This window comes from Eucalyptus grandis, chromosome 1 (genome assembly GCF_016545825.1).
Source record: "Eucalyptus grandis isolate ANBG69807.140 chromosome 1, ASM1654582v1, whole genome shotgun sequence".
Classification (NCBI taxonomy): Eukaryota; Viridiplantae; Streptophyta; class Magnoliopsida; order Myrtales; family Myrtaceae; genus Eucalyptus; species Eucalyptus grandis.
Window position 1 is genome coordinate 30203353 of NC_052612.1, and position 72089 is coordinate 30275441.

At 39.4% G+C, this 72089-nt stretch overlaps 4 protein-coding genes across 5 annotated transcripts; 3 read left to right on the forward strand and 1 right to left on the reverse strand.

Annotated features, from left to right (window-relative positions):
* Positions 1-14230: 14230 nt before the first annotated feature.
* Positions 14231-18483, reverse strand: LOC104438704 (beta-galactosidase). The gene is made up of 17 exons (XM_010051887.3): positions 18388-18483; positions 18152-18264; positions 17972-18038; positions 17781-17873; positions 17225-17368; positions 17035-17123; positions 16843-16948; positions 16668-16755; positions 16438-16556; positions 16180-16341; positions 15879-16087; positions 15674-15777; positions 15433-15545; positions 15095-15328; positions 14784-14995; positions 14434-14710; positions 14231-14347 (listed from the first exon to the last, which is right to left on the reverse strand). Exons 1-17 carry the CDS (start codon positions 18481-18483, stop codon positions 14231-14233), a joined length of 2343 nt encoding a protein of 780 aa, XP_010050189.2.
* A 102-nt stretch (positions 18484-18585) lies between these two features.
* LOC104456054 (late embryogenesis abundant protein ECP63) lies at positions 18586-23204 on the forward strand. The gene is made up of 5 exons (XM_039318235.1): positions 18586-18753; positions 20564-20929; positions 21587-22564; positions 22667-22824; positions 22889-23204. Exons 1-5 carry the CDS (start codon positions 18586-18588, stop codon positions 23202-23204), a joined length of 1986 nt encoding a protein of 661 aa, XP_039174169.1.
* A 20417-nt stretch (positions 23205-43621) lies between these two features.
* On the forward strand, positions 43622-47828 carry LOC104438693 (sulfite exporter TauE/SafE family protein 4). Of its 2 annotated transcripts, none has more exons than XM_039316334.1 (12): positions 43622-44156; positions 44286-44445; positions 44919-45119; positions 45258-45318; positions 45407-45465; positions 45575-45630; positions 45713-45799; positions 45884-45934; positions 46033-46272; positions 46901-46994; positions 47122-47262; positions 47400-47828. In XM_039316334.1, the coding sequence occupies exons 1-12, from the start codon at positions 44001-44003 to the stop codon at positions 47480-47482; spliced, it is 1389 nt and encodes a 462-aa protein (XP_039172268.1). In that variant the 5' UTR covers positions 43622-44000; the 3' UTR covers positions 47483-47828. The 2 variants fall into 2 exon arrangements, with proteins under 2 accessions (XP_039172268.1, XP_010050180.2); XM_010051878.3 differs by having other exon boundaries at positions 43624-44156; positions 45258-45319; positions 45417-45465; positions 47400-47811.
* A 12662-nt stretch (positions 47829-60490) lies between these two features.
* Positions 60491-61414, forward strand: LOC104438688 (germin-like protein subfamily 1 member 7). Its single transcript, XM_010051872.3, has 2 exons — positions 60491-60656; positions 60744-61414. The coding sequence occupies exons 1-2, from the start codon at positions 60539-60541 to the stop codon at positions 61295-61297; spliced, it is 672 nt and encodes a 223-aa protein (XP_010050174.2). The 5' UTR covers positions 60491-60538; the 3' UTR covers positions 61298-61414.
* Positions 61415-72089: the final 10675 nt, after the last annotated feature.

Below are 72089 nucleotides of genomic sequence, written 5' to 3' on the forward strand. Positions count from 1 at the left end.
ATTAACAAGTTGTCTACTTTCATTCGACTGTCAACACGGCTAAGAGGAGATCTTCAATTCATACTCGCACAAAGGCCAGGATGGAGAATAAGGATGTCCGCATACACATGGCCAACATGGAGAATTAGCTGGCTCAACTCACTGCATTGATGGCCGAGATAAGTTGAAAAATCAGTGAACCTATGGTCACGGCCATAGCCGGAACCTCTACTCACATTTTGTCAGGACACACTCCATCCTTAGCTGGAGAGCCACATGTCACCGATCTTGCTAAAAAAGGTGCTTCTGAGGAAACCCCTTATGTTATACCCGTAATCGTCAATCTGGATCCTATTCCAAAGGAGGGATTTGCCATCCGCTTCGACAAAAAAAATGCAAGACACTTATGCTAAGGTGGAGGAGCGACTTTGTGTCCTCCAAGGTTATGAGATGAAATAAGTGGACAAGCTAACCCATATGCTAAGATGAAAGTACCCAAGACTTTTAAGGAGCCAGAATTTACGAGAAAATATGATGGCACCGGCTGCCCTATAACCCACCTCAAATATGAGGATGACTCACTACTCCGACAATGTCTCACTCCTCATACATACATTTCAAGATAGCTTAGATGGCTCTGCCTTATTGTGGTTTATTGCACTGGATATTGAAGAGCTCACTAGATGGGAGGACCTCACTGACGAGTTTTTACAGTAATGTAAATTCAACTCTAAGATTGTCCCTACAAGAGAGGAGCTGGTTTGGATGGAAAAGAGAAGGAATGAATTGTTTAAAGCGTTTGCCCAAAGGTGGAGAATGATGGCATCACAAGTGAAGCATCCATTGAGTGAGAAAGAAATGAGGTAGCTTTTCCTAAAAACTTTGCCATCTGATTATTTCCAGGGATTAGTGTACTCTGGGTGTCAAACATTTTCACAACTAGTGGAGGTTGGTGAAGGGGTTGAATGGGCGATAGTTGATGTTAGAATATCCACGGGAGATAGCAAAAAGTTCTTAACAATGAAGGACAAGGAGATGGCAGTCGAAGTGGCGTTTATTCAAGAGTCATCCACACCTAAATCAATGTCGACGCCTTCACAAAAACCTAAAGCCATGTAAGGAAATGTGTCACGGGAATTTGACAGAAGCAAGAAATTCCCCCGAAGGGAATTCACACCTCTACCCTGACCTCTATCAAAATTGTTACCTATCCTCCTCGAAAAGATATTGGTAGCCAAGGAGGTGCCTAGAGACAATCGCACAAGATTCATGGGTTTCGATATGACCAAGGCATGTGAATACCACATGGGGGAAGGGGGGCATGACGTTGATGATTGCCTTGCACTAAAATGGAAAGTTAAGAATCTATTGGATAAAGGAAAGTTGACATTCAAAGAAGCTATGCCTAATGTGCAGCAAAACCCTTTGCCCGATCATGCTAAAGGAATAAATATGATTATTGAGGAAGTGCAAGCAAGTGAGCAACCCTTTGTGGTGGATGTCCCTAAATTGTATAAGGCCCCTGAGCTAGCTAGGCACTATGAAAGAGAGGAGGACATAACCATGGAGGAAAAACAAGAACGAATCCGCAAAATGATAGGCACGGGGGTAATATGAAATATCAATGGAGAACAAGGGCCACTACCCATGATGGCACTATCCATGATTAGCTCATCATCTCACAATGCTACTTGCGACCGTGAAGCGGAGAAAGCTAAGCCTCCTTTCCTAGAGGAGGATGAATAAGTGGCAATAGAAAATGCCTCGAGAACAAATTTTGAGGGAAACTTTTGGAGTTGTGATCTCCTAGAGAAGATACGTGACAAAGGTGAAGTGTTTGATACATTAGGTCAACCAAGCGAAAATTATGACTACTATGTGAAATATTCGCCTACCTCGAGTTTCTTTAATGATCCTAAGGACATCATCCTTGATAGATGAGGGGGCATGAATGACCCGATGCTATGAGAGGAGGGGACGGTCTATATGATTACACTGGTGGTGATAGAATTACCTAATGAAGATCACACTAGTGATGTCGAGATGGAAACCACCGAGCCAATGATGATTAACCTTATGGTCAAAGAATTATCAGCGATCGAAATCATGGAGGAAAGCCTGACACCGATCGTGATCGAACTGCCACCTCAAGGAAAGGACAATGTGATAATGCTAGAACCTCCCTTGGAATTCAACACCAAAGCAGTACCCTGAGATTACGGGACAAAGGAAGTAGATGCCGTCACTCGATTAGGTCGTTGCTATGCGCCTGCCAGAGGAACCGAAAAGAAAGCCATGACGGAAAAGGACGCTAGGCAATTCCTAGTCGTGGTGAAAACGAGCGAATTCAACGTAGTAAATCAACTGCGGAAAATGCCGGCCCAAATCTCCATTCTGGAGCTAATTCAATCCTCTGAAAAGCATAGAATCGCTTTGTTGAAGATCTTTAACGAGGTACATGTCCCGAAAACAATTGATAACATCTAGCTACAGGAGTTTGTGGGGACCATCCTATTGAAGGATCAGATCGCCTTCACTAATGAAGACCTCCCTGCTGACAGAGGTGATCACACAAAGGCACTACACATTTCAATGAAGCATGATAGCACCGTTGTCTATAGAGTGTTGATTGACAATGACTCTATGCTGAATATATGTCCATTAGCAACACTCTACCGCTTAGGTATTGAGATGAAAAGAATACGTCCAACTAAGTCCACTATGCGCGCATTTAATGGGATGAGGAAATAGGTGCTAGGAGAAATTGAGTTGGAACTACTTATCAGTCATGTGCTTTTCTTGGTACCATTCCAAGTCCTAGATATACCAACTGCCTTCAACTTTATGTTAGGGAGATCATGGATCCACACGGCGGGCACAATTCCTTCTAGCCTCCAACAAAAGGTATGATTTGTGGTTGGTAATAGACTCATCACCATGCACGGGGAAACAAACTTCAAGGTGTACTAGGAAACGACCATCCCATACGTGGAGCTCGAGTGCAAAGAAGAATCAAGCTTTCAAACTCTCGAGCTGGTCTTCATGATCCACGTTCTTGTGGGCTCTTATGTGGGCATTGCTGAATTATTCAAGTCGGCCCAAGCAATAGGGAAGATTATGCTAGCGAATGGGTACAACCCCGAAGGTGGTCTAGGGTTGCATGGACAAGGGATTCGAAAGCCTATCGAGACTTGAAAAGTTCTAAGGAGAAAAGGCTTAGGGTTTGTCGAAGAGCATGGAGGCTGTGGAAATAGAGGAGGCCACAGTGAATGTGGAGGTTGAGGCACTCGAGGAGGTCAAGGTGAACGTGGAGGCTGAGGTGACCGCGGAGGTCGAATTATAAAAGATAGAAGTTGCTAGAGTGTTCTTCCTCCTCCGCTGAAAGAAACATTCCCAAGACCCTCGAAAATGTTGATGGAAGAAGATGGAGCTATTGATGGTATAGTCAAGATGTTTGAAGAGAATATTGTATGCACCATCCTAGCTTGCGAGGAGACTGAATCTTCTGGGAGCATCACCGACCTTTTAAAGTAGAACAGTTTTAGTTCAGTGTAGCTTTTTACTTTATGTTTTTTCCCCTGCGTGGGAACTTGTTATTATTTCAATTTGCTTGTTTGAGTCGCTTATGATGTAAACTCTGTTAAGCCCTTGACCTTAAGCCATTGGTCTGGGGTGGTGTGTGTTGTAATATGATCTTATCATTTTCCTTTCAATGAAATAGATGCATGTTTTATTACGGACATGTGGAAGCACACCAAACTGGTTCTATGCTGGTCACTGAGGGCTAGGCTTCGACATGCTCGCAAGAGCAAGGAAATCTAAGGATATGAGGACAAGCTCTTGAAACAATTTTCCGAAAATTATTTGAAAATCATTTGCAAATGGCATGCGTTTTGTTTGTTATTAATGCACTCTAACTCATCTCATTGCATCTCAAGCATTACATTATGCATAATCATGACAAAGATTCATGTGACTCGAATTCACATGAGGGAGATTTTTTAGAATCTGATGCCGATGATGATCTGAAAGGGATTGAGCATGATTGGAATCGACATGAGGGATCAAAACCGTTGACAGAGGAGCAAACAGTCACCATAAATTTGGGTGATACACATAATGTCGAGGAAATAAAGATTGGGGCATGTCTTTCGAAGTTAGAAGCAGAACGAATGATTAATCTCCTGAAAGAATATCAGGATATATTTGCCTGGAATTATACTAATATGCCGGGGTCAAATCCTGATATTGTAGAACATGCCCTCTCGACCGATCCTAATGTGCCACCTAAAAAGCAGAGGCTCAGAAGAATAAAGCCAGAGTTGTCCAAGAAAATTGAGGAGGAAGTCATGAAGTTGTTAAAAGTGGATTTCATTGAAGTGTCACACTACTCCAATTGGATAGCAAACATTGTACCTATCATGAAAAAGGACAGGCGGGTCAAGGTGTGTGTAGATTATTGTGACCTGAACTGAGCTAGCCCAAAAGACAACTTCCCACTCCCGCATATTGATGTCTTAGTTGATAGCATGGCAGGATTTGAGTTATTCTCCTTCATGGACAGTTTTTCCGCATATAACAAAATCCGTATGAAGGAGGAAGATAGGAGCAAAACATCATTCATAACTCATTGGGGAACTTTCTGATACAAAGTGATGCCTTTTAGTCTAAAGAATGCTTGGGCAACGTATAAAAAAACCATGGTCACGTTGTTTCATGACATGATGCACAAGGAGATCGAAGTATATGTGGATGATATGATCGTGAAATCAAGACAGGGCGAGGACCATGTTGAGTTTTTGTGGAAACTGTTCGAACGTCTTCGAAAATTCAAACTACGCCTCAATCCCGCAAAATGCATTTTTGGAGCAAAATCTGGGAAGCTGTTAAGATTCATGACTAGTAGTAAGGGCATAGAGATCGATCCATCAAAGGTTAAGGCTATCTATGATTTGCGACCTCCAACTACCACCAGGAAAGTCCGCAGCCTGATGGGACGATTCAATTATGTGGCGAGATTCATCTATCAACTGTTTGAAACAGTGAAGCCATTCTTCAAGCTCCTAAAAAAGAATGCAAAGATTGAGTGGGATGCTGAGTGCCAGGGTGCCTTTGAGGAGATAAAACACTATTTCACTCACGCACCGGTCCTAGTGCCCTCTCTCCCTAAAATTCCCCCGATTTTGTACTTAACCATACATGACGAATCATTAGGAACCATGTTGGCACAAAAAAGACCAAATGACGGGAGAGAATGCATGATATACTACTTGAGCAAGAAGTTCACCATTTCTAAAATGAATTACATAGAAGTTGAAATTACTTGTGTGGCTTTAATTTGGGTCTTGCATAGGCTACGGCAATACACGCTTCATCACTGAGTCTTACTGGTGACCGAAAATGATCCCATCGGGTATCTATTAGAGAAGCCGGCATTGGTGAGCAAGTTGGCTAAGTGGCAAATCTTAATTTCAGAGTTCGACGTTCAAAGCTTAAGACAGAAGTCCGTTAAAGGTCACGCCATAGCAGACATGTTAGCGTAAAGTTCCAAGGGGTCAAGAGCATCTGATGATGATAGTGATGTGGAGGAGCAAATTTTACTTGTATCAAGCAACAAATGGGCAATGTACTTCGATGGTGCAGTTAACTTAGCTAGGTTTGGTACTGGGACAATCCTTATTACCCTAGACGGACAGCACTACCCTGTCGCCACTAAATTGATTTCCCTTGTACGAATAACGTCGCTAAATACAAAGCATGCATTCTCGGCCTCCAGGCTACCATCAATATGAAGATCTAGAAACTGCAGGTTTATGGTGATTTAGCCCTTATTATCTTACAGACCGATGGTGAATAGCAAACACAGGATTCTAAATTGATTCTGTATCATGAGTTCCTGCGGGAGTTGACGGAGGAATTCCAAGAAATATCTTTTGAATACTTACCAAGGTCCCGAAATTAGTTCACTGATGCCCTGGCTACCTTGTCTTCAATGTTGCGAGTAGTTGGAGGCATGTACATTGAATCGTTGAGAATTGAAATTCTTAGATGCCCAACTTATTGTATGATAATTGAAAATGAGCCTGATGGAGAACCATGGTATCGTGACATCTTAGATTATCTTCAGAATGGAGAGTTTCCCCAAGAAAGCGACACGTCGGACAGAAATATCTGACAAAGTTGGCATTGAAATTTGTCGTCAATGGAAGTGCGCTTTACAAAAGATCCTTTGATTCGACATTACTAAGATGCGTTGATGCCAAGGAAGCCAATCGCTTGATGAAGGAAATACACGAAGGAGAGTGTGGCCCTCACATAAATGGTCACCTCTTGGTGAGAAAGATTATGCGACTTGGCTACTACTGGCTGACCATGGAATCTGACTACATTCAACACGTACGATGTTGTCACCAATGCCAAATTTATGGGGATAAGATAAACGCTCCACCAAATGAGCTTCACCAAATGTCTCAATCTTGGCCCTTCTCTATGTGGGGAATAGACATGATCGGGCCTATCAATCTCAAGGCATCAAATGGACATTGATTCATCTTGGTGGCAATCGACTACTTTACAAAGTGGATTGAAGCCAACTCGTACGCCAATGTCATTGCCAAGAATGTGGCGAAGTTCATTCGTCGCAATATTATTGCCTATTATGGTGTGCCGGAGATGATCATCACTAACAATGGATCCAACTTAAACAACAAAGTCGTAGATGACTTGCTTGATGAGTTTCAAGTCCGCCATTTGAACTCATCACCATACCGTCCTCAAATGAATGGGGCAGTTGAAGCAGCAAATAAGAACAAAAAGAAGATCCTGGCAAAGACAGCTACAAATTATTGTGATTGGCACGAAAGGCTTCCTTACGCACTAATGGCATACCGAACATCTATTTGCACCTCCACAAGGGCAACTCATTTTTCATTAGTATATGGAATGGAGGCTATCCTACTTGTAGAAGTTGAGATTCCCTCGTTAAGGGTCCTTTCTCAATCGAAGCTTGATGAAGCTGAATGGATACAACAAAGGCATAAGTAGCTAAATATGTTTGATAGGAAGAGGCTGAAAGCTATATGTCATGGTCAATGTTATCAAAAATGGGTCGCGAAGGCCTTCAATTGAAAGCTTCGTCCTAGGCACTTTGAGGTCAATGACTTGGTGCTAAGGAAAGTGTTGCCAATCATCCCTGATCCTCGTGGCAAGTTCACCCCAAACTATGAAGTGCCTTATGTCATCAAGAAGATCCCCTCGGGTGGTGCTATAGTTTCAGTTGAAATGGACGGCCATGAATTGTCTAAGCCTATAAATGCTTATGCCGTTAAGAGATACTTCCCATGAATGAAGTCAAGGCTGTAAAGCCATTTCATGCATAATTTGAGTCACATAGCATCATGGATATCATTCATACATCGCATGCACACATACTTATTTGTATTTGAGGTATCCAACCAACTCGACAAATTTATAATAAGATGAAAGACGTTTACTATTGCCTCTGAAAAGTCAATTCAAATGGCTACCCAACCTCTGCAAAGGCAGTCGAGTATTCCTTCTCCTATTATTATAAAAAAAAAATGATGAAAGAGATGAGTGAACGAAAAGCAAAGCATCTGGTGTCGTTCGTGTTGTCGATTTAGTTGTTGTTAATTATGTCTCCGTGAGGGGAATTTCATATGAGTGATTTTGACAAAACAGAAAGGGAATGTTAATCATGCCAAACAAGAAGTGCTTAGGACGAAGAAAGATAAGCCATTTCCAAATACGTCTTTCAAACACTTTTGAGAGCTAAGTGAAAAACGACATTCTCTTAGGACGAATGATTTATTCGCATTGAGTGCAAAGATCAAAATGATAAAGGCACTTCCTTCATCAATCCCAAGCCCCATGCTAATCCCTTGCTAGCCCTTTGGGCCAAATAAAGTTGATCCTTCAAAGTACCCCTGTTAAAAACAACCCTACATTGAGGCAGCATAGGAGATTACAGTCGTATTGTAGAGCAAAAGATTGAGAAAGATTCTATTACTTTCACTTGCATCAATCTTCTGGTGATAGCTTCAGAGTTATTCTCATAAGAGCTTGACTCATCCCAATGTGAAGAAGAGCATTCCCTTCTTTACCCAAACACTGATATCCATTGTTTTAACCAATTTTGGCCTGATTATTCGTTTCTAAACCCCAAGCGGTGATCATCTCCCTTCCTTGGGGCAAGTCATAAGAATTGACTAAATACAATCAACAGTTACGAGAAAATGTGAAAAGCATCTCGAAAGTCACAAGAGCTCCAAAAGTTCAAAGAACAAAATGTCGACAAATTATGGGGCATGAAAAAGCAGTGTGCCTGGTAAAAGTAAGGCCAATGCCCGTCAAGAAAAAGAGCCAAGAGGCTCATCTTATGTGAAAAAATTATCAAAGTCCAAGTGTCTACGTAAAAATTTCATCGCAAGTGCAAAGGAAATTAGAAAAAGAAGCAAAGCTCCAATGCATAAATGATTAATGAAGGAATTTTTGAGATGTGCTGTGTTCCAAAAGTCAAATGATTTCAAAAAATCGAGTGACCTGGTCACGATGCCATGATAATCACCCACTCTTAAAAATTCTCTTAAAAATTTTAAGCCTTTCGAGCCTTTCCTGAGCCAACATTACCACCCACTTTCGAAGTCTTTTCTGATTGGGATGGTTTGAGTGAGAATGAGAATGCCACAAAAAAGCTACCATTTGAAGGAGTGGAGGTAATTCTATCTTGTCTTATCTTCCAAGTTCTCGACTTGTAAACCCGATGAAGATAGCGACAAAAGTTCCTTTATTGGCCTCAAAGCAATAATTCCTTTACGTAAGCCCTAACTGAGCCTATATTGTGGTCCTTTCAAAAGATCTTTTTGATTGATTAGATTATGCTCATTGCAAATGTTTCCGAAAGCCTTCGACATAAGCTATGTGAGATACCCTCAGCAACCAATTATCTCGCACATGAATAGATGGGATCAAGCAATCATTTTATCAAGAGTGTGTGAGAAACCCTTTCTGACTAGGAAGCTCTAGTTTGGCATGCTTAATGAGTTTTTTTCATGAGCCATAGTCCTTCTGATGAGAACTTGTCTCACAGAGAATTTGATGATTAATGATGCATCTCCAAGCAAGATGACAGTTTTACACCACATGATGCTGATTGACATCGAATGTTGTTATAAAGTAGTCGTACTTAGCTTGATTAGCTTGTTCAATTAATGCTACAATACTACCAACATGTCACTTGATGATGTCTCTAATGACATTTGCTCAAGTTGAGTTTGACAGGATTCCTCAATGAAACCATGCAATCTTCAAGGGGTTAGGAGATGCTTCCCTAAAAACCAAAGGTTCATGGTCAACCTTAAACCATGTCATCTACAGGGTTCATGGTTAGCCTTAAACCATGCCATTTACAAGGTTCGTGGGTCCATCCATAAACTACAAGGTTCGTGGGTCTTGTCTTAAACCATGCTTCTAAAATGTTTATTAATCTATCTTTAACCTGTGATTTTTCAAATGATTCATGGTCAACCTTAAACCATGTCATTTGCAAAGGTTCATTAGTTTTCCTCAAATCATGCACTTTCAACCCGGTCGAGACTCGTTCGTACATGGTAAGACCTTTCTCCCAGTCGAAACCCGTTCGTACACGGTGAGACTATCATACCCAGTCGAAATCCGTTCGTACACGGTGAAACCTTTCTCCCAGTCGAACTCCGTTCATACACGGTGAGACTATCATACTTGGTCGAAACCCGTTCGTACACGATGAGACTATCATACCCGGTCGAGACCCGTTCATACACGGTGAGACCTTCCTCCTAGTCGAAACCCGTTCGTAAACGGTGAGACTATCATACCCGGTCGAGACCCATTCGTACATGATGAGACCTTCCTCCCAATCGAAACTCGTTCGTACACGGTGAGACTATCATACCCTGTCGAGATCCATTCGTACATGGTGAGACATTTCTCCCAGTCGAAACCCGTTCGTACACGGTGAGACTATCATACCCGGTCAAAACCGGTTCGTACATGGTGAGACTATTATACCCAGTCGAAACCCGATCGTACACGGTTAGACCTTCCTTCCAATCGAAACCCGTTTGTACACGGTAAGACTATTATACCCAGTCAAGACCCATTTTTACACGGTGAGACCCATTTTCCAATCGGAACTAGTTACCACATAATAAGACTTTCCCATCTCAGTCGAAGGTTATTTCCTTACAAAGTAAGGTTGTCCCTTCATCCCCTTTTCTCATCAGCAGCCCCCGATCGTCATCATCCATGGGCAAAATTTAGGTGTCCCTCGTCTTTGAAAGGAATCTCTTCGAGCTCCCATTCAAAGAAGGGTAATTATTGACACCTAAATTTTGACGATTTGTTTAAGTGTTTATTAATTGCATTGGAAAATTAGGGATTAATTTCTAACCCCTTAAAAAAATTAAATTTCATCGCATATAAACATTAGGAGAATTTGCATCACTAGTTTTAAAATTTATCAAGAAAAAAATTGTTACAAAAAAATCGAAATTAAAAAAAAAAAAAAAAAAAAAAAGAGGGGCAGTTAGGCCGGTTCAGACAAGCCCTAGGCTAGCCCCTTCCTCTCTTTCCTTTTCTCTTTCCCTCGCGCGGCCCACCAGCCCGGCCCATCCTCCTTTCTCGCTTAGCCCAGCCCACGAACAGCCAGTTGTCTCCATCCTGTTGTCCTTCGCACGACAACCTGCAGAGAACCGAGAGGATGAGCGACAATAGAGAGAAAGGGGATCGGTGGAAGGCGAGCGGCGTGATCCACGGGTCAGGGGGAAGTTCGGCCGACAAGCTAGCAGTTGCATAGGCCATGCACACTTGCTGGCCGAGCATAAAACCAAAGGAGAGGATAGAGAATAGGGAGGGGGAAGATGAGCAAGCACCAAGGAGAAACACAGGAGAGACAACTAGTGAGAAAAGAGGAGAAACCAAGTGAATGGAGGCACCGTCGCTGCCCTTTGCCTTGTGAGTGCCGGACCCCTCCCCTACCGAGCATAGCCGCTCCGACCCCTTTGCCTGAGCGACCGTCAGTTGCCCATCCGAACGCCACCATTGCTGCCGTAATCCCCTCCACCCGAATCCGTGACATCGGCAGCTTGATTCTTCTGTCGCCGACGCATCTCTAGGCTACCGATGCTACCACTGACGCATCTCCAAGCCGCCGACCACCGCCGTAGCCCTCGGAACCCAGTAGCATAGAGAAAGCGAGAACGAGGGAGGAGAGCGGCAACACAGGGAGCTCGAAGCTAAGAGAGACGGAGAGAAAGCCGAAGAGTGAAACCCAGGAGCCGAGAGCCACCCCCAGAATGCTCAATTGCCACTCGTGAGCCGTTGACCACCACTATCTCTTCGGAACTCAGGTTGGCATTTTAATAAACACTTGGTGCGCGACATTTAGAACCGAGCCGGCCGAAGTTCCCTCGACCGTTTTGGGCGAACTCCGGCCACCACCCATCCCCCTGCTGTGTTCCTCGTTACCTTGGCTTGCTTCGTTAGACCCTAGTTTTGCCCGTGCGCCTCGGTCGAGCTCGAGGCCTTCGTTTCCCATGTCGCTGACCACCTGTTCATAGAAATGCCCGAGCGAACTCCACCCTAGCCCTTCTTTGGACCACTGGTGGCTGGAGGGACTCCGCCATGGCCAAGGAAGCCGGGCCGTCCCCCAGCTTGCCTGAGGCGCCACCGCCAGTAGCGTACGTTGTTCTAGCACCCCTGGTCGGGACTAGGCAGTTGCAACCAAGGACGATAGGCCGAGTTGGGCCAGATCACAGATCTGGCCCACTCAGCCTTTAACCCCGCTTGGGCCTATTGATTGGGCCCGAGTCTAGCTGAGTGGAGGCCCGACCACGGGCGATCGGGCCTAACCTGACTGAGCCAGACCCTAGCAAGCTGGACCCGACCTGCCTTGACCTGGCCGAACTCAATCCGGTCGAACCTAGGTCGGGTCGACCTGCACTCCAACCCGGTCTCGGTCCTAAAAAAAGAAAAGAAAAAAAAAACAAAAACAAAATATTTTATTATTATTTTTATAAAAAAATTTCAAAAATCCAAAACTTGTAGGGTTTGGTTTGAAATTGCTATGTGTTGTCATTTTAGTGTAAGTAGGCCTTTATTTGCTTTTATATTGATTGTATCACATGTTTAGTTCACATATCTTGTTATGTTTAATTGCATGTGTTTAGCTTTATAGCAATTAGGATCTTGGTAGTTATAATTATTATGTTAATGATTGCGTACTCACATGATCACCTCACATGTTAGTGGATAGGTATAAAATCAATCAAAACTGCCTGACAAAAATCTTTTCTTTTAAAATGAACAAGATTAGGTACTGAAAAAGCACTAATTGATCAATTGGTGTAATCAAGTCACCGACCTTAGATTCTCTAGTTGCGTAGGAAGTGAGGTATACCCTCATACCTCACTTGGTTTCTAGCCGACCCCAATAGGCTAGTGGCAACTCCTTTTTGCGAGATTTTCAAAAATATCCCAACGTCACACAGGGTATGGACTTGGGAGAACCCGCACCTAATCATGGGCCTTAGGCCCGTCCTTTAAGCAATACCCCTAAACCTACTCCCTCCCCACAAGGGTAGGTTGCAACAACCATTAGCAGTAAAATGTACATTGAGCTACAGGATCTATTACACAAAAGACACTTTTACGATAAATTGATTTTATACCCAAAATGTTTAGAGTTCAATCACCTAGAGTATTTTGACAAAAAAAAATAACACCAAGAGTATAGCATGACTATGTATTCACTCTTAACACCATATCTAAATCAATTTTATAAAATTCAAGCTTAACAAAAATTACAAAATTAATTCCATAATTTGTCAATTCAAAATTTCACTCTTTATGTTAATTTTCTCTTAATCTAGCTCTACTACTCAAATTAATTAGCTCAAGCGATTTATTTCCTATTTGATCCATATAACTTTCTTATTAACACTATATACATATCCCAGATTTTTATATTATTACCGAAACAACCACCTTTTCAAAATACTTCTTCAATTAAGTCCAAACTTTGACTAGTTGGATAAATTTTTTAGATTTAGACATTTAATTGCATAATTACCTAAGAGCCTGCCACAATAAGCATCCTTGACTTGTATACGGTCCCCAAAACTTTCTGTTTTAGAATATGAGACCTTTAACTTTTTGAAATTACAAAATAGCCCCCATTCTACAATACTTAGATTATTTTACTTGATTTATTTCCTTTATTAATTTATCTTAATCATTAACTAATAATCATTTTAATAATAAAAACCACTGTTGACAAAAGATAATAATTAAAATGCTGAGATATGAGTCTAACTTTACCAGAGAGTCACCCACTTCATGAACATTTAAATGGATCCATGTTCCGTGCAATACAGTTGTTACACAATCGACTTCAACAATATTGACACCGTGATTATAGTTTGAAAATGAATAAATATTTCAAATTAACGGTAACGAACGGGGGTTGTATAAAAATAAAATTACATGAAGCTTAAATAATACAAGCTACGCTTGTGTATTCAAAATAAACCCTTCTCCTTCAATTGAAGTCCAGTGATCTTCCACCACATTCTTACAAGAATCTCTTTCAGAATCAAACGAAGACAATTTAAGCACCTCTTCTCGCAATTGATCATCAAGAGCGTGCAAGAAATTCAAACATGATTCCCCCCATACTATGGAAGCAATCTATCTCAAATTGTAGACTAATTTTCCAATTACACTAGATTTTCATGAAAAATACGATCACAACGATGCAACTTAATCATACTTAGTCCACCTTAATCCTACTTCTAAATTAGAAGAGGGAAGCGCGAAAATTTTCTTTGTTTCCTTAAACTGGGAAGAAATGAAAATCAGAATAATAAAAAGTTATTATTTTCTTTTCTTTTCCTCTATAAATCGTTCCTACTTATTGTATGCATACGTACTGACGTGATAGAAGCCTCATAAATGATCACATCATTTAATAAGAAATTCATAATAGAGGAGCGGAGCTAAAAATTGAAAGGTGTACCTAATGAATGATATGTAGTATTCAGAGCTATATAATTCCAAGGGAATGAAACCAGTTAAATATCCTAGCCAAAGAGGTTAAAGAAACATGAAACATGTAAAACCCCTTGTACCCAATTAAAAGAAAACCTAAATGTCCTAAAAAGCATCCTCTAAAAGGAAACCAAAGAAATAAAATCTATGGAGAATCGCAGGTAGCTTCAACAGCGAGTCTATAAACATTCTGGTGGCACCCGGTCGGTCCGAATGTGTTCTCCGAAACATCAAGTGTACAGCTTTCTTGTCCAAGACATTGCTACAAAAGACCGGTTTAGCTTAGTTAGTGTATGTCAGAGTTTAATAATAGTAATTAGGAAAAGTGTATTTTGATTTGTTTATTACCTTCTGGATGACTGAGAGCGTGTTAGGAGCTTCGCAGCTACCCCTTGCGTAAGACCCACAGACGCCAGTCGGCTTGCCGAAGCTGGCGAACTTGATTTCCGACATGATGCGCCCACCCTGGCACAACAGCTCCAGCTGCTTCTTCTCGTCAGTGGTGGCACAGATCGTCCCGGCCGTGATGGTCTGGAACCTCACGTGGAGCGGGGTGCCACCAAACTCCTCGAAGAGTACCAGCTTGTTGCCGTCGTCTTGAAGGAAGGAGCGCGGGATGTGATACCTAACCCAAGAACAGAAAAACCGCAGTCATAACCTTGACAAAACCTTGAAATGGATGTTTACAGTTTGTTTACCATCTTTGGCTAGGATCTCCGCAGTTGGTCAAACACTTGTTGGAGTTATAAGCTCCGCGGTAATCGCAGGTGGCGGTGCAGCCATCCTCGCTAGCAACGAAGCTCGGCCAAAACCTGCCGATGTTGTGGCCATTGACCCAAGCAGTGCCTTTGCCAAGCCCTTGCAAGTCCACCACCACGGGGTCGCTACCCAAAGGAGCCTTGAAGGTCGTCTGTCGAGATTCCAGGGCAAAAAATTTACAACTAATCAACATATTTTAAGCAGATAAATCAAAGGATCTTGATGAAAAAAACCGTTGCTTTCTTTTTACCTTGTACCATACGAACAGTCTGTTCGAGGGGAGATTGTAAGATTTCCATCCATGCTGGTGACGAGCGTTGTCCAGCTGTAGCCCCTTCTCCTCCATGCCGTTCAAGCCCACCTTGTACGTCCACAAGTTGGTCGACAGGTCCACGGTCACCTCGTCGCTTTGCCCTTTGTTGCCTATCAGCTTCACCGGACCGTGAATCCCAACATTAACCGTGTCGAAGTTGGCCCCATAGTTCTGCTCGGGATATCATCACAAGCAGCCACATTAATGGGAAAAAAGAAAACAAGAAAGCGAACTTCAATTTTTTTGAAAGAAGCTTGCAATACGAATTTTCATACTTGCAAACCGACGGTGACACTGAGGAGAGAGATCGAGTTAGTTTTGCCGTGCTTCAGCTTGATGTCTTTCTCCATGATGAATTCCAAATGATCGCTCGTGCCCCATTGAGACCCTTGAGCCAGATAAAATTGAATTCCAACGTTAAAAAGTAATAAGAAGCATGTCTACGATATCGATTGTTGTATTTTACATTGATCAACCTAATTAAATGGAGATTATATAGATGAGAGCTTGACTCACCGACGTGCTTCCCATTGACAAAAGCATGAACGATGTGCCCGTTGGTGTGGACGTGTAAGGTGATCGCCTTGCCAGCGAGGCTATCGTCCTTGCTCAAATCAAGACTATATAAACATTCATGGAGAGTCACTAATTTGCTGTGCAAATTCATATCAAAATGCAATCGAAACACCATATGATACACGAGAACTGTCATTGCATTTACCTAGTTAGATACCACAAGTAGTCGCTAGTGTCGTTAGTGACAGTCTTTTGATCTAAAAGCTCATTTGCGGTCGTCACGCTCCCTTTAGCAACACCGTGATGCAAGCTCTCAGGATGCTCCGGCCTCCAATCCCATTGCAGTTCGTAGGGCTCTGTCTGATCGTCGGCTTCGTTCGGCAGCTTCACCATTACTGTCTGTTGGCTGTTAATCTACACAATATTTAGGGTTTCATTAACACTAAGATCGTACTAACTTAAGCAGAATAATAAATTGGAAATTAGAAATAGGAATCTTGTTTCACCTTAGCGGTATTGTAGACCTCGGTGTAGCAATCGGGGAGGATGCTGACAGACCACGCCGGGACCGTGTAACTACTCCCCATGAGATTGACGGTGAAGTCTTGGTTCTGGTTCGCGTTGCCCAGGAAACAACTTTGCTTCCCCTTATACATGTACACGGTGCCCTGATCGTTAAGAATATATGTGTAATTATTATCGGCGACGTCGATGAGATTATGCTCGATCAATTTCAAATCTCAATAAATTAACTAGTTACTCACCGACATCATGTTCCCGTAATCCACATCCCTCTTCACTCCATGCGTAAGGATCTCCTCCATGGACATGATCAGTTCATGGAGCCGTTTCAGATGTCCCCATTTCGGTTGATTCAAGTTACCTATCAAAGGCGATGAGTGGTAGCAAAAAATTGAACAAAAATTGACCAAAAATTGCTATTTTTATTTATAGCAATTTGGAAATTGAAATTAAAAAAGAAATAGATAAAAACCATATTCATCAAGTGGTGCATCATAGTCATATGATGTTGTGATATAGGGACCGCCGGCTGTTCTATCAAAGTTCGTTCCGCCATGGTACTACAAAGGGAATAAAATAACTGTTATGTAAATAGATTGAAATAAAATAAGTGTAACAAGTATAGTGATAGATTAATGTATAATTACCATATAATAGTTCTGAAGAGATCCACCATATTGGAAAAATCTTGCCACAGCAAAAGCAAGATCCTCGGCAGTCCTATGTGGATCCTTCATGCCCCAATCCTTGAACCTAATTAATTTTCAAATTGAACACGAATTAAAATTTTATATTTTGAGCACATAAAAATTTGGAGGAAAAAAAGAAATTTTCCTTACCATCCAGACCAGTTCTCAGTCCACCATTTAGGGCTCTTTGGATTGTTAGGAGAAAATTGGTCGCAATAATATCCATTACATGTATTGATCTACACGAATAAATGAAAAAACACTTACTTTAACTCAAAAATAGATCTTTTTCTTTGGGAAATGCACATTACATTGATAATCGATTATAATTTTGGCGTACCATTGGTGAAGGAGCATCGCTTTGTTGACACATAATCCATGGAACTTGGACGCCATAACTTTCGGCCAATTGTGCACACCAATTGATGTATGACTTCCCATTGTTCCCAAAAGCCCATTCCACATTTCCATACTCGTTCTCAATCTTGATCAAATCACAAAATAAATGTTGAATCATTAAATCAAAATAAATCTTTCTCAGTGCATGTAACTAGAAAGATTGCCATAGCCACTTTGATACTATGCATTGAAACGAAATTTAAATTGTCAAATACTTAATTTTAAAAAAATTTATATTCAAATTTTTTTGACACATAAAGTGTGCTATTTTTGCTAGTTTTGAAAGAGAAAAGAAGATAACATACCTATAATAAGAATTTATTCAAACTTCAAAGTACATATTAAACGTAACAAAAGCCAAAATATTAAATATTAATTAACATGTGATCGATTTAATTATTGCTAAACAAGTTAGAAGCTAGACAATAATTAAACCACTTCAATAAAAGCCAAAAAAAAAAAAATTTAAACAAAAAGTACGAAATTGATTTACATACCTGAGCAACGATTATTGGGCCACCTTGGATAGCAAAAAGACCATGCTTTTGCATCATGTCTACTATCAATGTGACAAACGTTTTCATCTCGTTCTGTTACAATACAAAAAATAAAAAATCAATCACAAATTCAAACTAGAGATGTTGAAATTAAAAAATTAAAGCTACAAATTGCATAAAAATAATATTACCTGATAAACGGTGTTGTTTGTTCTCAACTCTACACCGGGCAAGTTGTGCAGCCATACGGGAAACCCTCTGAATATAAAATCATAAGGGAAAAAATAATTAAATGCTCACCAAAGGAAAAATAAGGCAACACGAATTCATAAAAAATTAATGGAGAATTCAAAAATTTATAACATAATTACCCATAATTCCACTCCGCACAGACGTATGGACCAATTCGAAGAATGGCATAGAGCCCCGCATCTTGTATGGTTTTGATAAACCTAACTAGATCTTTATTTCCTTCGAAGTCATACTAAACAAATAAAACACCCCAACATAAAACCAGATTTAAATTTGCAATCTAGAGCAACATTTACAAAAATAATGAGTAAATTAGTAGGACATAATAGAATATTTTGAAAAATTGTTCAAATACCTGACGGTACAATGGCTCGTGGGCATTCCAAAAAACATAAGTCTCAATGGCATTGAGGCCACCCTCTTTTGCTTTTTTAATGAGATCACCCCACATCTGACAAAATAAAACATTGCAAAAATTCATCACTCCGTTCCAATTCGTTTAGCAAACTAACACAAACATCTCGAAAAATACCTCAGGAGTGCTACGAGGGTAATGAATAGAACCGGAGATGATTATCCTGCTTTGACCGTTGAGTTTGATCCCCCTTTCATCGTACGAGACGTCGAGAGGGACCGCGGAGGCGACAAGGAGAAAGCTCACGACACTGAAAACAGCAGCAAAACACGGACCGAAGATCGCCATGTCAGACCAGCAAGCACGGTTCGTCCCTTAGACTCTAACTCACGAAAATTTTCGATCTCTATTGCAAAATTCGCACCACCGTTGCTATATATATGCTCACAATAGATAAGTGCCCTTCGAGAAGAGGAAAAGGGGTGAGGCTTATCCGAGGGGTTTGGATTAGGAAGGAAACCAAACGTATCTAATTAAATAGAGTTCATCGAATGAATGCTAAGTTTAGGTTACCGAGGTGTTATCCAGAACGTAAACTTTATCCTCTGTCGTAAGTACTTAAGATAATGACTTGTGTCTAATGTCAAGTTTAGCTTAGTAAACAGAATCTCAACCTTAATTCAAGAGATAAAGTTCAAGAAAAAGAAGATAACACTTACACTCAACCTTAATTCAAGAGATAAAGTTCAAGAAAAAGAAGATAACACTCACTTAGTTTGAACTGGATCAACCCCCCCGCGAGTGAAAAATTAGAGTTTTTTATTTATGTGTTTCTCATTGTTTAATTTACAGAAGGAGGTCTTTTAAGTTTAATTCTCTCCGGGCCTGGATTTGCAATATTTTTACCCATGTCTTTATTTCTATCGTAAGAGCATTGTCTCTTTTTTATTCTTGGTGACAGCTATTTGAGTTGTAACTATTTTTTTGAGGAAAGATACTGCAATGGATAAGGAGGACCGTGAATTACGCAAGTTTGAAATCGGGTAGTTTGTTGTCGTGAGCCGCAATATCCACTTTCTCTTATTTTCTACCAAAAAAGAAAATTGATTCAGCCTATTTCATTGTGATTTAATTAGCTACAGTTTCACCTTCGCAAGTATACAGAGGATAAAGTAACGCATTTTCTAAAATTCAGCAACAAAAAAAAAAAAAAATCAAAAATCTCAATTGAACAAATTACAAACATGTCTAGGTCTGATGATATGAATTAATTTGACTCTGTCATAGTTTTATTTCATCAATATTTTTTGGTCTGAAAATATTGATATGTTAACATTGAAAATAAATTTCAGGTACATATAAGTTTACAAGTTTTTTCGTCTATATCATAATCTGAATAAAACGAAAATTAAATAATATATGAAAATGCGTGAAGAAGATACTGTAATTTTTATCCATATTTTAAAATTTTATTTCAATAAGAAAGCAAAACTTAGAAAAAGACAAATCAATAAGCTGATGATTATTGGTCGAACGTGGGTCGGGCACGACACTGACAAAAGCATAATGAAGTGACACTTGGCGAGTATAAGAGTGAGCATTCTCTCAATTTTGCCTTCAACTATATGTAATAAAATTAAAAACATGAAAGCGTTATTGGCCAATGAAAATATTTTGGACATTAACAAGAACTAGGGATTAAATTCATATAATATATCCTCCAATAAATCTCCAGGCATGTACCAGTCCGTCTTTATCATTTTCTAGAGCACATTTGGAGAATTTCGAAATAGATATCATGATACTCTTTGAACAGTTACAATTACAATTCCAAAAAGGGCATTATATGTTAAGAGGAGAAATTACCAAAAAAATTCTAAATATATTTGACTTATGTCTATTCAGTTATAAACATTTTGACAATTTCCCGATTTAATCTTTCTAGTCAATTTTGTGTCAGAATTTGCTAACATGGAACGTCCTACATGATACGATCGATATTGATGTAGATAATTTTTATAATTTAAAAAAAATATTTATATTTTATTTTATTTTTCTTTTCTACATCAATTGGTCACCGGGTCTCAACGATAGCGATAACCGAGCGTAGGCGAGAGCTGGCAAGGGTGGCCCTTGCCAAATCTAGCTAGCGAGTTTCGACCTCCCCGGAATCTAGAAAAGTGGAGCCAAGTGCCTTGCCCAAGGTTGGCTAGGCTCCATCTCGCCAAATCCCGTTGAGCTCAAGTTTGCCCTAGCTAGAGCCTCGAACTACATCGACCACAACCAGGGCAAGCGCGACTCAAAAACCGAGAAGAAGGCTCTTGTCACCGTCCTCTCCAATGTACCCAAGGAGAACATCGAGGAGAGGTACCTGATCAACTGCGAGCTCGGCCGTGGCGAGTTTGTGGTCACCTTCCCATGCATCGACCAAGGCTCGCGAAAGCTGCTCACCTGCTATGGCATCTCGAAGCAGAAGCTAAGGACGAGCATCGAGGCGTGTGCGGCGGCTGGTGATGATCATGAGCACCGCGAGCTCGACTTTGTTGAGATTAGGTGAGATCGAAAGGTCAGCCGTAGCCTGTGGCCATTCGCCGGTCATAAAGGAAGAAGAGAAAAGAGAAATAAAGATAATACAAAAAGGAATACTTAAAAAATCTAAATTTAAAAAAAAAAGATGGTAAATATTGTCCATCTCAGAATTGTTTAGACCACTTAGGATGGTGAGAGTCCACGTTATTAATTTTCTATTAAAATTGATTGGAAATATTGAATTGATAAATTATTCAAAGGTTTTAAATTTGGTAGGTATAAATACAATAAGCGTATAAGTTTTTTTTATGATGATTTTTCCTATATCCGGATATAATCGAAAAAGAAGTTTTGGGCGGCGTACTCGGAACCTTTCCCGATCTTCACAGATAATTTTCATCGTCACCGCATGCAAAACGACGTGTCCTTCCTCCGCAGCATGCCCTCCACTCCACGCGTCGCTCCCTTGCTCCGCGAAGACACGTAGCAGCTGCTTGCTCCTATTCCAGCTCCACCTGTCATCTTGGAAAATCTCGACTCATCGTATAAAAACCACCACCTCCACCGATTCTCGAAAGAGAAGGACCAAACACACGATAAATAGTGCTGGGCAGGCGAGGAACATCGTCATCGTAGTCAACATCGTTCAGTTTCTTCTCGTGTGATTTAGCTGCAAAGAAAAGAGAAACAGATGGCGTCAAGGCAAGCTAAGGAAGAGAGGGCCGAGGAGGCGGCGAGGATCGCGGCCTCCGAGCTCAGGGACGTGAACCGGGACCGCGAGAGAGAGCGCGAGTACGGAGCAGGCGGAGAGAGGGTGGCCGCGTTCGACGCGCTGGACCAGCCGCAGCAGCAGAGGCCTGGCATGATCGGGTCGGTCCTGAGGGCGGTCCACGACACGTACGAGCACGCGAAGGAGGTGGTCGTTGGCAAGAGCCACGACGCCGCCGAGACTGGCCGTGAAGGCGCCGAGTACACAGCTGACAGGTCCCGCGAGGGCTACGACGCCACCACGGGCAAGGCCAAGGAATACAAGGACTACACGACCGAGAAGGCAAAGGAGACAACCGACTCGGCAGCCCAGAAGGTGCAGGAGAAGACAGGGGAGGCGGCTGAGAAGGCGAAGGAGACGAAGGAGTCGGCCAAGGGCAAGCTTGGGGAGTACAAGGACTACGCAGCTGAGAAGGCGAGGGAGACCAAGGACTCGACGCTGGGGAAGGCAGCTGAGTACAAGGACTACACTGCCCAAAAGGCCGAGGAAGCAAAAGAGAAGACGAAGCAGAAGGCTGGAGAGTACAAGGACTACACGGCGCAGAAGGCCGAGGAAGCCAAAGAGAAGACGAAGCAGAAGGCAGGCGAGTACAAGGACTATGCGGCGCAGAAGGCCGAGGAGGCGAAGGAGAAGACAAGGGAGACCAAGGACGCGGCTTTAGGGAAGGCGGGGGAATACAAGGACTATGCGGCAGAGAAGGCGAAACAAACCAAGGACTACACGGCGGAGAAGGCGAAGGAAGGGAAGGACACAACAGCGGGGAAGCTCGGTGAGCTGAAGGACTCTGCGGCGGACGCAGCCAGGCGGGCCATGGACATGCTGTCCGGCAAGAAGGAGGAGACCAAGGAGAAGACGTACGAGACCCTTGAATCTGCCCAGGTGAGAGGGTCTAGTTAAGCTCCTCTCTTTTAAGTGTTTTTCTTCGTTTTCACACGACTATACACTTGGTGATATTGGCTTGATGGCTGGTGAATTTTTCAGGAGAAACTGAGGGAGACGGAGGAGGAAGCGAGGAGAAAGATGGAAGAGTTGAAGGTGAAGGAGAGAGAGTACGAGGATGACGCCGCACGCAGGGCTAGAGAGAATAGGGAGGCTTGGGAAAAGGAGGGAGACAGGTCAAATATAATTCCCATTTATAAGTTGTTAGGATGTTTGCAATGAAAATGTGCTCCAACTTTGATTTATATGTTTTGATGCGTTTAGGGGCAAGGAGGAGAGAGGAGGGATCTTGGGCGCGATAGGGAGCGTGACGGGGGCGATCAAAGAGAAGCTGACGCAGCCAGGCAACAAGAAGGATGAGTCGAGCATGGCTGGCAGGGGTGAAGGCGAGGGCCGGGACCGGGACCAGAGGGCCGAGGCCGAGAAGGTGGTGGAGGTCTACGTCGAGGACACCCCACCGGGGGCCATAGCCTCCACGCTGAAGGCGGCCGACCAGATGAGCGGCCAGACTTTCAACGACGTCGGGCGCATCGACGATGAGGGGGTCGTGCGCATCACCGACCGCCATGGCAAGATGTGAGATGTGGCTCAACAAGGCGAAGGCTCGGATGGGCAAGATGACTTGTGAATCGGCCGTGTGCTCGTTGCCCTTTTTCTTTGTCGCATTTTCCTTTTGGGTGCATCCTCGGATTTTGCTGGCTTTGTTGCATGTTACGTGATCACACATGAAAATAATCTTTGCCAAGTATATATCTGTGCGTGTTGGACAATGGCGACCCATAATCCGAACACCGTTCGAACCATATACCCCTCTGCACCATTCGCACGGCAACCGAGCAAGCTCTGGAGTCTTGTATTCAAGGCAGAAAGGGCAATCGTTACATGCTTTAATCTCATTCGTCTCTCTATTCCATAGATTTTCACATTACGCTGAACTTGATCACGCCCTCCGAAGGAAGTTCTCAATCTTTGCGGCACGGTTCAAGAATCTGCCATCAAAGTTCTCAATCCTTTGTCCCGGATTAAGAGCCAAGTCGTCACCCGTGTCTTTGATTTATTAATTGGGTTTTACATGCATGTAAAACAAAGTCGAGAATGATTTTACATGGTGGCCGTCACAAGGTTGAAATTTGTCCATTGACTTAGTTACACAACTGAAATAAATTGTAGATGCGAAAATATCATGATAGGGCGGATGTGAAAGAGACACGAAACACTTGCAATGTCTAAGATTTTTATAGATTATAGCAAACTTCTCATAAACAAAATTACATTAAACACCAAACAGCCGGGGGCAATGGCCCTACCAATTCCTTCGAAATTTTAAACCTGAATATCTTTACACGTTTATTGTGCAACGATATTCAATTTTATTAGGCCTTCATAGACCTCATCAAAATCCACCGAAGCAATCACTTTTTGTCTAATTTTATTGTTGTTGACAAAATTGACTAACTCTAGTTTCGAGCATGGGCTGTCAGCTATATCCTGTTTCTTTAAGATTTAAATTCAGGATTTACAACTCGCTATATCCTGTTTCTTTAATATTTAAATTCAGGATTTTGTAATCTTGTTTCTTTAAGATTTAAACTGATTTCTTTAATAAAAGTTCTCAACTGTTCTAAAAGTTCTAACCCAAAAAAAAAAAAAAAATTCTAAAAGTCATGACAAAAGAAACTAAAATAGGATAATCATACTCATCCACAAGTATTTCCCTTTCTTATATTACGTCTGGATCCATAAGATTAAGAGTCAAGGAGGTTTTCTCATATTCTCAGCTTTCTCAGAGGACCTCTCTCAATACTCGCTATGTTTCTCGCAAGTTTCACTCATATTAAGCACGCTCATTATGTACCGTATATCAAACTCAATTACATAAGACTTCTACTTCAATAAGCAAAAGAAGCTCGGTGGGTATCTATTTCCCTTTCCTTGCACCACCCCCACGATCCAATTTGCAAGAGTTCAATTTGGGCTTTTCTAATATGGGCTGGTTTCTTTGCAATTCAATCAAATCTGGCATTTCTAATATCGGCCCATTTCAGATCTATCGATATCAAATTTCAGGCCATAATCAATCAGGGCCATAACCCATGATGAGCCACAAACAATAAGAGAAAATTCTCAACTAGGGAGAGAAGTCCTCTAGTGGTGAATAAATTATGCCCGATTGACTAAGTCCACGCCGTTCTTTCATAATAATAATAATAAAAATAATAATAATAATAGTAACAACTTGAAGGGCGACGTGACTTATAACTCTCCAAGTACATGATATGCAAAGAAGTAGCATCAACGTGGATAAATAATTATAGAAAAAAAAAAGAATAATATTTGACTCCTATCCCGATAGAATATAGGTAGCTTTTGCCCTTAAATGATATCAATTTTTATCAGTCTGCTTGTAGACTATTTCTGCAAAACAGCACGAATATACACTCTTGCTTTATGTAGCAAGCCAACCACACGGGGCCATGGACTAAGCCAACTCTTGTCCTGGTAACAATCAAATCAAATGATGGCGAGTCGGAAATGCGGCTCAATCGATCCCATGATCATCAGTTGTCTGGTGGGATGACCAATTCTGATTCAACTTCCGTCTCATGATCCTTCGGGAAAACATAAGTCAACTAATAAATGAAGACGCCTCTCTTGATTTTTCGGATTTAAAACTTGAATAATGATTCACTTTTGAAACACAAGACCCTCGGTTTGAAATGACTGAAAGTTCAATGTTTCTAGACTACATTTATCCCTCTCCATGCCGGTTTTACGCGCGTGCTCCTTTTACCGATATTCTCAGTCTAACAAGCGACAAAGGTAATCAATGCATAGGACGTGTCCACGTCGAAATGGATTATAAAATTGACTCTTCGAAAGGTTAAATGGAGGAACATATAAACCCCCAAGGACGCACGACAGACAAAAACAGTGAAAGCAACCAAAACAAACGCGAAGAAAAAGAAGGGACAAGGAAAGAAAAAGGAGTACCTAATGACATGTCTGCGTTGAGAACTCCAAGGTTATGGAGATCCCAACCTTGGGAAGAACAGTGCGGGCTATTAAAATTAGTGTTACTAGTGTAAGAGAGAGAGTGAGGGTCGCTAGTACCCATGTCCAACTCAATCACCATTTAAATGATGCACCAGTGAATTTGGGTCATGTGGGTATTGTTCACGACCTATTTATGTGCAAGGGTGCAAGAAAAAACAAGGAAAAAAACAGTGGGATGACATGATTTTGGATGGATCGGTCAGTCAACGGCAAGGGAAGGAGAGAAAGAGCTCGAAAGGGCATCTCCCCAGATCCGATGTGCGATTTGGGATATTCAAGTCGCCAGTTTTGGTGCTCGAGTGCTCCCGACTTTCGACGTATTGATGAATATGCGAACAAGGAGCGAAAAGTGAAGGATGTCCGCTCAATCTCGGCGCATGCTTTATGGACAAGTGGGCGGCAAGATTGTCTATCTGGCCGTCACATGGGATGGTGTCCTTGCCAAAAATCTTCGGATCGAATCGAGAGGCCTGAGAATTTGTGGGAGCATTGATCTCCCTCGGTTCATCATCGTCACCGTTGCATCCGAGTCGGGACCATCTCTTTGCTTTTTGGTGGTCTAGCTCTGCTTTCAGTGGAGCCAAGTGTTCGGCGGAATCCTCATGACGAGTGCGTTCGACGCACTAATTGATCATATTGGATAGGGGAGGTTTCGACTTCTCGAATTAGGATTACACATGGCACAACAAAATCATGGGTATTGAGAAATTGTTAATTTTTCTTTTTTTGAATGATGAGCGCCCTGAAAAGATCTTTTAGTGGATCTCCTGTATTTGCCCGATGAATAGCTTAGTGATTAGAGGGTGCTCCAACCCATTATTGAATGGGGGAAAATTATAAAAAATAAAAAATAAAAAGTTATAAACCTATTATAAACGTGCTAATTCAGTTGTAAACATTTTTAGTTTGCCAATTTAGTTTTAAATCTTTTGCAATTATATCAATTCAATATATTCGATCAATTTTAGCTAGTCAGCGATGATGTGGATGCCACTTGGTGTAGACCATCCAATTGACACTAATAATTTTTAATAATATTTTCATTTTTTTCTTCTTTTTTCTTTTTTTTTTCTTCCCTCTTTGCTTTTCTTCTTCAAAGTGTCGCCAGCCACTGGGTGAGGCCTGGGGGCAATGGGTGAAGGTGGCCTCGCACACAACCTCAAGCCTCATTGTCACTATGGGAAAAAAAGGAAAAGAAGGAAGAAAAGAAATAAAAATAAAAATAAATCAAATAATAAAATATTATTAAAAATTATCCATGTGAACATCGCCAAGACGCAACAAAAATGGCTGAATATATTGAATTGATACAATTACAAAATTTTAAAATTAAATTAAAAAAAAAAACATTTATAACTGAATTGGCACAATTAAATGGATTTAATACTTTGTTTTTGTAATTCTCCCGTTGAATGGAGATCTCCCGACTTCTATCCCCATATAGGGTTTTCATCATTTCTTTCATCGAATTCAGATTCGTGTCCAATCTAATTTTCGGTTTATACCGGATTATCTTCTCAACCAAGCTCTCCACTGTCTCTCTCTACTCAAGCCCCTCCTCGAAGTCGTCACTTCTTTGGCCACTCTAGTTGACGACGACCATGGTGAGTGCCGCATATGGGAAAATGGATAAATGAAAATGCCATTCTAGGATCTTTCATCCGAGGAAAACATACGGAGTTAACGGAGTCTCTATCTACATCCAGCCATGTTTTAGGATTCAAATAAACAAAAGATAAGCTTACGATTCAAATGCATTTGAGAAATAAGTTTCAAGACTTACAATGAAATTATCCAATCGACCATATGTCCCCAACTAGTGCATCTGTTCATGAAGGCAATGACAACAATGCGCCTTGCATGTAGCAGCTCGCACTTTGTTCCTCACCAGTCTCTCTCTCTCTCTCTCTCTCTCTCTCTCTCTCTCTAAATAAAGAAAACTCAATTTCAACCAAAAATTTGATGTGACCGAAATAATAAACATAAAAGGATAAGCACATTAAAAATCTTAAAACTTGTTACAAAAGTGCATTTGAGTCAAAAAAAAACTTTCAAAATATGTAATCAAATCCTAAAACTTATCACGAAATGTAATTAAATCCTAAAACACTCAAAAAGTACAATCAAATCATAAAACTCGTCAAACCGATTCAATCAAGTTCTTCCAAGTTTTAGGATCTGATTACATCAACTTGACGAGTTTTTGGACTTAATTACATTATTTTGACAAATTCATAATTTGATTGCACATTTTGAAAGTTGTAAAATTCAATTTAACTTTTTTAACAAATTTAGGACTTTTAATACACTATCCCCAAAAAAGAGAGAGAGAGAGGATAAAAGAATCAATTACAAAGCAATGATCTTCAATTTTACGTATGAAAAAACAAAACCTTTGGCCAGAAAAATTAAAACAAAAACCTGATTCGAGAAGATCGACTCGCATGGATAAAGAATTCACATCAAACATCTCCCGGCTCTAGGGCTTGGCCACTTTTGCAATCTCAAACTCAACCCAATATATCTGGACTTTCCGACGTTGTCCCTCTTTGATGCCAAGAAGTTATTGTATTTGTGCACCATCGACGCGTGAGATCTATTGATCGAGGATAGGAACCGAGAAGCTAGGAGCTCCATTTGCCTTTTGTAATTTTAAAAAAAGTGGGGCAAATGAGCCCAGAACTACATCGCTGCCGCGCACGGAGGAACACAAATACCTGCTCGATCACCTAACGATATTCTCCGTCAAACAAGCAATGAAGGATGTATAGTACATATAAAAGTCGCGGCGGATTATAAAAATTGATTCTTTTATGAGGGTTTAAATGGAGATGAGCATCTCCCCAGATCCGATGTACGATTTGGGATATTCAAGTCGCCGACTTGTGGTGTCGAGTGTCCCCGGCTTGGACGCATCGATGGACATGCGCGAACGAGGAGCGAAAAGCAAAAGATGTCTGGCTCGATCTCGGGGCTTTCTTTATGGACAAGAGGACGGCAAGAATGTCTGTCTGCCCGTCACATGGGATGGTGTCCTTGCTAAGAATCTTTGAATCAAATCGAGAGGCCTGAAAATTCGCGGGGGCATCGCTTTCTCGGTTCATCATCGTTGCCGTTGCGTCGGGAGTCGGGACTTCTTCTTTTTGGTGTCTTGGGTCCGTTTCAATTGGAGCCAATTGTTTGGCAGAAATGCTTTCGGCTCGCTAATTGAGCATGTTGGATAGGGGAGGTTTCGTCCTCCCAAATGTTGATTACACGTGACACGAGAAAAATCATGATGTTGAAAAAATTGATAATTTTTCTTTTTTGATTAAGGAGCACTTTGAAAGGATCTATTAGAGTAATTCGTCATATTTATCCAATGAATTGCTTAGTGATTTATGGGCAAAACCCGTTATTGAATGGAGGGAAGATTACCGACTTTAATACCATGGAGCTTTTTTTTTTTCTTCTTTTTTTGATAACCGAGGACTTCATCACGGGTCTCACATGCCCGGACGGCACCGAAAGGCCGAGCCCTATACCTCGGGAGAAACTATCATAGGACCCCAATACCATGACTCCACTTACAATGCTAGAAACTGCGGGTTTCGAACTCTCGATCTCGGCAATGAATGAGAGACTCTCAACCAACACAACTACCACGGTTGGGTTTATCCTACGGAGCTTTCATCATCTCTTTCATCGAATTTGGATTCGTGTACAAACTAATTTTTGGTTATTATGGCACCGAATTAATTTATCAGCCAAGCGTTCACCCCTTCCTCCCCCAAGGCATCGTCACTTCTTCGACCATCGCAGTTGATGAAAATCACGGCGAGTGCTGTGCCGCATACTAAAGGCCATGTAAGATGGGAAAATTGATGAAAAAAAGTTCCATCCTAGGATCTTCCGTCCGAGCCTAACATACAGAGTTAACAAAATCTATTATCAACATCCGGCCAAATTCTAGGATTCAAACAAATGAAAAAAAAAAATTAAGATTCAATGTACTTGAGAAATAAGTTCCAAGACTTCTGATGAAATTATCCAATTGACTATATGTCACTAGCTAGAGCATTGGCTCATGAGAAAAAGTATCCAAAAAGTTTTAAACCTATTACGTGGTGGCCAATTCAATTATTAATCTCTTATTGTGCCAATTTAATTCTAAAAATTTTGAGAATTTATCAATTTAGTTATAATTTTTTTAATAAAACACCAATATAGTTATCTTTGGCTAATTTTGGCTAGAAATCGATGACGTGGCAATCCAAGTATTAACTAACTTATGTTGCATGGCTAGTGCTGTGGATAATTTTTTTTTTTTTAAATCTCTTTTCTTTTTTTTTTCTTTTTTGGTCCAAAGAGTTGGTGGGGCAAACGGGCACTAACCAAGGGCTACAACGCCCTCGCCGTGGCCCGCGAGGGCCTAGACAAGGGCTCGTGACACCTTCCTAGCCACAATGAGGACCGCAACACCCTCACTGTGGCCCGCAAGGGCTCACAGTGCCCTCATCGGCTGCAGCAAGGGCTCTAACCTATTGCCCAAGGGTCGACAGTGTTGAGAAAATCTCATAATATATTTTAGAATTGACAAAACTATTCATGGTTTATTATGACAATGATATATGCATGAGTTGTTTGTGTTTCTAAAAATATTCAGGACAAAAGGGTGTTTGATATGATCAGTGAAAAATTTCTAAATAATTGGAAGAACCTAAGTGAACAAGTCTAGAACATGGAGAGTTCATAAAAGACTTAGAGGTACCAAGCTTAACAATCTACAAAATCTACACCATCATCACAGTCAAAGTGCCTAATGAGAAGTAGGTGAATATAACTAGAATATGATATCAGCGTAGCTTGTAGTAGCTTGATATAGCCAGAAGCTTACGAGAGCCTAACATAAGCAGGAGACTGATATCTCTAGGAAGCTAGATATGATTGGCGACGGTTAACGTAAGTGGGACAGTTACATTATCTACAACAACACAACATTATTATTTTGAGATATTTTATCTCATCTCTTGATAGCATACGATCTAGTACGAATTCTTAATTTACATATTTTGATTGACCATAAATCATAAAAATCATCTATGCAAATTATTCAATCCATGAAATATCTTGATTGAGTGACCATCATCCCAAAGACAAGATGCTTTCCATACTTAGAGCTACTCTATTTTTGAAAACCAAGATTTGATTGAATGGGCAAGCAAATCTATGGAACTCTCATTGATATACTTCAACAATATTTCTGTCTTCCTCAACAATTGTCTAGCAGGTAGATTGGAGATAAATCATCTTGAAGATTGTCCAACGGGAAGATCAAATGTTGAGGTGTATAAAAGGAGATCAATAGGAAACCAAGAGAAGTACATTGATCAAGGGTGCAAATTCCAATTTCAGAGAAAGCTTTGGCATTCCTACATTGTCTTTTGAGACTTTTAAAACTTGTAATATTTTGAAAAGTGTCAACACTATTATTGTTTATGCTTAGGTGTGAGATAATGAGATAAATTAGCTTTGGAATAAGCAACGCCAGCTTTGGGAAGAAGTATTTAGATATAAGCGGCACATTCTTTTGTAACTTCTCAACAATTGATATAGCCATTACTACTTAATAGAAGCACACTACACCACTCGATTTAACTAGCTCTTGTGTATATCAACACACTATTTTACCCTATTTTTGCTTATATCAGACTTGGCGTTTTTAATTTCATAATATTTTTTCAAGTTTCTTGAAATCAACCATTAGCCCCCCACTAGATGATATTGTTAGCCAAATTATTTTCTTCTTTTTTTATTTTTTTTGGTCAAAATTTAAACTTCACTCATTCAATGCTTCAATTCATAAAAACAAGGAAAGCTAGATTCAAAACATATCTCACGAGAGTTGGGGTAAGCAATTAGGCTTTTGTTAGATAAGCAATTAGAGATCTTAGCTAAATTCAATTTGAGAGAGAGAGAGAGAGAGAAGATACAAATCAATAAAAAATTTAAAAATGAAAAATTATCCACGTCAACGATTTCTAATTAAAATTAGCTAGAAAGACTACATTGGTAGCTCATTAAAAAATTTATGAATAAATTGAAAATTCTTCAAAAGGTTTAGGACTAAAATAGTATAATTGTAAAGTTTAGGATTAAACTGATAAATTGTCAAAAGATTTAAAACTCAATTATAACAATTGTATGACCCAAAAAAAAAAAAGAATAATTGAAAAGTTAAAAATTGAATTAACTGTAATACAATAAGTTTATAACTTTTTGGACAATTTTCACTCAACTATGGGTAAGGGTGGTAACAATGACCTTCTTTGCATGAAAATTAGGAAAATTATCAAAAAAAAAGTCTTAAATTATTACATCGATACCAATTCAATCATAAATTTTTTCGTATATGTACCGATTCAGTTCATTCAGCCAATTTAGACTTGACATCATTGATGTGAACAACCTCTATCTTATGTTATATGGCCGTCACTAAGTAGACTTTTTTTAAATAATTTTTTTTTTTCCTTTTTTTTCCTTTTGGGTAGGCCACATGCCGTGGCCGAGGAGGACTAGCCTCACCTGGGTGAGGGTCGCCCTCATTAGTCGCAATGGAGGGTCAACCTCACCGATAGACCCGTTAAACAGGTGGGTCGAGTTGGGTTTGAGTCGGGTCATAAATTGTTTGATCCAAATTGACTAATTTAACCCATTTATGACCAATTTATTGCAATGTAAATTTTTTGACCCATACCTAACCCAACCTATACTTGACCCATACCTAATCCACTTAACTAAACTTAAAAAAAAAAAAACTTATTTATTATATATATATATATATTTAAAAAATGATATTACTAAAATATTTTTATACAACACAAATTTATTGGACAATTTTTATAATTTTTAAAATAATTATTTTTAAAAATCGAATATATTATTTTTATTTTTTAAAATTTTAATTATTTTTATTTTTAAGAATATAATTTTTAATTTTCTTTTTCTTTTCTTTTTCTTTTTGTTATTCTTCTTCTTTGGCCGGCCACGACGACAGCCGGTGACCGGCCATAAGCAAGCTTCAAGCTCACCTGGCTCGCCGACGCTGGCAAGCTCGAGGCTCGCTAGATCGGCGAGGCTCGAGCCTCACTGGACGTTAGTGAGGCCTCCACCTTGCCAGATCCGGCGAGCTCAAGGGAGCTCATTGGCGCTTGCCCTCGCCCATGATCCCTAGCAAGCTCAAGCTCGCCCAATCCTGGCAAGTTCGAGTCTCGCTAGATCGGCGAGATATTTGCCTTGCCAAATTTGGCGAGCTTGAGCTTGCCCGACGCCTCTATTCACCGGATCATGCTTAGGCGAGGGCAAGCGCCAATGAGTCTCCCTTGCGCTCCCGAGAAGAAACAGGATGGGAACTTCCAGTCGCACGATGAAACGTTACAAGATCAGAGCCTCCACGTGACGGTGGACCGGGTGTCGATGTTCGGTGTGCGAGATGACAGAAAAAATAATGTCGTTACTTCACTTCCCTGGAAGCAGACGTTTCACGGGCCCTGGTCAATCAGCAGAACCACCCAAAAAAACACAGTGCGACGAGGATTGAAGGTTTTTGTTTGGACCCCTCTCATATGTCACATCAATATAATATATAATACATATAAAATCCAATATGATTAATGTGTGTGCATATAATGTGTGTGTATATTTATATAGGGCCGGCCAAAATGAAAAGATAATGACATCTCAGGGCCTAAGCATGAGCTTGACTTGGCAAAACATTTTTTTTTCCGTGGCTTCAATCATATAGAAGATGATCTTTGCTCAGCTTGGCGTCGGTCGCCCCGTTAGCAAGTGATTAGGTCGTATGACAAGGTCCTTGTTCGATGGTAGATCAATCGTTCTTTTCATTTCTTTTAATTGAGGGTTAAATTGGATCGCTGCTCCGGCACACCCTGCACTTGCGGAGAGCTGCATGCGTGCTTCTCTTAACTTCAGGAAATTACTAATGAAGTTATAAATTTATTGTACGTCATCAAATTTAATTTTACAACTTTCAATTGTGCCAAATTGATATTAAATTTTTTGATGATTTGTCAATATAATCCTTACAACCAATACTAATCGAAAATTATCGACGTTGACATTAACCGTTCTAAGTAGCATAGCCAGTATTAATATGGATCATTTTTGTAATTTTTCATCTTCTTCTTCTTCTTTTTACTTTCTTTTCTTTTCGTTTTTTTCTATATTCCAGTCCTAGCCAACCACAGGTGAGGACCGCACTCGTGGGCCACAAGTGCCCTCTCTGGCCATAGGTGAGCATAGGTGAGGGACGATCAATGAGGCTGCAGTGCCCTCATTGCCTAGCCAGCACAAGAAAAAAAATGGAAAAAATAATTGAAAATTTGTCTACATTAATGCTAACCATTTATTGATCACGCCATATAAAATTGCTGGCATCCATATTAATAATTTTCAACCAAAATTGACCGAAATGACTTATTGATAATTGTTAAAAGGTTTTAAACTAAATTAGCACAATTAAAAAAAATAAGAATTGAATTGATTGTCATACAATAAGTTTAGAACTTTTTTCATAATTCTCACCCTAACTTGACTCAATTTTGGTTTTACATGCATGTAGAGACTCGCAAAATAATTTTCACGGCACGAACAGTAACGGCGGCGTCAATGCTCGGGGAGGAATCAAAATGGCGATAGAATTAGGAGGAATGCCGAATGAAGTGAGAAGATGAGAATGTTTGTACCCATTGGTTCCAGGACACCTCCACGGAGGAGGCTATTTCAAGGATGTCAATATGCTGTCGGTGAAGGGTTGCGTCACGAATTGGCGCCAAATTCTATTTTTCAAACATTGGCGTGGAATATTTTACTAACGGATATGTGATTAGGTAAATCGTGCCAAGACGACCTAAAACTTTGCTGTTTTTGTCATGTTCGACTTATTGACTAAAAAGTAAAAAGGGAAAGAGAAGGTAAAAAAAGATTTTTTTTTTGCCAAAAGAGGTTAAAAATGATTACGACATGGCTATCTACCTCAAGATTACTACTTTGGCAGGCTCATAAGCATTAAGCATTCTCGGGATGGTGCGAATTACTTGAAAACCCCGGGCTTTAATGAATTGATGAATGGACCATCTCCTCAAAGGAGATTAAAGCTTTTAAGTGCAAATTATTAAAGTTAATTACTGTATTTATCATCCGCACGTTATTCACATGAACGAAATAAAGGCATAATTGATGGAATTATTAATTTTCTCCTGGCCCCACATCAAGGGGGAACGCAATAATGAAGTTTATTGCCACACAATATTTGTTTTTATAAAAAAACAGAACATACGTCACTATTGTAAAAGGGTTTCCCTTACATAAACTTTGCCATTTACTCTTGACGTGAAAATTACAACAACCCGTTTTCTTCAATGGTGCACGAGGTCGTTTTGTCTATAAACCAGATGTTTTTTGTCTTTCTCTACAAATAGTTGCTCAAAGCTTGTCATTCATCTTACTTGCCCGCAAAAAGCCTAGAGGGATATTTCAACAGGAAAGCTTTTTCTGGAATTCTCCAGATGTCTGTGCCTGCTTTTCAAATGAGTGACTAGAACACTTTTCGAATGATTGATAAGATCATGGGGTCAGTCACCCACTCCGAATTTAGATCGAAATCTTGGTCATCTTACACCCAATTAAATTTATTGGTGAGCATAATCAGAATATGTGGATATTCTCTCTTTATTTCATATTATGAGATTTTGAGAAATCATTGTCTACTATTCTAAAATTTTAAGCCATTAAATGAATGCATAATTTAATATTTAAATATTTTAACACTCTCCCTCATGTTTATTCTAGTCTTTCTAAGACAAAACCTTCTATTTTGATATTATTTAAGATTTTATAGAATCACTACTAATTATTTTAAAAGTTTAAGCTGTTAAACGAAAATGTGATTTAATAATTAAATATTCTAACATATATGACCAACAAAATGCACACATATATACATGTGTGTGTTTATTTTCAAAAGAGGAATTGGGCAAATGACTTGCCCAAAACCAAATATAATCCAGCCTCTAAATTATATATGATTTTATAAATACTGTTAGATGCAATTGCATCTTCTACATTCTAGTTCAATGAAATACCTGAAATTTCAATTATGTTTATTAAACTAAGGGGATAATTGTCCAAAAGTTCTAAATTTATTGTACAATAGCTAATTCAATTCTAAACTTTTCAATTTAACTAATTTACTCATAAACCTTTTGTCGATTTTTTTATGTAATCTTTTCAACCAATTTTGTCTAGAATATGTAGACAATTTTTCCAATTTTTCTGATTTTTTTATATTTTATATTTTATCCTTTTCTGTTCTTTCTTTCTTCCACTCACCGGCCATCATCCACGACCCAACAACCTCGCTGGCCCTTTTGCGAAGATGTATAGGGGGCAGCTGACTTGCCCAAAACCAAATATGTTCCTGCCTCTAGATTATTCCATAAAAACTGTTAGATGCAATGTCGACCTCTACATCCTCGTTCAATGAACTCCCTGCAATTTCACTTAGATTTATCAAACCAAAAGATGCCAACAAATAATTGTGAATATAATTCTAGTCTACGATGATAAGAAAGGCATAAGTTTGAATAAATAATTGTTTGATCGATGGTAACATTGGCCGGACAACACGAATGTAGATGGCATGCTTGGAAAATTTCAGTTATCACATCATGTGGACGAGTTAGGAACTCACAATCTCTTACATATTTTATTGTACAAAATCTAATTAAAAGAACGAATCAACTGAAGCAGAAAAATATGTTATTATAAGTTTCCAACATGAAAAAGCAAATTATGCATCTAGCACGGGTAAGGCAAGTTGCATGATTTAATTATTCTGGACGTAAATAGGAGCATTACAGGATTGTTATGCAAAATTTGATTTAATTGGAGTATTGGAAATCTGAGTTCATATACAATGACATGTTTGAATTTTTAAATATTTGCTAATGTGCACATTGAAAGCTCACCAAAAGTAATGTTTTTATTTCGTTGAAAAAAAACTCATGGTATCGAATGAGGTAAGCACAAATTTTAGTTAAAAACAAAATGAGTAGAGACTGTTATAAAAGTACTCGTTACAGAGAAAATGAGCAATCCCTTGCAATTGCAATTTAGAGTCTTATGTGTCACCTTTAAAGGAAATCGTCAGGAAATAACTTTCTCTTATATAATTATATGGATAAGTATAGATATAAGTATCTATTAATAATCTAGAACATAGCGGACAAGTATATCAATATAATATCTAATAATAATGTATTCCCTTGAAGTTGTCTCTAAGGTTGACGCACATGACTCTAACTTAAATTGATCATTCTTCCGATAATACTTTTCTTACACTCTCCACCCGTTGCACTGTTGGGAAAGTAATTACGTATTGGAGAAAAATATGCAACACTATTAGTTATAATCAGAAACATAATAACTCTAAGAAAGCAATAAAAAATAAACAAGATGTGATGTATAGCTAATCGACTCTCCTTAAGTCAATTAGTTCTTGCTAATGGTGCTTAGCAGCTTCACAAACTATACCTTCTAAGATACAACACCTCAAACTCGTTTATATCAACACTATGTGAATAAGACTTTGTCAAATATTTCTCAAAATCAGCACACTTAGAGAATGACTACAGAGAAAACTAGAGGAGTACTTTGACGAGTATTCGTTGTTGTTTTGAACTAAGGAGCATGACAAGGGAAACTACCGTAGAAAACCGAAAGAACATGAACTAAATATTCATGTTGGTTATGCTCACATTAGTTGAACTATTAACCCTTAATATAACAATATTAAATTTAGAAACTGCCTAAGATTCACCTTGAGTCATTAATCCATAATTGCAACAATACAACCTATTTATTACCCTTGTCCCTCTTCCCTATCGCCTCTCTTCATTATTTCATTTTAATTTCAACTCTTTTGTACTAAAAAAAGCTTCCTCCCTATCATTATGTCTGCATTAATATTCATTATTTCCTTATTTTATTTTCAATTCTTTTGTATTGAAAAAAGCTTCCTCCCTGACATTATGTCTACAATAACATTCACGGAGGTACACTAAAAAAAAGTACATAAATTACGTGTTCTCGAGACATAGTAAAGGATAAACGAAATATAACATATCAAAATATCACATTAAATTTTTATGGTAGATGTTGCTCAAAATGATAGGGTTATGTTCATATTAGACTCTAATAATATAAACATTTCAATGTGAACTTTTCTTTATGCTTAGATGTTTATATTATTTGTTAGGATGCACGTGTAAGTGAGTTGTATTAGAAAAATCACACATCATGTGATGTAGAGTAGTTAATATATCTTAATTAGACCATAACTCATTGGTTTAAGCTTAGTAAATGTGGGTCTAACTGGATATATTGATGGGCTCGGATTTCAGCTTCCTTTTGGCGATCTCTCCAGGTAAAAGTATTGGACTTCTCCAATATGCTCCCAACAAAATGGTATCAGAGGCCATGGCTGCAGTTTCCGGGCAAGTGGACATTATGGTGTAGCAACACAGGCCCATATGAAGTTGATGTAGATGGATACCTGAATTAAGGGGGAGCGAATCTAACATTGAACTCACATGTGAGAATGAGATTGTAAGGATACATGTGTGAGTGAGTTGAATTAAAAAAAAAATCACACATTGAATAATTGATATGGTTTAAGGTAGTTAGGTCAAAACTTAATAACTAAAGTTTTGAGTGAAGGTGAGTTTAACTAAATATATTAACAGGTTGGATTTGGACTCCCTCTTGGCAATCTCCTTAGGTGAAGTATTAGACTTCTGTTGCATCCTTCCAACATCATTCTTAATTATAAATTTGTACATACAATGCGCACAAAGCACGGTTCCGCCTAGCGGTGTTGATATCCATCATTTAGTAAATTCATTTGCCATGTTGGTTGTACAATCTTTAGTGTTAATTCTAGATTTTTTTATTAAAAAAAAAGCCAAAGGCAAGTGACTTGGCTTAGCAGTCCAGCATGTTAGTCACTTTTTTTGGTACTTGGCTTCAACTTTTAAGAAAAGCATGTTCGAGTCTTACTGAAGATGCTTACGTCGACAGCTTTCTCGCGTCTTTTGGCTTGATTACTATAGGAGTTATCAAAACCAAATACTTGCTAAGGTCGCAAGCTTCCTAGCATATTGCAATTGATTTCTGAATAATTTGATTACAACCAATCTAACTATTGACTTTTTACCAAAAAAAAAAATCTAACTATCGACTTTTTTCCTTATATTTTATGATTTTTTAAATAAATTAAGAGGGTAATTGAAGCAGGACAGAATTTTCCTAACAATTAATCCAGCAAATTTTATATTGCCTAAGATTTAGAATATGTATTTTCATTTAAATTTCGCATTTAGAGTTTTTTTAGTGGGAGTTTTAATGGTCTGGTTAATTAACTAAATTATATTGAGAAGCAAATTGATAAGGTGGTTGGGAATGTTGGAAAAATATGGCTTCGAAATGCGTTGAACAATGAAATCGGATCGAGTAAAACAACTCGGACTTTGAGGCGTGATATCACTTTCTTTAAGGATTTATTTGCCCCCACAATTGCTAATGGTCACCAGCAAAAATCCTCCAGGATACAACAAAGTCTTGGATGAGAATACTAGATAGCAATTCTAATATTTCTCCAAGGTCTCTCTAAGAAAACAATCGAAAAATTGGTTGCAATTTTTTCAGAAAGAAGACTCGAAATGATCACCTTTTTTCCTTTCGAAAATGACAAATATATATATGAAATAGTCTTGCAACTCTTCGTGAAAATTGCCAAAGAATGAACAAACACGTCTTTTAGAAAATTGTTCGGATAAACAAATGCGACTCTTCGGAAGAAGTTGAAAACGAACAATTGCAACCCTTCGGGAAAGTTAAAACTGAATAAATAATTTTCCAAAGGTTGTCTTGAAAAGACACAAACAAAATTCGGAATAATTAATTATTTATTTTTTTAAATAGAATTTCGAATTTCGAATTTTCGTTTTATATTTCATTTCCAAAAATTCTCCAATTAAAAGGCAACCTTTGAATTAAAAAAATAAAATAAAATAAATAGCAATGAATTAATGCTAATTAAACCGGGGCACGCAAAGTGCTAAGTGCGCCAAATAATCACACATCCGCACGCGGGTATGGTGGGCTCTAGCCCCACCCAATTATTCCTTTAACTACAAAAAGAAAAACCCGCACTTTTAAATTAACCCACTCCCTCCCACTTTTCCTATGTGGGACAAAGAAAACTCTCTGTTTGTTTTAACAAACAAACCTCCAACAGGGAAAATCTTGTCACGCATCAATAATGATTCTTTTTGAAGAAAAAATCTAACCTTGATTAGATGTACCATGTACAATGAGTTCGTGAAATAAACTGTTAATCTCATGGATATATAAAATGTAGGTTGAGATGTATTTGCATATTACCCAAGGTAAAATATGGGATTGTTATCAATGAGCTATTGGCTTAGACTCTAATAAAGGGAATTTGATCCCCTTATAGTCTTTGGATACAAGTTTTCCAAGAACACTTTAAGAGTAAAATCTCGAATAGTTAGAGCGATGTGGAGAGTGCATATCCCTCGGGAAGTAGACTAATTGAGATCTTTATTATAAAAATAAGGGAAAACAAAACAAATTTCAGAAAATTTAAAAGATATAGTACAAAAATTATCAACGTTAGCAATTGCTAACCAAAATTGACCGAAAAAGTTACATTGACAAATCATCAAAGGATTTATGACTAAAGTGGCTAAATTAAAAAGTTTATGATTGATTAGCATTCATACAATAGATTTATAAACTTTCAGTAATTTTCCCATGCTCAGAAAGTACATGCATATCCTAGTATGCCAACTTTTGCGAATGCGTTAGCAAACAATTTTAACTCTTATTCAAAATTAACCTTACTTTTTCATAATGAGAAAGTCCATCTTAAATGGGCAAATTCAACTATTGAAGGTTGTCCCGGTGGTTACCCTTCTCACTTGAAACAAATGAGAGTTTGATTCCCCACATTCTCGAAAGGCTACGGTGAGGACGCATGAATAAAAGAGTAGGATTTCACAACCTGCACACAGCACATAACTTATGCAGTGGCTTGTAAAATAGATATAAGATAAGACCAAACTAAAAAGGAAAAAGAAGGGCAAATTCTTATCTCATCAAATGCTCCACTAAAGCAGTAACTTAATGAATTAGGCAAACATAACATAACATGACATGCAATTGATATGAAATTGTTCTAGAATGTTTACACCTAAATAAGATCAGCTCATCAACAAGCATATGTTGGGCACATGAGCATGAATAGTCACATGGAAGCACATGAACTTTGAACCATAAAATATGATATGTGATCAGTCAATGGTGAGAGACATCAGTAATTTAAACCTAGTTATCAAATACTCATGGATGAGATACCATAGATCATCGATATGGATGTCGGCGATGGTATGAATAGTGAAATGCCATCTGAAGGTCCTTAAGGACAGGAGAAATCAACAAGGGAACGTGGAGGTACGGTTATAAGACAAAAAAAGTTGGAATTGGGAAGAAATGGAAACGCATGTTTGGAGGGAACATTTGCCATTTGAATGTTAGACGGAAGGACATAAAAGACAAAACCGAGGAACAATACAATCATATAGATCAGCCATCACTATTAGAACAAAATCGTGGAGACCATTAACCCCTTTTCAAGAAGATAATTACCCAGGGAGAAAAGCTAAGGATCATGGGTTAGGAAATGCTAAAGAAAGGAAGAACGTAGAGACAACCGACAGGAACTGATCATGAAGAACACATCCGCTGGAACCATCAAGAGACGGTTACTGTGTAGGATTAAACCGCTGAAATGGGGAAATTGAGGAGATAGATCAAGCTAAATAGTTGTCTATTAGAAGACCCATGCACAAATCAAATGAATTTATCTTTAGCTTTACTTTCCTTAGTTGTAATCTTAAATTCACGTCATCGATTAAAATTCAAGAGTGTGCCTCTATTCTGAGTGCTACATTGTCGATTAAATTCCAATGGGGTATATAAGTGTGTGGTTCATTTGTACTGATTGTACATTCCAAATCTTGTCATCGATTGAGTTTTAGCCTAATTTGTATCTTTATAATTTCATTCAGTGTAAAACAGTTTGATTTGTATCTTCGCCTAAACATTTCCTATTTGGAATCACCACAAAACTTAATTTCTTTCAATTAAAAGCTGATGAACTCTTTTCGGCAAAAGATATTTTGTCACTGTAGAAATTCCACCAAAATAATAATTCATCACTAACATTCGTTCCCAACGCCCATAAAACTTAATCTCAATTGAATAAATAAAATAATATATGGAAAATAGGAATATAGAATTTCTCTATACATCATCATATTATAATGAATATTACATTAATCTATTTGTGAGCTATATGATGGTTATCTAAGATAAAAACATAAAAACAATATCAAATATAATCAATCAAGAATATGCTCTATCAAAGAAAATACATACATAATCCTAAGAGATATGCAGAGCCAACAAAATATCCCAATATTGGTAACGATCATCATGAAAATATGAAAGATCAAGGATTATTGTGATTTTTAATGCTCTATCAAAGATATATATATATATATATATAATCCTGAAAGATATGCGTAATCAACTAAATATCCCATATCGATAACAATCACCTTGAAAATATGAAAGATCAAGGATTATCATGATTTTTAATGCTTTATCAAAGAAAATATATATAAATATAATTCTGAAAGATATGCATAGTCAACTAAATATCCTCATATTGATAACAATCACCTTGAAAATATGAAAGATCAAGGATTGTCATGATCTTTAAAATCGGTGATGTTGATGCATCCGCTCGTCTTGTGGACCTGCTGCTTCTCCCCCTGCATTATCATTATCGCTTCGCCAATTTCGTCACGGCACGATTTGTGAATCATATCTTTTTTTTTTTTGTTCAATCAGACGTACCAAATACAAATAAATAAATAAAAACCCAATTTCGCTTTTCCTTCGTGTCAATTATTTGCAGAGACGTATTCAATCGCAACTCGAAAATCCAAGGACCTTTTTGGCGGGAGTCGGCGGAAACGCACGGTGATGACTCGACGAGGAGGAGGGGGTCACGAGAGGACGACAACTTGGGACCAGAAAAGGAACCTTCCAAGAAATACCGTCGTGACTAAATGGCAAAGTGCATTAATTTCGGAACACTACAGAGACGACGTCAATAAATGTAATTTATGGGGAAGGAAACTGAATTTTGTGCAGGTCGAACTTTGTTCCTTTGGCAAAAATATAAAGAAAAGGGTGTCCCCTTTTATAAAAGGCAATCTAAATGTGCTGAAAACACATGGTCCTAAATTTTGAAAGTTAATATCACGAAAAACTCCAAACTATAAAATTTATACATAAATTTACTTCAAATTATGAAAAATCTCAAATCGATACACTTGCGACAAATTTATCGTAAGTTTGTTTCCGTTAAATTTTACTATTAAATTATTGAGTTGATTGACACATGATAGTTGACTAGTGTACCAATTTATAATTTATTTTATTTTTGTCATGGTTATACAATTTTGTGATTTTTTGTTTTTCAATGACAAATTTACAAATTTGAAATTTTTGTAGTAAAAAAATTAATTTATTTACAAATATATCAATTTGAGGTTCTTTGTGATGTTGATCCAAATTTTAAAATACTCTTGTCCCTCGATCATTCGAATCCATCTGTCCTAATTAGCGCCATGCAGAGAGAGAAAAATTAATAAAGACTTCTTACCTTTATTTTATTTTCCCCTAATTTAAGGAAAGAAAGGAAGAAGACAGTGTCTCGTTTGGTAAACCTCTATTTCACCGGTTGCGCGGAAGCGGTTCCGTGGCCTCGCTGCGCTCCCCGGTCGGATCCGGCTCTGCTCTCCGAGGTTCTTGTCCGCTTCCCTCGCCGAGGCATGTGAGCGGGCCATGTGCTTGTTTTCCCTCCCTCCCCTTTCCTCTATAAGAATAAATAGAGATCTCGAAAAGATACCCACCGAGCGCGTCATCAGGGCCGCATGCTTGATTTTCACGTTCTTGGTCTCGTTCTCGATCTGAATTATATACCCACGAGGAGTTCGTAACGTATCCGGGCGTTGAAACGGGAGTGGGAAGAGCAGGGGACGTGGCTTTCGTTTTGTTTGCTTTTTCTTTTCGGTGGGTGTTTGAAGGGAAACCAACTGCCAGGACCATGGCCACGAAGGGACTCGTCGTTTACCTGATATCCGGGTTCGCCCTCGCGATCGTGTCCGCGTTCTTTCTTGCGAGCGGAACGCGCGAGGATGCGGAACGGGGTCCGCTCGTTTCGCTGCATTCGGACCTGCGAGACACCGAGAAAGTCTGGCCGGTAAGGTTTGTTTCCCCGTTTCTGGTGGCGCGTGTGCATCGGGCTCTGTTTTCGTAGCTTTTTGCCAACGTGGATTTCGACTCATAAAGGTGGTTTTCGTTTGGTTTTCTGGGTGATGGGGTGGAGCAGGATTTGGAGTTTGGGTGGCGGGTGGTGGTGGCCACGGTGATCGGTTTTCTGGGGTCGGCGTGCGGGACGGTGGGCGGCGTCGGGGGCGGTGGCATTTTCGTGCCCATGCTCACCCTCGTCGTCGGGTTCGACACCAAGTCTGCTGCTGCCATCTCCAAGTGTGAGTCGGACAAAATTCCTCAGAATATCATAATCTCCTTCTCAATCACTTTTCTGTTTCCTTCTTTTAGTGCCGTTGCAAGTGGTCATTTGTACAGGATTCGGTGCCTACCATAGGTTGCAGTGAGATTATACTAGAGTTGGAATGAGATGTGACGTGATGGTGGTGAACACTTTCCTTTTTACCTTGCCACGCGTTGAAGATCACACAGAAGTAACCAAAAGGAAGGAAATCATTTTTTAACGAGCTTAGATTGATAATTACGCTCGAAAAGTGGAAACTTTTTTCTCTGTGTTCATTGTTTCAAGTCCAGTGTTTTTTTTGTTGATTTGAGGTTTGTTTATGAATTGTTTCCTTTTTTTTTTTTTTTTTTTTTTGCCTTTCCTTGCTTCTCTAGCTAAAGGAGCTGGGAAGAATTATGCCAACTTTTCAGCAAGGACTTTTGTTAATTGAAAGTTTTGGTATTTGTGCAGGTATGATAATGGGGGCATCCACGGCCTCTGTCTGGTACAACCTGAGAGTACCCCATCCGATGAGGGAAGTGCCCATCATAGACTATGATCTGGCCCTTCTGTTCCAGCCCATGCTAATGCTCGGCATCACCGTCGGTGTAGCGCTCAGTGTGGTCTTCCCTTACTGGCTCATCACCGTTTTAATCATCATACTCTTTTTAGGTTTGTCACTGGGAAATTATGTTCAATTCTTTCTCGTTCTGCTTTCCACTCTGATTTTTTAGCTCCTCCTGTAAGTAGAACAATTTAGTTATTGACCAAAAGACTGTCAACATTTTTCTTGGCCATTTGAATGATTAGGAACCTCGTCAAGGTCGTTCTGCAAAGGGGTTGAGATGTGGAAGGAAGAAACAGTCTTCAATGTTAGTTTGATTCTGATTAACTGAAGCAAGTCAATGGTAGGGGTTATTTAACGCACCTGACTAATTTTGATCTTGATATTTTTGCTGGGGATTGCAGAAAGAATTGGCCAAGCAGCAAGAGACTCTTGTGAACTCTCGTGGTGAACGTAAGCCACTCCACTAACGAAATTAGAATATGTGCACTATCTTTTGCTAATGTCCATTTCCTCAGTCAATTTCGAAAGTTGTAAATGTGATTGTTTCTGTTTTATGCAGTTCTCATCGATACACAGTATGATCTGCTCATTCCAAATGAAGAGAAAACAGAATTGGTGAGATTTTGGACCCCTCTCTTGTGCTCTTGGATTTATTATGCTTGGCATGAGTTAATTTAATTATATTCTGCTATTGCAGCAAATACTGTGTTTGAACCTTAGGTGGAAAAGGACTTTGATACTAGTCATTGTCTGGGTTGCCTTCCTGCTTCTCCAGGTCATCAAGGCAAGTGATCTCTCTCTGTCTCATATTCTGACTTTTGAACATTTTCTGACTATTGCCTTAATTATATCCTCTCATCATTTGCAGAATGATCTAGCAGTTTGTAGTACATGGTACTGGGTGCTCTTCTGCTTGCAGGTACATAAAAAACAACCCAAACCACTTCCCTACTGAAATACATCACCATCATTTTCCTGAATGAATCTTACCATGTCTTAAATCTGTTTTTTCAACAGTTCCCAATCGCAATGTCTGTATTTGGATATGAAGCAGTGAAATTGTACAGAGAGCACAAGAAGAGGATGTGCAGCGGTAACACCGAAGCCATATGCGAGGCCACCATCCAGTGGACTGCAGTGCACATTGCGTTCTGTGCACTCTGCGGCATCTTAGGAGGTTGCGTGGGGGGTCTTCTGGGTTCAGGCGGCGGATTCATTCTGGGCCCACTTCTCCTTGAGATTGGAGTCATTCCTCAGGTATCCAGTGTATTTCTTTGACAATCAAAATTCAATTAGATATTGTTGCCTTAACTATCGGTCAAATGTTGCAACATCAATCATTCATGAATGTGCAAACAATTAGCTATTTAATATATGTAACAGGAGCTTTCTTTTTGTTGGTGAGAAATGAAGTTATACTGAAACGCTTCATCTTCGAGAAGTTGGTAAACTGAAAGCATCACACTATAATAAACTAGACATTCATTGGTGCGGCAAGTTGGCCATTTAAAAGATAATGGTATTTTAAAGCATCGGGGCATGGATAATCTAGACCCTCAATTATGCATCAGGTTGGCATTCTAAAGTATAAAAGATACAGTAATTTTGCATTGTTCATCTTTAAAGTGTTAGATGTGCAGAGCAAATTGATCTTTTTATTTCTTGGCCAAGAGAGGAAATGGCTCTTGTCTTGCGTGTTCTATGGGGTAGTTGCAAATAATTAATCAGGATTGAATTTGCTTATAGGTAACTACAGTTTCGACTTGATCAAAGACACAAAAATACTAATTTCCTGAATTTAAGGGCCTTGCAAAATGAAACATGTCGAGTGTGCTTTCCGTGCAACTCTGTCCCCATCTAAGTTTGCAGCTTGTTTTGTCTACAGGTTGCTAGTGCGACGGCAACATTTGTGATGATGTTCTCATCATCCTTGTCTGTGGTGGAGTTCTACCTACTCAAGCGATTTCCCATCCCCTACGGTACGACTCTCCAGTTGTCACTCCCATCAGTTTGTTTCAGTTCAGCTCCCGACAAGACGAACGTTGACATTTGACTCAACGTTGATCCATGAATGTCGTGTCACGCCTTTTGTTCCCCCTTTTGCAGCGCTGTACCTCATGGCGGTTTCGGTATTGGCCGGTTTCTGGGGACAATACTTTGTGAGGAAACTGATAACGTTCTTGAGAAGAGCTTCCCTCATCGTATTCCTTCTCTCTGGTGTCATCTTTGCTAGTGCCCTCACCATGGGTAATCTTAGTGCTCCCTTCTTCTTCTCCATCCTGAGAATTAAAACGTCAAAATATCTTTCATCACCAATTTTTAGGATAGATACTGTTATCTTTCTTTTTTCACGAATTGTTCTTCTTTCTTCTATTGCTTTGCAGGGGTAATTGGCATTGAGGAGAGCATTGTGATGATTAAGAATCATGAGTTCATGGGGTTTTTGAGCTTTTGTAGTAGTCAATAAAAGCCATTGCAGTGGCATTGGTGAAGCAAGTTACTATGGGAATCAAGTAAGTGCCAAGAGCATTGTGATTTTATCTTTCATGAGATAGTCTTGGTGTTGGCCAATTCCTCGTTGACCAACCTAGGCAGAATAATCTACCATCAATAAAAGCTGTCAAGCTTAATGTTAGTGTTAGCTCCTGGCTAACACCACCCCTCATTCATAGGTGTGATCCTTTTTAGCTTTCTTCAGATTGGTTCGTGGGCTTTTTAGGTTTCTTTGCCTTGTATTTTGGATTGGTTTCAGCCTCTTTTTGAGACCATAATAAAATAGAGATTAGAAAGATGCAAGTACGTCTCTCGTTGAATTGTTTGTTTATGAGTGGTGATTGCTATATTAAAATAAAAAAAATAAAAAAAATTAAAAACCATACTGGAATCTATAAAATTGTGGATCTGCAGAGTTCAAATGAGTGCTATTAGGCTACTCAGAACGATCCAAGGGTTGTTGAACTAGGCAAACACAACATTATCTAAGTTTTATTTAATTAACTAGGACACCGGTGAGGCAGTCCATGTGTGCGTAACATGAGAAGTCTGAAAACACAAGAAAGCAAATCAACTTCAACGCCGGCTTCTTGTTGTCCACTGTTGACTTTCGTCACCAATTCGGGGGGGCGCCCATCGTGCAGATGATGGATAAAATTAAGAACGTAAAGATTTGTTTCGCGAAAAAAAGTTTCGAAATTTTTTTCTTATTTTTTGCATTTGGATGATTTAGGAAAATCAGTCAAAGGAGAATGTTTTCCTATTTAATGGAATAGATTTTCCAGTCAAAACTTTAATTCAAGAAACTATTTCAGCTATAAAAAATCGAAAATCATTTTTCAAAATATGATTATGTATTGACTTTTTAACCAAAAACTTCTCACTTAGGCATTAGGAGCACCAAGGCTTGTTCTTGGGCCCTTGGCAACAAGGCATGCTCCCATCGCCCTTGCCCAAGTTCATGGAGGTTTGGGCTCTAGACCTCAGGGCACATGCCCAAGTCCTCGACTTTCAAGCCCAAATTCATCAAGACTAGACTCGGGACACCTATGCTTGGGCCTAGGTCCCCTACGCCTCGGTTCATCAATGCTAGGTTGAACACCCTAGTGATTGGGCCTAGGATTATCAAGATTGTGCTCGAGACCTCGATGCCCATGCCCGAGTCCTTGACACTCTGCCTGTGTCCATTGAGGTTGAGCCCCGAACCCAAGGCACTCGAGACCTTCCCTAGTGCTTGGACTTGAGTCTAATAAGTTCAGGCCATAGACCTCGTCGCTCACACACAGGTCCATCGTGGTCAAGCCCTGAAACCTTGGCGCCAAGTTACTGGTTTCATGCGATGTGGTCTACAGCCCAGCCGCGATAGATCCATGTCGGGGTGTGAGGGACCTAGGCCCGACCTTTGTAGATCCGGGCTAGGGCACTAGGGAGTTGAGCACGAGCACTAAGTTCTCAGGCTTGATTTCAATGAACCCAAGATCAATGCTTGTGCTCATGCCCAAGAGTCATTGATTCTGGCTCTTAAAATTCAGTGCCTATGCCGGGTTCTACGCTATCCATGCGCAGGTCATTAATACTCAAATTATGTGTCTTTTAGGAAAATCAAGATTTTCCTTACCAAACGACAACAAATATTTTTCAGTTCATTTTTAGATCTCAATCAAGTACCAAAAAATGTGATCATTGCAGAAATGTTACATTTTTTACAAAACAAACGGCGTCTCAATGACAGAAGTGTTTTGATACTCACCAACCTCAGTTTAAAGTAGGATTGCAGTCGCTGGGCCAACCCGTCTTCCAAAGCACAGCACGATCAATCAGACAGCCATAAGATCGGGAGTTTTCGGGACCAAAGTTAATTGCAGAAAATGCAAGGCACTCAATTTTTTACTGTTACTCGGAGCTACGTATAGTTTCATCCCCGAGCATCGTTCAGGTTCACTCAACATTGAGAAATGTACCCGACAACGAGTCATTTACTGGGCACATTTTCGTAACTTCGTCATAGATGTAAGGTGGCTCTCTTTTACAAACAAGGAGCTTGTCTTCACGACCTCTCCCCAACAAAGGAATAGAGCCAAGAATGGTATAAAAAAGAAACATCAACAGCTCGTGGAGCTGGCTCTTCAGGATTATATAAAGACAGCCTGCTTAGTAGTTATTATCGCGGAGACTATACAGATTTTTGGCAGCGACAGAACTTCCAATTTCTTGAGGTTTATAGTAAACATAAGGATCTGCTTTGACAGAGTGAGAAGATGGATCTGCCATGAAAACAGCTCGGCACTGAGCCACATGCTACACTAGCACCTCGTTAGACAGATGTAAGAGGATATTGTTTTGTCAGGAACTGATGGTTTCGCTGTTGGACTTAATGCACTGTAGTGTTTGTCAAGATACACGGAGTTCCAGGTTCACATGGGAACTAAGTCCGATGATTTTTCAAGCCTTGCACCTCACGCACTACCAGTCACATGACATCTTTACCATCTCTCTCTCTCTCTCTCTCTCTCTCTCTCTCTCGGTTTATGCTCTTCTTCAGGATTTGACTTTTGTTACAAAATGAAACGAGCACAGGTAACAATCTCCTTACCATGCGAGAAACTTATTTTCATGAGTATATGTAAACCAGACCAGGAACAAGGAATTGTCTTAACTAGGATGGTTAAAGATGTCATTCCCTCGACAGAACCCAAGCTTCACGCCATCAGGAAAGGGCTTTGGCTTGGCGGAAGCCACCAATCTTGCTTCTAGATCTACTTCGACAATCCTTATGTGATTAAAGAGCGACAACAGACACCAAAGAAACAAAGGACCGTTTAGTTTTAGATCTTATTGAATCATAAAACAGATGGAACTCTGATTTGCAATGACTTCTGAGAGTACTAAATACCCGCTCTAGCATCTATTGCTTCGACATCATTTTCTGCAATGAATCGTGGAAAAGAAAAGGATGAGAATGAAATGTGACGACAAGATCAGAGCCTCCTTGGCTCTTTCCTCAATTCGAAGCACGATGAATTAGACTCGTGGGTCCAAATTGGTCGCCTTCTAATTTTCCAAAACCCCACACGATGACTGTTTCCGTACCGAAAATAATGTCGTCAGTACCTTCCAAACCAACAATTACGAAAGGGGGTGGTGGAACGTGTGTCTCATGTTTTGTGTCGGATCCAAAGTTGTTGAGCAGAGACAAGGACGGAGAAAAGTAATGCCGGTTGCCTAGGGTATGCATAACAAAATTTCTGTACCAGAAATTGAGAAGATAAATTTTAGCTTCTGATTTCATTTTTCAAATCTATTTCTGGAATATAAATCTGTTTAAGAAATAGAAAAAAAATAAATTGCGTTACTAAACGGATTTCTGTTCCAAACTTATTCCGGGAAATAGAGAAATAGAGAAATAGAGAAATAGAAATTTTTTATCATGCGCGCCCCTAGCTTCCATCGAAGCTGACATTTCATGGGCCATGCATGATCAATCAGTAGAACCACCCGGAAGCAACACTGTTGATGAGGAGGGATCGTTTTTTTTTTTTTCCGATCCTTTCATGTATGTCGCAAAATCAATAACAGAAAGATGACGTTGCATTAGGAGATTGACATGATCTTGGCTCGACCACACCAAAACCATTTTCTGGTGTCCACACAGTTCTCTTTCCGAGACTCAAATCATCTAGAATATATTTTGGCACAGGTTCGTGTCAATTGCCATGTTAGCAAGTGGTCACATCAGATGAAAAGGTTCATTGTTTGACGATCGATTGAGCCGTTGCATCAGTAGGGATCGCTCTTTTCGTACCATACAAACGAGAGGTAGATTTGGGTAACTACTAGGCACTACTCCGTTCTCGCAAAGAATGGCGCATCTTTTAGTCACTACACGCATCTTGAGGCTCGCCACGGCATCTATGTCCGTGAATTTGCACAGGACACATCCACGAGTGAGGTTATTTCTGTGGGAAAACATCTCTATGGAATTTTGATTATTCCAAAACTGTCCCTGGTATAATATCTATTATGATCAATATGGATGTTTGTGGTGACATATGGAGGACAATGATAATATTCATGATAGCTGAACAGCTTAACAAAGACCAATTACAACAATGTAAATCTCGATGGGTGTAGAACAAATCGGACTTGACATGGTGCTCATGAAAACCCAGAAAAATCACAGTCGATCTCTTAAGAGTCTTTAGAAGCCGATATGCTCAGAGTTATCATTAGAAGTTGAATCACAAGTCATTTCATGTGGCTTGTCAGTGAACAGCATCAACAGACTAGTGATAACGTGCACGAATAGAAGCAACCAATTGCTCGCCCCAGGTCAGAAAAGTCATGCTTTCGGGGGAAGCTGCTACTACTGAAGAGCACCATGGAGGATGAACCTACCCACGCACACCTTTAAGAGAAAATGAGGGAACTCAAAGCCTCTGTCAGTGCTCTTGGACGATATCTGCTAAAGATAGAGCACCCTATTCAATCTCTGAATAGTTACAATCCTCTTAGACAAAATGAGGGAACTCAAAGCCTCTGTCAATGCTCTCGGACGATATCTGCTAAAGATAGAGCACCCTATTCAATCTCTGAATAGTTTCAATCCTCTTAGACAATTCCCTGAACCCTCCGTTGCTACCTAATCCACGCCATGCACTCAGCGAAAGAAGCGACCTAGGAAAGCTTGAACTGTTTTCTTTCTTTTAATTAGGTCTGTTGGTGTTTTTCTTTTGAAAATAATTGTATGAATCTCTCTCTTTTTCGTTGGAATAGAGGTCCCTTTAATCATTTGTGTGCGTTGTTCAATTTTTTTATTTTGATGACTAAGCATTATGCGATGTGGTTGGTATGGATATGTGACTATCTGAATATAGCGAAGATATGAACATATTTATTGTTATTTGCTGATACTCGAAGATATATCAGTGCAGCTTTTAAAAGATCTTTCTCAAAAGTAGCAGACGGGGAGAAACATCTTTTTAAATAGTTTGAATCAATTAAAAATGTATTGCCCCTCAATGCTTGTCTCCAAAATAAAATTTCATGATATATTATTCTAATATTTCATCTACATATCATCATGTTTCTAAAAAATATCTGTTTTTACCTGTATTACCGCTGGTTGGAGATGTGGATATCCATTATTCCCCAATTATCTGAATTCCAAGTGGATCTATTTACTTAATAGCAGATACCTCTTACTATTTATTATCACGTCTACAAAGGTAGTTTTGTCATCATAAAATTGTAGAGATTTTTGGGAAAACATCCCTATGGAATTTTGATAGTTTTAAAAATATCATTGTACTAATATCTTCATGATAAATGTGGATGCGTTAGGTAGTTTCAAAATTGATTATGATGATATCAACAATCTCTAAGAGTTCAGCAAAGACTGATGAAGATATCGATTAGAGGAATGTGATCAAGATTTCACGGAAACTTAGAGATACCGTGATCAATCTCTCATCAACTTAACGTCTTTGAATGCTGACATATTCAAAAGGATCAGTGGATAGCAAATCATAAATCAATTCTTAAGGATCAATGTTACGCACCATCAACAAACTAGTTATACTAGGGATGAACATTGAACATAGAAGGCAGAGCCATTATGAGTTAATAAACCACAGCAGTAGAACTGAGAAAAGATCAGAAAAGCATCCAACAGCCTTTCGGTGAGGTAGTCAGAGAATCAGTGAAGTGCTAACTGCAACAAACTCCATTTTGGAAAACATATCGATGTCGGAGGAAAAGATTGTGTTGGTAATTTGTTTATAAAACAAATTGAGAGGTGCCTTGTCCCACATCGAAAAGATGTGAGTGCGCACATAGACGAGATTTGGCATTAACCAACGATCATTATTTTATTTATTGAGAAAATTCAGATTTATTTATATAAAATATTAACTACAAAATCTTGTTGAAACAATGCAACTGTTCATGAAAAGTTACAATTATTTTTTTATTTTTTATTTATTTAATTCCGAATTTTTATATCTTTTCAACGTAACCTTTGAGACGTACTTTTTCACGAAAGGTTGTCTTTGTTCTTTTGCAACCTTTTGAAGAGTTGCCTCTATTCGAAAGGAAAAGATAAATACGTTTGTTTTGAGATCAAACACATATCTTCTTCCATTTTTCATTTTCTTTTGAGAGAAACTACAACCATTGTTTCTAATTGTTTCTCATGAGAGACCCTGGAGAAATACTAGAATTGCTATCTAGTATTCTCATTCGAGACTTTGTTGTATCCTTGAGGATTTTTGCCGGTGACCATTAGCAACGTTGTGGAGCAAATAAATCCTTAAAGATAGTGATATCACGCCTCAAAGTCCGAGTTGTTTTACTCGATCCGATTTCATTGTTCTACCCAATATGAAGCCATATTTTCTCAACAGATTGTATGAGCAATCTTGACATCAAAAGCAACTCCTAACGACTCTCAACAGCTCTTTGCCCCATGTTAGAGTCTCCAACGTCATGACTGAAGATGTGTATATAAAAAGGATCAAGGAAGCTAGAAGAGGGTTGGACGGAAAATTGAGCAGATTGATGTTTTATTTCATCCTTCACGCCTGTAATTAAAAGTGTCATTGTTCTCTTCTTATAGTTCATGTGTAGAGTTCAAGTTGTATATGATAAGAAGAAGTGTACAGATATGAGAGTGGCGGTTGTGTTTTTATAGTGGGATGTATCTGTTGATAGGAAAATTGCTGATTGTAACTTATTTTAAAAATTACTAGTGGAATCCAACCCGTGTTAAAGTCATTACCTAGAAAGTGGACATAGGTCTGGGGATAAAATTGAATTACTATAAATTGATGTGTGATTTACGTAATTAGTTTATTTTTGTCAGCATCTACCCACTAGCACCACCTACACATAACATCTATTAACTAGCATTATGTTTATAAGTATCATAACTTGTTTATAGTGCTGTTAAATTATATTCTGCAAAAGTTTTTCATAATCCGCCTACAACCTATTCACACGCCCCCTAGGTTGTGATTGTTTGTCCTAACTCCCAACAAACTTTTGGTACATATTTAATTTAGTCTATAAACTATATGAAAATGTTCAATATTGTCCTTCCATTAATTTAAGTTAATGGAATTTGCTGATTTGGCTTCTAATCCAGTATGTTTGAACAGTGAACCAAAAAAAAGAAAAGAAAAAAACATTACCGGTCCCTTATTCAAGAAATGACTGAGCACAATAGAGGTTTTCTAGATAGAGTGATTTTCAAATAATAGTGACAATGAACCTAAATCACTCACTTCCATATATACACAAGAATTAGAAGTAGTAGAATAATGGATTATCAGAAAAGAAAACAACTTACAAGTAGAAGTTTAGCTAAACAAGCAAATTAAGCATATTCTAATTAACTTATAAATATGGTCAAACTCTTTTTTCAGGAATGATGGGCTTGCAAAAGCGGCTTGTGAAATACATTAAGTCCATGCTGAGGTACCTCAATTAACGGCAGGATCGAATCTAAGTCCATCAGCTATATGAACAAACACAGCTAATCCATCACATCATAACAATTGGTTAACTCATTATAGAGCACAAGCCCTAAATGTGAAAGATGGGCTGAAAGCCCAATCCCTCCTAAGACTTAGGCCCAAGCCCATTTTTCGTTTTGTCTTCAATAAATTTGCGCATAGAGGCGTAAATAAAGGAAAAGAAGAAGGGTGAAGTCATTGAAGCGGTGACAAAAACAAGGGAAAAAGGAAGTGAAGCTCGTTCGCGAGAGGAAGGGGGAAAAGAGGAGGAAGAAAAAATTCTTTGTGCGTAGCCGATTTGGACATTCCCATGAGCCGAATCAAGTGAATTGGCAAGGCCTAGTAAAGTAAGTATTCAAGTTCATTATATGTTTAATTTAAGTACTTTTTGAAGTTAGGTCTAAAATTTGGAGTTATGTAAAAGTTGAATGGCAAGGTTCGGTTGAGGGGCTATTGAGATTTAGATTTATATGGAAATGATAAATAAGGGCGTTGTGGAGCTTTGGGATTTGATGAAATTCGATTCCTAAGTACAATTTCATTTGAATGAATTTATGAAGTTTCGTGTTTGAGTTAACGCAAACAATTCACATTACAGAGAAAAATGGACGTTTGCTATAAACAAGTTTTTTCATTAGTATGTTAGTGTCACTTTATCATTCAATAGGTATAGTTTAGTCAAGTTGTTCATTAGAGTATTAATTGGTTTTTAATATCGTTTTTCGTTTAATTGATAGAAATACAAATGTGCTGGCTCAAGTAATTTTTGCAGGTTGGGTTTTGACTTTCCCAAGTAAGTGGTACTATTTCTTCTATGAATTTACAAAGTCATATCTTGATAGTGGTAGAGATTTAGTATAGTTGAAAGAGCATATTTGTTGCATAAATTGGATTGAACTTTGATTACTTTTTTCAGTTGGGTGAAAAGGCATTGGAAAGCCTTGTTTGAGATAGTTGGAAATGCTCATTTGTGAAAGATTTGGTTAGATGTTTGTGAAGGGAATTGCCAAAAGCTATACGTATTGTTTTCGAAATGTTTTATGAAATGCATTATATTTTATAAATAGAATTGTGAAAGATTATACGATTTGATTTGCATAACCAATTTATGATATGAATTCTGGTTTTGGTTGTGAAATTTTGGAGATTAAGGGTGATAGATTATGCTCATGTCGCAATAATGAGAACCCACTAAAGGGGGAGTATACAATTGTTTTGGGATGTCCCTTCGGGCCAAACCATCGGTTGATATAGGTGGTAAACCTAGTCAAAGGGGATAAACTTGGTCGCCTTTGGTCACCTTTATCACAAGCGTTAAATTTTGACCAAAGTCAAAACCTTGAATAAAATATGTATAGCATAGATCTATTTTTAGAGGCAATCAACATTATGATATCAAATAAACCATGAATGGATATAGCGGGTAAATGCAAAGACATGAATGCGATACTTGCTAGGCTCTTAACTTGACAAATTCCAAAAGAACTAGAAAGCTAAGTTGCGTCTCAACATTAGCTTGGAATAATTTAAGACTTTATGGCTATCGTACCGAACAAATTTAGACATATCATGGTTCAGAGGAAAATTTGCAGATGGCGTACCAAGAACAACCAGCAGATAAAACAGAACATATCCAATCAACTTATGTGAATTCAAGAAAAATAATCCCAATGAGCATGAGCCAGACCCCAAAGGAGTAATCAAGAATTATCAGAGTGAGGATGAATGTCTTCTTGCAGTGACTTGATTTGTGTTTGGTGCGGGGACTTGGGTTCGGTCCTCATGATATTTCGATGTCATGAGTCTCAAGTATCCCCTCCACTGGTGTTATTTCTCCTTGATCTGGTTGCACCGGAAGTTCGGAGGAGGGAATTACAGATTACATTACGTTACGTCTCAAGATCCTTAATTTAGATGGTTGATTACGCAAAAAGGAAAAACAATGACATACACAAACTATAAGACCAGTGATCACAACAATAACAAACCAAATTGATGGCATCTACCTTGAACTTTTGTTGGTGCTGCTTTTACATCTATGCAATGCATAAAGATAGTTCAAAAACACAAAGTACTCCCTGAGGTTCCTGCATATCTCCCTTTCAAAAAGCTTCAAGTGGTTCAAGTGGTCCAATTTACTTCATTGAAAGGACTCCCTGAGATTTTGTATGGAGGAAAAATTAACAAAAAATTGCAAGTTGTTGTGACATACATTATATGGAGTTAGGTGAAGCGCAATCTCAATCTAATTTCAAAGTACTTTTTAGGACCCAAATGCCAACCAGGCATATCTGAAGCTTCCTCATGTGAAAACTAGTAATCGAATTTATTAATTATGCCAAAGCATAACGGTGTTGGATAGGATCAAATGGATATCGAGTTGTGTCTATTTAATCCGAGATGCCACATCTATATTCTATTTGACTTGGGTTTAAACTCAGGAATATACCATCATGGCCTAGGTGTTCTGCCTGAGTTCTTGATCTGTTCCCAGCATAGTTCTCTCTAGAGTACATTAGTTAGTACATGCTTACTAGGGTAGTCCTTGCTCAAAGAACTTTTTAAATTTCAACAACAGCACTTAAAAAAAAAAAAAAGGAGTAAGATCGTGTCAATCCTCAAGCAAAGCTCGTCCGACAGAATTTGACATAAGCTTCTTAACAAACCCTAGCTGTGTGAAACAACCTTAAGATATGCTTTAGCCCAACATATAAAAGTGCATTGCAAAGAAAGCATATGCTCTGAATGTTATTTGATTTTCCTCCAACCAACAGCGTGGGTCAAATTTTCTAATTTAGCAAAGAATAACATCAGCAACCACCGACTATTTCCTTAATAAATGTAAAAGCAAAAGTTTCTAAGAAATGGAGATTGACCCATTCGACAACATTTGTAGATATAATATTGTGTTCATCCTTATTCTAAAAAAGTTGGGCTTGAAAAGGTGCCAGATAGCAATTATATAAAACAAAAATTATTAGGATCTTATCGATTACTCAGCTCGGTTTAGGCCCCTAAATCACGTCACCAATCACCTTCAATAGTATATCAGTGGCCGTGATAAGACCAACGCTTGCATATTCCTTTTAAAGGCTTGGCCCACATGGATTTAGTCCCGGGTCGTCGCACCACTTCGTGCATGCTGGTGTTCATTTTTTTATGTGAGGAACGGTAAAATTAAAGTAATGGACACGTGCTTGTAGTTGTTGTGGAATGACTCGTCCATTGTGTTTAAAACTAAACATGCATAATTTTTTAAGATTTGTCAATTTAATTTTGCCTATCGCGCGGAAGGCACTGTGCTGGGTCAACCAATCTTCATCCGTGAATGGAGCACTTCTTGCCATCCCTTTTCGAGTAGATTACATAGAGAGGGCTTATATAGACTCGTTAACATGTTCAGCTGGACTTACCTTTAGTCACAAACTTAAGCCAACAATTTAGGATCAACTAGATATAGTAACATTCTTCGTCAAGTCACTTATCAAACGTGGAACCATTTCGCTAGTACTCTTGAAAGTGCACCTTAAAGTTACATTCTAATTCCTTGTATATAGTAAGTTTGAGCAATCTGATCCGTTAACTGTCTTTTATTTAATGTTGTCTCTAACTTAAACAAACTTGTGCGATTGGATCATTCCGTTATCCATCTATCGCTTCTCTTGTCAAATCGCTTGTGCAGCGAAACACGATAATGTGCTTGAAAGTTGTTCCACGTACGAATAAAAAACAGAAAGTAAGAAAGAAGAGAAATGTGGAGAGAGTGCATGCTCGCCGGGGACTGGATATCCCAAGTCTGCTCAAACGACGCCGAGGAACCAGCGACCCTCCTCAGTCCTCGGACACGGTGGAGACCTGGCAACCTAGCCGTGCTCAAGCAAGGTCGAGAGAGAGAGAGAGAGAGAGAGCTTCAAGACCTTGCAGGGCCACAGCCACCAGCCCACAGCATCGCACGCAAGCCCTTGCCACCGCACATCGAAGGCCTGCGAGTCCTCTCCTGGATGGCGGAGGGCTATCAACACTTCACCGAAGCGAGGGTTCCAAAACTTCCAACATCTTACAATTAAAATACTTTTTAATTTTTTTTTAATGGAAGTTCTCTTATTTTATCATCTAATTGGTTTTGCATGATAAGAGAAAAGATGGTACAGTAATTGCACCATGAGATCATTCGTTGTTTCCATGAGAGATCCCCAAGAGTAAGACAATAATTCATCTCAATGGTCATTGGGACTACATTTAATAAATGGGGGAGACAGAGACTCGCTGTAACCAAATTGGAGTCCCCTCCCATATTTTATGGGGAGCAGGTGTTCAGTGGAGTATAGAGAGCGCTTAAGCCATAGAACTTTCCATACTTCATAAGCAGAGAAGGACAATTACTTCATAAATTTCAGTATGGACAACGGCTCGGATGTGAAACTCACAGCAGAAGTACAAGTTAAAAAGTCGCCATCATTTAGACGGATATCTTCAACAAATCTCCCATTTCACCATGTTATATTAAGAGGTATTGCTGACTCCGGGCCTTAGCAGAATTGACCGCAATAGTAGTTTCTGTTTATTTGCTTTTTCTTCGTTGGAATCATCCTGATCTGCATTAAGGCTTTCGTTATTCCTCCTCTCAAGTCCTGATCTATACTTTATCAAGAAATTTAAAGTTAGAAACAGTAAAATGAAATTTGGTAATATGGGGTGAGTTAACTTTGTTCTTCGTTATTTCCTGACAGAAAACTCATGATCTTCCTGAAGCGTCAGTTTTCAAGAGAATTCAGCAATTTGCAAGATTCACCAGTCCTAGAAAGTAAACAAATTATACCGTTCATCCTCAAGTAATGTGTCCTGTAAGCTCCAGATCGTTAAGGTACTGTGCACGAAACTAAGTCCTTCTGTTCATTAGGTTGCAAAGCAGTGGCAGCTTGCGCAACAGGATCTTTTTTTCAACCTCTCCATGAAACCGTTCTTGGAAAGAAGTTAAACACCAGCATCTAGTATATAGGTATGAACCTTGGTTCCTTGTATGTCAAATCAAATGAAGTCTCCCAAAAATAAATTAACAGGGTAAATCATCAACCTAAATTTTTTCCTGGTAAACATTGGTGTGCAAAGACATAGCCTGCCGATTCAATCTTTCTTCTGATAGGAAAGTGCTAGAACAAATATTTCGTGGTTATTGATGCTCTGCTGAGTTGATGCTGAAGAGTTGAAATGGTGAAGAAGAAATAATCAAATGTTTGCAACAATTTGAGTTTACCACTTCTATATCAGATAAATATGAATTCTTTAAGCTAGAGAAGAGGAAATTAGATCAGCTGCCATGTCAACGCAGTTGTTGCGGTACGTTGCTTTTGGATTTAAGAAGGAGAAGAAAAAGATGTAAACTTCAAAGACTTGGTAAATACTGAGTCAAGCACGGCCATCTATAAATAGACAGTGTTACCATGCAAGAGACCTCACTCCTCCCTCAAGCAATCATTCTTCTGAACTCGAGATCAGGGAGCCCAATTTTCTGTCCATCGATGAAGTATCTTCCCATTAGCCTTCTCATCTTGGCTTTGGCAACTGCCACTGCTTTTGCTTATGACCCGAGTCCTCTTCAGGACATATGCGTCGCCACCAATGACCCGAACTCTGGAGGTTGGTCCGCAATTCTTGCACTATTCATGTCTTTCAATTCTGGCATATGATGCTAAAGCAATAACAGGAATTCTGTTTCTTATGCAGTTTTTGTGAATGGAAAGTTCTGCAAGGACCCAAAACAAGCCTCCGCAGATGATTTTCTCTTTATGGGGTTGAGGAATCCTGGAAACACGGCGAATCCGCTTGGATCAAAAGTCACACAGGCTTTCGTTGACCAATTTCCGGGACTCAACACTCTTGGAATATCCATGGCCCGCCTTGACTTCGCTCCTGGTGGCCTAAATCCTCCCCACACTCACCCACGTGGCACTGAGGTTTTGGTCGTGGTGGAGGGTATGCTACTTGTTGGCTTCATCACTTCCAACCAATTAAACAACACTCTCTTCACCAAAGTCTTGTACAAGGGGGACGTGTTTGTGTTTCCAATCGGGCTTATTCACTTCCAGTTGAATACCGGAAACACCAATGCACTAGCCTTTGCAGGTCTTAGCAGCCAAAACCCAGGAGTTATTACCATTGCTAATGCTGTCTTTGGAGCGAAGCTACCCATTTCTACTGATGTTCTCACCAAGGCCTTTCAAGTCGACAAGAAGGAGGTTGACTACCTCCAGGCACAGTTTTGGTACGACAACAACTAAAAGGAATGTATGGCTGAAAATAAAAAGAAAGACTGAATAGAATAAAAGGCTGCCTTGGAACAATAACTACTTGAGCACACAGTATATCAAGGCATACTTATGTACGTCATATATCAAGGCATACTTACACCTATTTGTAATCAAAGATGGTTCTTAAACATCATATCATCTCTCTCTCTCTCTCTCTAACATCTAATTAAGTAGAAATTGAAAACTTATCATCTAAAATTATGGGATTGCCAGATTAAAGTCCATGCTTTTGTAACTGTATCACAAAAAATAATCGCTACCAAAACAAATGCCGATTTCCAATTGTGGTCAAATTGTGTCAAGAGGGTGTTTGAAAAAAATATTTATGATCACTTACATATACCGCCATAGGAATCAAAAAAGTCTGGCAAGGTGTACATCATTATCCAGGAAAGCAAAGTTCCAGAATAAATTTTCCTGCTCGGTATGCCAAATCTGGTCTTAGTTAGTGATTTCCACTAATGATAGCAACGTGGCATAATAGTTAATGCCAAACCTCAACTTAACTTAAATCAATTCAAGTAAGAAGATTTTAGTGTTTTTTATAGCCAAAAAGATGTTTTCTACAGTAGCCTTTCAATTGACAGTAGAAAATTGAAATGCCTGGTTGAAACCTAATCTTAACCTACTTAAGTCAACTGAATTCGGTTTCCCCTAGAATGACTTGTCACATCATATTTCTCCAATCATGGAGTGTGAAATGAATCCTCATTCAAACTTATATTGAGGTGTATAAATGCTTTTAGGACACGACAAAACCTTGAATAAGATATGTTAATATCACCCTTTCTTGATGATATCAACATTACAACTTCATTAGAATACACATGGCCACCGGAGAAATATGGGGATTGTAAAGGGAAAATTGTATTATATTATTCAATAAAAGTCTACAAGTACATGAAGTAATCACCAATAAAAAAATGCCTAAAATCCTAAAGGCCACTTTACTCTTTTATAATTTGCAAAACTCTCCCTCAAGCTAAACCATAGATACTAATCATGCCCAGCTTGTTACAAATATATTCTATCCTCCCATTACTCAAAGGTTTAATAGCCTATAAGTTGTTTACTGCTCCTAATATGATGGGGAAGAATCACTCAACTTTATAACTTTTTTCGAATAATATGACAGTCAACTTCAATGTGTTTTGTCCTCTCGAGGAACACAAGGTTGAAAGCTATGTGTAATGTTGCCTCATTATCACACCATAGAGACATAGGAATTGAAGCTTTAAAGTTTAACTCAGTCATTAGCTGTTGAATCCACATTAAGTCACATGTCAGTTGTGCCATGACTCTATATTCTAACAAAACACTCGAGCGAGCAATAGACTCTTTTTCTAACTCTTCTGTGACACCAGATTTCCTCCAACCAAGGTAGAGTAGCTAGTGGTTGATCTCATATCATCTCGAAACTCAGAGTAGCTAGTGGTTGATCTCATATCATCTCGAAACTCTACCCAATCAATATCAGAGAATCCTTCAACTACACTATGACCATGGTTTGATAAACAATTCCTTTCCCTAAAGCCTTCTTCAAGTACCTCAAAATCTGAATGATAGCATTCCAGTAAGATGTACGAGGGAAAGACAAAAATTGGCTTATCACACTAGTTGGAAAGGCAATGTCTAGTCAAATAATTATTAGATAATTCAGCTTACCTACTAGCCTTCTATATCTTTAAGGATTATCAAGAATCTCTCCACTCTCAGCAACTAGTTTAACTCCTTGTTTTTTAGGTGAATGAAGAAGTTTTAATCCAAACATGCATGTCTCAGTGAACAAATCCAGAACATACTTTGGTTGTGACAAGACCAATACCTTTCTATGATTGTGCCACCTCAATTCCTAGAAAATATTTCAACTTTCCCAAGTCTTTGGTCTGAAAATATTGCTGAAGATAGAGATTTAGTTTGGCTATACAAACCAAATCATCTCCCGTGATGATAAAATATCGTGAATATACATAATCAAGAACAACTTGCCTCCCCCTGACTATTTATAAAAGAAAGAGTGATTATTTCCACATCTATATAGTACAAGAGAGAGTACAATCTTCGTAAATCTTCTAAAACACGCCTGTGGAGACTTTCAAACCATACAATGACTTTTCTAACTTACAAACAAATCATCTAGACTTACCCTAAGCAACAAACCCTGAAAGTTGCTCTATTGGACAATGGCAATGAAGGAGTTGGATGAATTGTACCGACCCCCTTAGCCTATGTAGATGAATCATTAGCTAGGGGAACAATGAATAATGATGGAGTAAGAGAAGAAAATATACATGAAAGACATGACGTGTGATCCGAGGCCCCTGAATCAATGATCCAAGGCCAAAGCAGCTAAAAGGCATGCAGTAGCATTACCTGTTTGTACTAGAGTAATAGTGGAAGAATTAAGCTGTGAAATCTAAAGTCGGTTGTATCAAGCAAATTCCTCATCATATATAACCACAACCACAATATTTTCCCTCAAGCAACTCAACCTCAACAATTAAATGATCTAAACATAATTGAAAAATATTACGTCGATAAACCACTTCATACTAATAGCCTAACAAGATTGTCATAATACTAGTAACCAATCGAACCAATGGTGTAGATATATGAACAAAGTGCCGAACAACATCCCTAGCTGACCTAAAGTTCTCTCAGAGGACCAAGGAGCTTGATCAACGTCAAATTTTGGCTAGTCAACACTAGACAACGCTGGATATGGACCAAATGATGCTCGCTAGTGTCGGATCTGGACTTGCAACAATAAATCAAGCATGACGAGGAGATCCTTGATGCCAGAGCATTCTCGAAAGACGTCGATCCTGCAAAAGAGTCATTGATTTAGTGGGCAAGACGTCAATCGCATTATTATAGATTGACCACATGGTCGTTGATTTACAAGGCAATTATTGATTCCGAGTCTACTTCAATCACTTCGCATTTAGAGAGTGTTCACATTCCTTGAAGACCATTCACTCAATAACTTGGGAAAAAGTAAATACATGCAACCAACAATATTTATTTTTTATATTTTAAGGTTTAGTAAATGCCATTTAAGTTTCTAGAGTCTTTATTTAATTGTCCTTGTTTTCTAGTAAAACTACTTTTATCTTCTCAATGAGTCTTTTTATCTTCCCAATAAGTCTCGGTAATTACTCATGCCTAGAGGGTTATCCCAAGCCCATCTATATAATCATGCTATGATGAATGAGAAGGTGAACTAACTTGTGACATCCTGAATTTTTCAGTCATATTTTCAACTTAATAAATCGAGCATTTCATCAACGCACCTATAGTGCTATTCTCATAGCTAATCACTCCTGAGATAACAAGACTATCTGGGGAAGTCATTAAAGAATTTTAATGCATTAGACTTGAGAATTCAACCAAGAATCGGCTACTTGACTGTGCTCATCTGCAAAGATCAATACAGCACAGTTAAAAGTCAATTAGAGATTAGAGATAGGTCAATTCGACAAATTTGTGTTGTTAAACGTTGGTGATTCCACTAAATTACAAAATTCTTGTCGACCGGCACTAGAATGATTTTTCTATCGTTTTGGTACTTTGTGTCCGTATTTGAAACCTCGGAATTTTCACGACCACCAAGAGTCGCCAATGTATCAAAGAGGTTTGTTGTGGATCAAAGAAAATCGATCACAGGTCATTTACACTAAAAACTTCTGAAAGCCACTTAGTAGCCTAGGTCATGTTAAAATTGTGCCGGATTGAAATTAACCACGAATTTGAATCCAATTTCAGAAATTGAAAATTATGTCATGTCACGAGTCATTTTAGGAAGGTCGACTCAATCTCCGAGGATTTTTCTGCAAACCGAGGTTTTGGCAGAAAAAGTTGACATAAGGCCGTTTTCGACCGGAAAAATCAAAGGACCATTTTTTATCGCGAAATTGGGATGCAAGTAGGATCTATTGGCAAGGAAAAATGCCAATTTGATCAGAGATACATCGGTGGAATTCATAGGACCTAATTTGAGTTGATTCAAGAAGGAATTGAAGTCCAATTTGATGAAATTGCTTCCAAAATTCTTAGCTCCCCCTTGGACCCAACATTTGGACCACTCCAAGGCTTCTAGAAGAAGTTTTTGGTTTGAAAAATGTGCTGGGGAAGCCAGCTTGATGATGGGACCAAAAGAAAGGGACCAAAGAGGATAAAATAGACCAACGTGGTCCCCTCCAGCCCTAACCGGTCCCCTCTCCCTCCTTCTTCTCCCTCACCCGTCGACCCATCCTCCTTCTTTCAGCCCTTAAAGCTTCCAGCAACCTAGAAAAACCGACCAACAAGCCAGCAGCCCCACCGGAACCACTGCACGCCATCGCGTCGCCATCGCTACCTGTCGTGGACTCAGCCACAAGCCCGCGCGCCACCACTGTCCCTGGCCATCGTCCTGCTTCAATTGTGAGCCCAAGCCTTCCCCCGAGTCATTCGGACCCTCCTCGTCGTTGCTAGAGCTACCTAGTCGCCCACATGCCGCCGTAAAGCCCTGCCGAGCACCCCTACAACCTCCGCCAATCCTTGCTCACCCAACCAGCCACCGTCCAACCTCTCTCGGCCAAGAACAAAAGCCGAAGTTAGTGGGTCTCTTAGCCACTGTTTGGCCCGTTTTGGTGGCTTTCCCGACCCTGCTTGGTGGTTCTGCTTTTGAAGTTTGTGGACCATCTCTACTTCGCCATCATTTTGATCCGAGCGGATCATTAATCAAGTGAGTTTAACTCACTAATCATTGCTTAGTAAATTAATAATGTTTAAGGGTTGATTAGTTTAGACTAAGTATGGATTAGGTGGATAGTTAGAATAGATTAGCAATTTAATTAACCGTTATTGCATGTTAGGTGGTTAGAGTAGTATAATTAGAGCCTAGATAAGCTCTAGTATTTATCTAGAGTAGTTCGGAATTTTTCCGAGCCCATCTTAGCTTTTAATTAGGCTATTCTGGCCTAAGTTACTATTTTTGGTATTTAATAATTAATTTTTGTAATTATTTATTTATTTATTTATTTTCTGAAAATTAGATCGGGATAGCCGGTGATCAAAATTTTATGCTGATTACAATGGTGTGATCGAATTATTTATTTGACTACTAATTTGTGCTGATTGAGTGCGATTTGTGATTTTTGGTATTTATCCCAAAATTTGTTATTTTCTGTAATTAATTAGAAAATTATCGAGCGTCGGTTTACAGCTCCAAAAATGTATTTTTGGACTGTGGAAATTAATGGAATTGTCAAGGTGAAAATATTATATTTTGGCTAAGGCCGACCGTGTACCCACACACGATTATTTTTATCGAGTATGATAAAAAATGATGATTTTGTTAGATGGTTGGGATGGTATACTATATCAGTCTACGGGCTCTGATATGTCAGCTTAGAACGAGTAATATACCGGTATACTATATCAGCATATGGGCATCGATATGCCAACTTAGTGCAAGCAATATACCTTAGCAGCTTTTGGTGAGCATTATTAGTATACTATATCAACTTGCAGACCTCGATATATTAGCTTAGTGCGAGCAGTATACCTTAGCAGCTTCTGGTGAGCATTATTAGTATACTATATTAGCTTGCGGGCCTCAATATGTCAGCTTAGCACAAGTAATATACTTTTTATCAGCTTAGAGTGAGTAGTCCTAGAGTAATTGGACTATATAAATAGTATTGATTGAAATGATCGGGAAATGGTCTTGATGACATTGATGCTTCAATCTAATTGGTTGAAATGATTGGGTGGTTATTTGAATTATATTGAATTGCAAGAAGGAACAGAGGCAAAGGTAAGTCCTCTGACTCGTGCTTATGTTTAGGTAACCCTCAAGGTGTATTTTCTTTCTAATCGGATCTTAGGGGGTTAACTCGTTGAGACGTCATCTCACCCCATTGTGGGATAACATTTCAGGTCCTTAGATGGCGGCTCCTCCCGATCATTTTGGACAACTGAAGAAAGTCATAATATAGAGGTGTTACATTTTGTTCCATGGGAACCCTAGGGGCTGGACCTATGAGATAGTGAGGTCCGTGGTTTGCGTTGATGCGGGTTTACCCCCACAAAGTACCCTCATCAATACAAATCATGGTACCGCCAAGATCGTAATGGTCAGAGAGATGACCTTATATCGAAATTTGAGATACCCATGTATGTGCCGGAGGTTGTTTTTAGGAAAGGCACTGCAAATCCTCCAGGTGGTTCGGTTGTAAACCCGGATTTCTTAAATCCAGGGACCCCAGTGTACTCAGCTGGAGGCTCCAATGAGGATGAGGATGAGGAGGAGGAGGAAGATCAGTAATTGTTTGCAAACCCCCCTGTTTTGTAGACCTGGCATGTATGTGTATATATAAATGTGTTGTTGATTTTCAAAATTATGGCCCTACATTCCTATCACATCTTGTTACTGTCTGGGGATTATTTATTCACTTCCGCATGTGCATTAAATATGATTGGGTTGGCGATACGTTGCTGAGATATCGCTATTTAATCGACTACAAAGGGTTGGGCACACGCTCGAAGGATCGGGGCGTGACATCCCCGTTTAAGTGGTATTAGAGCATGGTTTAGGGATTGGAGTGATAAAGTGCGATGGCTCATGGGACAGTTAGTAGGAAATGCCTTTATTTCATGACTGGTGCATGTCTGTGATAGTTGGTTGGTAGAATTGTTTGTTTATGTGGATCGCTCAGCTTTTAATTCTGTGTGGAATTAGAAGCAGGCTTCTTTAAAGAACCTTCAAAATGAGCTATCAAGAGCATATGACTCCTAGGAAGAGGACTATCAGGCCTATTACTCGAGGTAAGATGCTGATGAGGGTCGGTACTCGAGGAGGCTGCAGTAAAGCGCCAGCTCAAACCAACACTAGTGGAATAGCACCGCCGCATGTTGGTGCTAGAGTTGCAGCCCCTAGTAATCCCAGGTTCGAGGGGATCATGCAAACACTTGAAATTATGAGAGATCTAATAGGGCTGCAGGCCCATAACCAAGCCACTACTGCTCAAGCTGCCATTACTGTTACCGTTGCCGCCACTATTGAGGCCGCACCCGTTGTTGCACCTATCGAAGTTCTAACTGGGAACATAGTTGTGGAAAGGGAGAGACCAATCCACAAGTTAGTGGAGCAATTCCTGAAGCTGAACCCACCAAGATTCACTGATCCTAGAGACCCTGAGACTACCTCGCTATGGATTTAGGACTTGGAAAAAGCATTTGCACTTCTGAGGTGCAATGAAGAAGAAAGAGTTGTCCCGGCAGTGTATTAACTGCGGGGTAATGCAAACACCTGGTAGAGAGCCGCCAGAGATACAGTATTCCTAAGAGGAGTAATTCCGGTGTGGGATGTGTTCCTCAGAACTTTCAATGATAAGTATTTCTTGGGTAGTGCTCGAGAACAGAAGATGGAGGAATTTCAACACCTCAGCCAAGGAATGATGACGGTTGACTAGTACGAGGTCAAGTTTGCGGAGCTTTCTCAGTATGCTCCGAGGTTGATTAAGGATCCAAAGGACAAGGCTTGAAGGTTTAGGAATGGCCTTCGAGTAGAGTTGAAACAACCCCTGATACCATTGGATCTTAAAGACTATAGAGAAGTTTACCATCGAGCTTAGCTGCTTGAGAGAAGTTTGAATGAGCAAGCCGCCTCGTCTGGATCGAGGTTTAATTCAAACAGATAAGGGATTCGACATGGGAAGATACCCATGACTGGAGGAAAGTTCCATGTTCCGCCTAACATGAAGGGTGGAATTGGAAAGTCAAGGCCAAGTCAAATTGGCATATGTCGCTTTTATGGAAGACGACATGGTACGGCCCCATGCCCTCGAAGAATAGGCACTTGTTTTGAGTGTGGCCAGCAAGGTCACTTGGCCAGAGATTGTCCTAGATGACCAAGAGGACAACCACAATTGTCGTTGCTGCCACCATTGGATCAAATCAGAGGGTATGCGCCACAGAACGCACTGTAGGATGGACAGATGAGACCCCCAGCTCAAGGAATAGTATATGCCATCACCAAAGGTCAGGCTAAGGACGCACTTGATGTGATTACAAGTATGGTTTCGCTTAACAACCATGCTGCTTATGCTTTATTCGACCCTGGGGCAACTCATTCTTTTATTGATGAGCAATATGTTAAGCTGATAGGATTAAGTCCTGAGTTGTTGGAGTCAGTGGTTAGCATAACTACACCGTTAAAGGATAAGGTGTTGTCTGTATTGGGTTGTTCTGATTGCAAGTTAGCAATTAGTGAGAGAGATGGGAAGATAGACTTGTTAATCCTAGTCATGTATGACTTTGATTTGATAATTAGCATGGACTTGCTCACCAAGTAACGAGCTAAGATGGACTGTTATCGTAAAGCGATTCAATTTAACCTGTTAGTAGGTGAGAGTTTCGAGTTTGTTGGAAGTCAAGGAAGACCCTTGATTACATTGATCTTGTCGCTTGAAGCAACCCGTTTGTTAGACAAGGGTTGTCAAAGTTACCTGACAACTGTCTTGAATGCGACGGTTGAGGAACTGAATTTCGAAGATATTGCACTGGTGCAAGAATTACCAGATGTTTTCCCGAAGGAATTGCTAGGTTTACCGCTAGGGAGAGAAATCAAGTTTGTGATTGAATTAGCACCCGGGACAAAGCCAATCTCTAAGACTCATTACCGAATGGCGTTGTCTGAGTTGAAGGAACTGAAGGTGCAGATGCGAGAGTTGTTAGATAAGGGATTCATACATCCCAGTGCATCACCTTAGAGAGCACCAGTTCTATTCGTGAAGAAGAAAGATGGTTCATTGCGTCTGTGCATCGACTATTATCAACTCAATCAGGTGACAATCAAGAATAAGTATCCACTCCCGAGGATCGACGACTTGTTTGATCAGCTACAAGGAGCGTCGATATTTTCTAAAATCGACTTGAGGACAGGGTATCATCAGCTAAGAATCAGGAAGGAGGATATTCCAAAGTCAGCGTTTCATACTGATACGGTCATTATGTGTTCACTGTAATGCCGTTCGGTTTGACGAACGCTCCGACTGCATTCATGGATCTGATGAACCGAGTGTTCAAAGAATATCTGGATCAGTTTGTGATTGTGTTTATCGATGATATTATGGTGTGTTCGAGGAGTGATGAAGAGCATGAGAGTTATTTGAGAGTAGTTCTACAGACTCTGAGGGTTCATCAATTGTACACCAAATTCAGCAAGTGCAAGTTTTGGTTAACTCGTGTTACTTTCTTAGGTCATGTGATTTCAGGCGAAGGGATCTCTGTGGACCCAGCCAAGATTGAAGCAGTGATCAACTAGCCAAGACCGACTACAATGATAGAGATCATAAGTTTTCTAGGTTTGGCGAGTTACTATAGAAGGTTTGTAGAGGGGTTCTCAGCATTAGTGTCGCCATTAACTCGACTCCTGAAGAAAGAAGAGAAGTTTGTGTGGACAAATAAGTGCGAGCGTAGTTTCCAAGAGCTTAAGTAGAAGCTGACTACCGCACTTATGCTAACCATTCCATCTAGTCCTGGAGGATTCGAGATCCATAGTGATGCATTGTTCAAATGACTGGGATGCGTGCTGATGCAACATGATAGGGTCATTGCGTACGCCTCCCACCAGTTGAGACCTCATGAGCAAAATTATCCGACACATGACTTAGAACTCACAGCCATCATTTTCGTTATGAAGATTTTGAGACATTATTTGTGTGGAGAAAGACTTCAAATCTTCACTAATCATCAAAGTCTCAAGTATCTATTCTCTCAAAATGAGTTGAATATGACAGCAACGATGGATGGAACTTCTAAAGGACTATGATTATGATGTTCTGTATCACCCTATGAAGGCAAATAAGGTCGCCAACGCTTTGAGTTGGAAGTCTTCAGTCGCTTATATGTTGGTTAAAGAGTGGAATTTAATCGAGAGAGCTCGAGATTCGATTTTCAAATTTGAGGTAGACCACCTTTGGCATCTCATGGCCACCCTCAGAATTGAGCCGAAAGTATAGATCAGGATCAAATTACTTTGACCGACAAACCCAGATGTTCAAAAAATTCTGCAAGAGGATATCAATAAAAGAAAGGCTGACTTTCATATTTCTGAGAACGGAACACTGAAGTTCCGAGGACGATTGTGTGTACCTGATGATGCAGAGCTTAAAGAGGAGATTAATCAAAAACTCATCGTAACAGCTACAACATTCATCCTAGCAGTATGAAGATGTATCAGAATCTACGTCAACACTATTGGTAGGCCGATATGAAGGCGAACATTGCCAAGCATGTCGCCAAGTGTTTGACGTGTCAACAGGTGAAGGCTCAGCACTGCAAACCGAGAGGATTTCTGCAACCTCTTGAGATCCCAGAGTGAAAATGGGAGCACATCACGATGGATTTTGTGACAGGTTTACCGAGGAGTCGGAGAGGAAACAATTCCATTTGAGTAGTGGTCGATAGATTGACAAAGTCGGCTCATTTCATTGCAGTATGAAATGATCTCAGTTTGGACAAGCACGCAGAGCTGTACATGCGTCAGATAGTTCGTTCGCATGGAGTACCGGTGACAATTATTTCAGACCGAGACCTAAGATTTACAGCTGCCTTCTGGAAAAGCTTGCAAAGTGTTTTAGGTACAAAGCTGCAGTATAGTACGGCATATCGTCCTCAAACAGATGACCAATCTAAGAGGAAGATCCAAACTCTTGAAGGATCTACTGGCGAGGAAAAATGCCAATTTGATCGGGGATACGCGGTGGAATTTATG

What these genes read in the sequence shown, in the direction of transcription:
- LOC104438704 (XM_010051887.3), bottom strand. Translation starts at nt 18,483, where the DNA reads ATGTGGGGTGATCTCATTAAAAAAGCAAAAGAGGGTGGCCTCAATGCC. An exon ending in ACGAGCCATTGTACCGTCAG is followed by an intron (nt 18,265 to 18,387) that starts GTATTTGAACAA and finishes TTATTTGTTTAG; the next exon opens with TATGACTTCGAAGGAAATAA. An exon ending in TGTGCGGAGTGGAATTATGG is followed by an intron (nt 18,039 to 18,151) that starts GTAATTATGTTA and finishes TTTTATATTCAG; the next exon opens with AGGGTTTCCCGTATGGCTGC.
- LOC104456054 (XM_039318235.1), top strand. Translation starts at nt 18,586, where the DNA reads ATGAATAGAACCGGAGATGATTATCCTGCTTTGACCGTTGAGTTTGAT. An exon ending in AGACCCTTGAATCTGCCCAG is followed by an intron (nt 22,565 to 22,666) that starts GTGAGAGGGTCT and finishes TGAATTTTTCAG; the next exon opens with GAGAAACTGAGGGAGACGGA. An exon ending in AATATAATTCCCATTTATAA is followed by an intron (nt 22,825 to 22,888) that starts GTTGTTAGGATG and finishes TGATGCGTTTAG; the next exon opens with GGGCAAGGAGGAGAGAGGAG.
- LOC104438693 (XM_039316334.1), top strand. Translation starts at nt 44,001, where the DNA reads ATGGCCACGAAGGGACTCGTCGTTTACCTGATATCCGGGTTCGCCCTC. An exon ending in ACACCGAGAAAGTCTGGCCG is followed by an intron (nt 44,157 to 44,285) that starts GTAAGGTTTGTT and finishes GGGGTGGAGCAG; the next exon opens with GATTTGGAGTTTGGGTGGCG. An exon ending in TGCTTCTCCAGGTCATCAAG is followed by an intron (nt 45,800 to 45,883) that starts GCAAGTGATCTC and finishes CATCATTTGCAG; the next exon opens with AATGATCTAGCAGTTTGTAG.
- LOC104438688 (XM_010051872.3), top strand. Translation starts at nt 60,539, where the DNA reads ATGAAGTATCTTCCCATTAGCCTTCTCATCTTGGCTTTGGCAACTGCC. An exon ending in CAATGACCCGAACTCTGGAG is followed by an intron (nt 60,657 to 60,743) that starts GTTGGTCCGCAA and finishes TTTCTTATGCAG; the next exon opens with TTTTTGTGAATGGAAAGTTC.